Below are 68,684 nucleotides of genomic sequence, written 5' to 3' on the forward strand. Positions count from 1 at the left end.
GGCTGCGGCTCGTCTCTCTCAGGTAACGATCGTGGTCTTGAACTTGGCTGGTCGTTATGCTGCGATTGGTGTGGGCACAGGCCGGTCCCAAAAGAGATCGATCCCTAGTGCGCAGGGCCTCTTATCCTTCTTCTCTTTCGCGCCCTTTTGGCCGGGGTTAACACAGGATCCAATGGATCACTCTGATCGATACCGACCAATTAGGGACGGGTACCTTGATGGCTGGACGGGTCCTAGTCATTATTGTTCCAAGTGCGTAGGCCTTTCCAAATAAGGGGAGGTGGCGCCGGGGAGTCTGCTATTTTTGCTATTCCTTAATTTGAGTCTATTGTCCTGGGGAAATTGGTGATTGACCTTTAATAGGTGTAAGTTTCAGTTCGGTCTGGTTTTCCTTTGCACAATATACAGGGGCTGTGCACTGTCTGTGTCCTGATTTGACCACAATTCCCATTATCCTTTGCGGGCGGCCATTTTAGGTGGCCACAGCCCAATAAAGGAAAACTTTTCATATGTTTTTGTGACCACCTTGTCCACCTGCCCTGCCACCTTCAAAGATCTGTGAACATGACTCCAAAGTCTCTCACTATCTTACCTCTTTCAATATCATCCCATTTATTGAGTATTCCCTTGCTTAATTTGCCATCCCCAAACCCATTATCTCACAATTTTCGGGATTAAATTCCATTGCCACTTCTCTGTCCACTCAATTGATATAATTCTGGAGTTGACAGCTATCTTCGGGGGCGGTACGTTAGCATAGCAGTTAGCACTGTCGTTTCACAGCTCCAGGGTACCAGGTTCAATTCTAGGCTTGGGTCACTGCCTGTGTGGGTTTCCTCTGGGTTCTCCTGGTTCCTCCCACAATCCAAAGATGTGCAGATTAGCTGGATTGGCCATGCTAAATTTCCCTTTGTGTCCAAAAGGGTTGGGTGATGTTACTGGGTTACTGGGATAGGGTGGAGGTGTGGGCTTGGGTGGGGTGCTCTGATGTGTTGGGTAGGCTGCGTCGATGTGGACTGCACTTGATGCAGTGTGGCGAGAGACAGACCTCCAACACTTGATAAGATGCAACACGATTTTATTTAACATCTAAACTATTATACATGTTCAACTGTGGGTTGACACTCTGCTGACTTGACTGGAGACCTGACACTAGCCTAACCAGACTTACTAGCTACCACATAGTGTTTGCACTGGCCAGCTCACAAACTCTGACTGTCTCAGAGGCTGGGTCCCGAGAGAGTGGGAAAACTGGTGCCCTCTGGCTTTAGAGTGGTTGTGTCCTGTCTGGTGATTGGCTGCTCTGTTCTGTGTGCTAATCACTGCCTGTCTGCACTCCATTGTATACATTGATGTATATTATGACATCTCCCCTCTTTCTTTTTGTATTGTGTGTGTTGAGATAATAAATATTAAGGTGCATGCGTGTGTGGATGGGTATATGTGCGTGACTATATACAGAATGTGCTAAAATGACCTTATGTACACAGGAAGGTGTCGCTAGTGCAGATATAGGGCAGATGAAACGGTAACAACGATATTTACAGAGGTCAAAATGATAAGATAACACAGTTGTGCAAAACTTCAGTCTATAAGTTTAGTCTCTGCGGCGGGCGATGAATTCTGGTTGACCACCTCAAGGGTGGATCAGGGGCCGCCTGCACTTGGATAGGCGGCACCGCCGCCAATGCAGTTGTCGCAGAGGTCGGCAGGATTGCTGGTAGATCGGTGGCCTCATGGTAGGGCACGTCCAGAGGAAGCATTGTGTGAGGTGGGACATCATGGTTGGGTGGCGGGCGTGGAACTCTGCGCAGCACCTGTCTGTTGCGTCGTAGGAAGGAGCAATCAGCCATGCGGACGAGGAACGATCTCAGGGCCACTTGCTTGACCACCACAGCTGTGGCGGACCAGCCGCCGTCAGGCAACTGTACACGAACATGATCAGTTGGGACCAGCTCGGGGAGATCCGTGGCATGAGCGTCGGATGCTGATTTCTGTTGGGCCCGAGACTACTGCATCTTTTGTATGACCGTGAGGTGGTCAAGATCTGGCACATGGATGGTTGGAACCGTGGTTCGCAGAGTGCGATTCATGAGCATCTGCGCGGGAGACAACCCAGTGGACAGCGGGGATGCTCTGTATGCCAGCAGCGCCAGGTTGAAGTCGGAGCCTGAGTCTGTAGCCTCTCATAATAATCTCTTGACGATATGGACCCCTTTTTCAGCCTTCCCGTTTGACTGCGGGTACTGGGGGCTGGAGGTTACGTGACGAAAGTTGTATAGGAGGGCAAAATCAGACCATTCCTGGCTGTAAAAACAGGGACTGTTGTCACTCATCACCGTGAGCGGTATCCCATGCCTGGCAAACGTTTCTTTGCATGCTTTAATCACCGCCTTTGACGTGAGGTCAGACAATTTCACCACTTCAGCGTAATTGGATAAGTAGTCGACCAGGAGGACATAGTCACGCCCCTTGGCGTGGAAAAGGTCGACACTGACTTTGGACCATGGGGAGGTCACTATCTCATGTTGCTGCAGAGTTTCTTTGGGTTGAGCTGGCTGACATTTCTGACATGTGGGGCAGTTGAGGACCATGTTGGCAATGTCCTGGCTGATGCCCGGCCAATAGACTGCCTCTCGAGCTCTGTGTAGACATTTCTCGACCCCGAGGTGACCCTCATGGAGTTGGCCGAGCACCTTGCATGCTCTGCGGAATTACAATCCTATCGCGGTTCATGAGGATGCCGTCCACCACCGTCAGGTCGTCTTTGACGTTGTAAAACTGGGGGCCCTGTCCCTTCTGACAGCCATCCGTGAGGTGCTGCAACACACGCTGTAGCAGAGGATCCTTGGCCGTTTCCTCACGAATTTGGATGACCCTCACATCAGTGGCCGGAAGGTTGGAGGCACACAATTGCACCTGCACATCGATTTGGCAGACAAAGTCAGTTTGTTCACATGGTGTGGTGATAGACCTGGAAAGGGCATCTGCAACAATGAGTTCTTTGCCTGGCGTGTAGACAAGTTCAAAGTCGTAGCGGCGTAGCTTGAGAAGGATTTGTTGTAACCGAGGCGTCATGTCATTCAAATCCTTCTGGATTATGTGGACTAGTGGCCTGTGGTCCGTCTTAACCGTGAATTTTGGAGGCCATACACATAGTCGTGAAATTTGTTGATTCCCGTTAGGAGGTCCAGGCATTCCTTCTCGATCTGAGCGTACCATTGCTCAGTCGGCGTCATGGCTCTGGGGGCATACGCAACTGGGGCCCATGAGGACGAGTCATCCCGTTGGAATATTTTGGTCTCTTTGGTAGGGTCGAAGAACGCCAGAACCGGGGCTGTGGTAAGTTTTGCCCTCAGCTCACGCCATTCGTTCTCATGAGCAGGCAGCCACTGGAATTCCATCGACTTTTTGACGAGATGGCGGAGGGCTGTGGTGTGTGCCGCCATGTTGGGAATGAACTTCACGAGGAAATTGACCATCCCTCGAAAGCGGAGGACCGCCTTCTTGTCCTCTGGGGTCTTCATGGTGTTATGGGCGAGGTGTTTCAAACCCCAAAATGTATCATGGAGTTCAACCAACCTCTCCCTTTAATGTATTTGTTGCTTTGTCTAGCACACGGCTTTTGCCCTAGGTGTGGGATTACAATTATGGACACTTGGGTTTTTAAACACAAAACACTGTTTATTCCATGAACTCAACTTAACATCTTAAATAAACATTGGATCTCTTAACACCCCTTACTTCAAAGATAACTCAGAAAATATTGCAACAGTAAATACTTCCTTAAAATGTTCCTTCAAACTTCCAAGCGACTTAACACCTTTTAACAAAATCACATCAGGTTAAAGGTTTTACTATTATAAGTTTAAATCACCCAAATGATCCAGAGTTGGTCTTTTATGGCAGACATCACAGCAAATCCAGCTCACTGCACAACACAGACACTCACAAGCTCTTTTCAAACTGAAACTAAAAACCTGCAGCTCTCTGGAAACACACAGACACACACCAGCTCTTTTTCAAAAACTGCAAAACAAAAACTGCAAAATGGCTGACCTGAGCTCAGCCCCATCCACTCTCTGACATCACTATTTTCTTAAAGGTACATTGCTTAAACATCCATGTCTTAAAGGTACCCTCACAGGACAATGGTGTTGATCGCCGAGACCTTGTCAGCATCTGGCCGCACGCCTTGCTGTGAAATGTGGTCACCATGGAATTTGATTTCTGATTGACCGAACGAGCACTTGGCTCTGTTGAGTCAGAGGCCATGCTCATGGGTTCTATGGAATACCTGCTTGAGGTGATCGATGTGTTCTTGAGGAGTTGTGGACCAGATTATGACATCGTCAACATACATGCGCACCGCCTCGATACCCTCCATCATCTGTTCCATGTTGCGGTGAAATACCTCTGAGGCAGAGATGATGCCAAAAGGCATCTGGTTGTGGCAGTAGTGACCGAACGGGGTGTTGAATGTGCACAGCTTGCGACTGGATGCATCCTGCTGTATTTGCCAGAACTCCTTGGAGCCGTCCAGCTTCGTAAAGAGTTTGGCATGAGCCATCTCGCTGGTCAACTCTCCTCGTTTTGGTGTAATGTTCCCTCATGATGTTGCGGTTTAAATCCTTGGGATCGATGCAGATTCGAAGCTCCCCTGAAGGCTTCTTGATGCAGACCGTGGAGCTGACCCAGTCCGTGGGTTCTGTGACCTTTGATATGATGCCCTGGTCCTGGAGGTCCTGTAACTGCTGCTTGAGGCGGTCCTTGAGGGGTGCCGGCACCCGACGTGGTGCGTGGATCACAGGGGTGGCGTTTGGTTTGAGCAGGATTTTGTATCGGTATGGGAGTGTGCCCATTCCGTCGAACACGCCGTGGTACTGCGTGATGATGTCATCAATTTCAGCCTGGAAGTTCTCATCAGGTGAGGCCGTCGCCTGTGAGGATGACATGGTGTGGACTCGCTGAACCAAGTTCAGGAGTTTGCAGGCCCGAGCACCGAGCAGGGATGCTCTGTCAGGTCCCCCGATCTCAAAACGCAGTGTCGCTTTCAATGACTTATTGGAAACTCCGAGTTGGCATGAGCCACTGCCAGTTATGGCATTGCTATTGTAGTCAAGGAGCTGGCAGGCCGGTGGAAGAATGCTTGGTCTGACGCGGATGGTGTCGAGTTCGGATTTGGAGATGAGGTTCGCCGATGCGCCGGTGTCCAGTTTGAACCAGATGCGAGCCATGTTGACTGCGAGGACAGCACACCACTCGTCGTCGGGATCCACGCTGAGGATCGGGAGGTGCTTCGCTGTCTTGGAGAAAGGCAGCGCATGCTTCGTAATGATGCCCACCTGGTATGGAGATTTGAGGCACGCAGCAGCAGGATCTGTTGGGCTGTCGAGGTCAGATCTGACATGGCCTGCTGTATTGACCGGACGCTTCTGCGCCGTGGCTGAGATCGCTGGATGCTGGGCAGTGGAGCAGATCTGCAAAGGGCTGCGTAGTGGCCAAGCTTGCCACACTGTAGACACCGCCGTGATTTTGCCGGATATTGCCGCTTTAAATGGGCGGAGCCACAATTCGGACACGTCATGACGCTAACACCAGCGCGTTCCGTGCGCCAATGCGCATGCGCAGTGTGGTCGAATGACGTACGCACCTGCGCAGTCTGGTCGTCGGTCTCGCCGTCCCCTCGGTCATGGCGCGCATGCGCAAGGGCCTGGGAAAAGCGCGCGGAATGGCCACACACATCGATACTTAGGCCCTGCATTTGTGCGATGGCCTGCACACGTTCCGCCTCGTGGGAGGTTAGCTTTGCCGTTTCTGCCGCCCTGACGTGGGAGTACCGATTGTTAGCATGTTCATGGAGAACACACGTTTCGATGGCGATGGTGAAGGTGAGCTGCTTGACTTTCAGGAGCTGCTGGCGAAGGGAATCGGAGTGGACCCCGAAAACGATCTGATCCCGGATCATGGAATCAGTGGTCGAGTCATAGTTACATGACTGCGCGAGGATGCGGAGATGGGTCAGAAAGGATTGAAAAGGTTCATCCTTACCCTGAAGCCTCTGCTGGAAAACGTACCGTTCAAAGCTCTCATTCACCTCAATGTCGCAGTGGCTGTCGAACTTCAGTAGGACTGTTTTAAATTTTGTCTAATCTTCGCCTTCAGCGAATGTAAGGGAGTTGTAGATGTGGATGGCATGGTCCCCCGCTGTGGAGAGGAATAGTGCGATCTTCCTGGCGTCCGATGCGGCCTCGAGGTCGGTGGCTTCTAGATAGAGTTGGAACTTTTGTTTGAAGACCTTCCAATTTGCACCGAGGTTGCTGGCGATGCGGAGCTGTGGAGGCGGGCGGACGTTTTCATGTCACCGAATGGCTGTTTGCTGGTCAATGCTGATTCACTCAAGGTAGGCCCGTCTGTTTGCTGGTCAACACTGATTGACTCAAGGTAGGTCCGTCAACTTTCAGCATCACTCACTGGTACCATGATGTGTTGGGTAGGCTGAGTCAATGTGGACTGCACTTGATGCAGTGTAGCGAGAGACAGACCTCCAACACGTGATCAGATGCAACACCATTTTATTTAACATCTAAACTATTATATATGTTCAACTGTGTGTTGACACTCTGCTGACTTGACACTAGCCTAACCAGACTTACTAGCTACCACATGGTGTTTGCACTGGCCAGCACACTAACTCTGACTGTCTCAGAGTCTGGGTCCCGAGAGAGCGGGAAAACTGGTGCTCTCTGGCTTTATAGTGGTCATGTCCTGTCTGGTGATTGGCTGCTCTGTTCTGTGTGCTTACTGGTCATCTTCTGTGTCAATCACTGCCTGTCTGCACTCCATTGTATACATAGATGTATATTATGACATGCTCTTTCCAAGGGCCGGTGCAGACTCGATGGGTCAAGTGGCCTCTTTCTGCACTGTAAATTCTATGATTCTATGATTCTTTATTATAAGTTAAATGGCCATTTTTTGTTACATCTGCATATTTCCTGATTATGCCTCCCACATTTAAGTCTAATCCATTAATATATACAACAAGCAGCAAGGGCCGCTGAATCCTGTGTAACACCACTGGAAGCCATATTCCATTCGCTAAACCATCCATTGACCATTACTCTTTGTTTCTGTCATTGAACCAATTTTAGATCCAACCAGTCAACTTCCCCTGTTCTCATAAACTCTCACTTTTCTGATCGGTCTGCCCAGTGGGATCTTGTCAAATGCCTTACTGAAATCCATGTGGACAATATCCACTCTACTACCCTCATCAATCCTCCTTGTTACTTCCTCAAACTGTTTGATTAAGTTAGTTCACCTACCCTAACAGAACCATGATGACTATCCCCAATCGATCTGTGCCTTTCTAAGTGACAGTTTATCCTTTCTCTCAGAATTGTTTCCAAGAATTTGCCCACACCGAAGTCAGACTGGCCGGCCTATAATTTTCTGGCCTTTCCCTTGGACCCTTTTTAAATAATTGTACAACATTTGTAGTGCCCCCTATCCTCTAGGATCTCACCTGTATCTAGTGAGGATTGCAAAATAATCCTCAGAGCATCCATTATTTCCTCTGAAGCTTCCTTTGAAAGCTTGGTTTAAATGTATCTGGCTGTGGTGATTTATCCACCTTCAAGGATGGCAGTCCCTCCTGTACTTGCTCACTCAATATCATTGTTGTACCAAATATTTTGCACACCTCCTCTTTATCTAGAATGCCTGCATCACGGTAGCACAGTGGTTAGCGGCATGGTAGCACAGTGGTTAGCACTGTTGCTTCACAGCGCCATCGTCCAAGGTTTGATTCCTGTCTTGGGTCACTGTCTGTGGGGAGTCTGCATGTTCTCCCTGTGTCTGCGTAGATTTCCTCCGGGTGCTCCGGTTTCCTCCCACAAGTCCCAAAAGACGTGATGTTAGGTGAATTGGACATTCTGAATTCTTCCTCTGAGTACCCGAACAGGCACCAGAGTGTGGCGACTAGGGTTTCACAATAACTTCATTGCAGTGTTAATGTAAGCCTACTTGTGACAATAATAAAGATCATTTTATATTATTATATTATATTTATGATATTATTATCATATTATTATATATTATATTATTGTTACAATATTATTATATTATTTTTTTATTAATTCTCTCCTCAGTGAAGTCCGTAAGGATGGTGTTCGAGGCCAGAAATTTACGCACTCTCCCCTTCCCCTCTCACCACTGACACTAGACGGATTCTGAGGCCAGGGGGAGTGCAGCATAGCATGGACAGAACTCCCCTTCCCGATCCTACCTGCCTGACCCAGATGTGACTTTACACATTGTGGTCTCCACATTTAATGAAGGATAGATTCGATTTGCAGGTAGTAATATGAAAGTTTTGTTTTGGTTCCTGTGATGAGAGGGTGAGTAAACTGAGTCTATACTGAATTTAAATCACCACTTTTATTAGAAATCTCCCCCTAAACCAAAAAGTGTCAAAAGGATTTTCTAAATGGTGTACAAGGATTTTCACTCCTTGACTCCTTTGCAGACTTAAATAGGTGCTATTTAGGTCAAACTAATATTTCAAGTTATTCCTGGTATAACCTATATCTACAAAGAAGATTTTATCTACTTATCACTCAGTAGCTTGATCCTGAGTCCACCCTTTCTGAGGTAATAGCACAGTAGACATTTCGATATTTTGTAATAACCACTATTCCAGGTTAAAGTGAGTTTTTAACTTGCTTTATTTTACTTCAAAAGATAACATCACTGTCTTTACAATAAGTTTAAAAAATCTTGCTTCTGGAATTTCCGTTCCGGTTGTTCGGACCTTCGTGGCCCCCTTGACAAACTCTCTTCTTATCTGTGGGTGTTCTCAATAACTTTGATCCCCTGTTCGGCTCCTGCATTCAGTCCTTCCCATCTACCGAAGCAGCTCTGTGAGCTGGAAGTGTTTGCCTGCTAGCTATTCAGGATATTTATTACCCTTCTAACAGCCGTGCTGGTTACATGACATTATCTTCAAGTAATATCTTCTGCTCATTTATGGTTGTCCATTGTATTCACCTAGTTTCCATCATGTCTAACAAGAGTATGTTTCAATGATAAGCATTGGTAAAAATGCTTTGATGCTTGTCAAATCTTAGAGGAGTGATACATCCGGTTCTCGTCATGTTTAAACTAATTCCTGCTTGGTGTTAATTTATGCCTTAGTAGACTCAACCGTTATCTCCAGACTTCCACTTTTAACTGATGACATGAATTTTCTATTATTCAGAAATGCACATTATTTCAGGTAATTCACTTAAGATTCTGGCATTTCTAATCAATTGTTTGCTAAACTAATTAACTTCTATAAAAGGGTGGAATACTGTTCCCTTTATGTAACTAAAAACTTAATTTGCAAGAATTTCTCGAACTTGAAAGAAAGGTATCAGATTACAGTATAAGCTGTTTTCGAGCTGTTCTCTTAACGCCTGCGTGATAAAGGCTGTCTTCATTTCAAACCCTCTTTCTGAATGCTGTTTACCCTTTGTGGGATTTCTGCTTGCTTTTTCTCATATTCCTTCTGGTTTTATCAGACCATGTTTCAAATTGCATCTTTCCCATTTTACTTTACAAAACTCGCTGGGGATCTAGAAGATTGAGAGTTGATCTCATAGAAAGATACAAGATTCTGAGTAGGCTTGGGGTAGACACTAAAGAGGTTGTTTACCCCCAGCTGAGGAATCTAGAACACAGGGGGACATGTTTCAGGGTAAATGGCTGATCATTTTGGACTGAGATGAGGAGAAACTGAAAGAGCTCACGGGGTTGTGGCTGATCCATCATTGAGCACAATTAACATTGAGATAGGTAGGTATTTGTTCTCTCAGGAATGCAAAGGATATGTGAAGTGGGTGGGAAAGGGAGTTGAGGCAGAACATCAATCATTATTGTATTGAATGGGAGAAGCAAGTTCGAGGGGCTGGCGTCATGTGTGTTCCACTCCTGTTCCTTCTTATGACCTTATGTTAAAACCCATCAGTGCCGGGGCAGCACGGTGGCACAGTGGGTTAGCATTGCTGCCTCATGGCGCTGAGGTCCCAGGTTCGATCCCAGCTCTGGGTCACTGTCCGTGTGGAGTTTGCACATTCTCCCCGTGTTTGCATGGGTTTCGCCCCCACAACCCAAAGATGTGCAAGGTAGGTGGATTGAACACGCTAAATTGCCCCTTAATTGGAAAAAATAAATTGGGTATTCTACATTTTTTTATTTTAAAAACACCAGTGCCATGTCTTAAACTTTAGAGATTAGAATAAAGTATGTTGCTGATGTTCATTTGATCATAAAATATCTGATCGATTGCAATCATTTAGAAATATTCACATTGCCTGTTATTAGCACTGATTTGCTTTTGTTCTTCATTATTGGGATGTGAGCATCATTGGCAATGCCAGCATATATTGTGCCTCCCTAATTGTCATTGAGAAAATGATAATGAGCCATTATTTAAATTGTTGCACTTCATGTGGTGAAAGTACACCCACTGAGTGGGGGAGATGCATTATTCTAGCCCACTGGCAGTGAGGAACAGTGATACTTTCCAAGTCAGCATTGAATATGCGTTGGAAGGGAACTCTCAGTTGACAATGATCCCATGAATCTCCAGCCTTTTTCCTTCTAAATGGTGGCTGTAGGGTTGGAAGGCACTATTGAATGAAACATGGCACGTTTCTGCATCGGCGGGGGTGGGGGGGGGGGGGGGGGGGGGCAGGTGCCACTGTGCTGTGGTGGTGGTGTGAATGTTTATGATGGTGGATGGGTTGCCAAATAAGGGAACCTTCTTGTCCTGCGTGGTGCTGAGTCTCTTGAGGGCTGTTCAAGCTGCACACATCCATGCTTGTGGGAAGTATTCCATCATACTCCTGATTTGTGCTTTGTCGATGGTGGACAGGTTATGGAGGGTCAGTAGGTGAGTTATTCAAAACTGAATTCCCAGCCTCTGCCCTGCTCTTGTAGCTGAAGTATTTCTTTGACTGACTCAGTTCAGTTTCTGGTCAATGGGAACTCCCTGGATGTTGATAGCAGGGGAGACAGTGACAGTAATGCCAATGAATGTCAAGGGGAAATGGTCAAAATAATCTTTGGCACATAATTTTGTGTGGAAATGATAGCTGTGTATGCTGTGATGTTAGAAAAAGGTATATTGACAAATAGAAGGGTTCGTACTTTCCCAACTGAGAAACAAGGATTTTTTTTTATCACACAATGTGATTCCTTGATGTGTTTTGTCTTTATGCGTCAGATTCTCCTTGTGTTTTCTCTGTATGGTTGCCTCTGCTCTTGGGTCAAAACTCCTCTGGAGATCACCCTTGGCTTAATCCTGACCTTGCATCTCTAGTTTCACTCCTATCATTCCTTATGCCCACACCAAGCTCACTTTCTCCAAGGGTGCTGACAACTGATCCCTTGACCCTATTCCCACTAAATTTATGCGCAATCAACATTCCTACCTGATTCACATATTAGCTGACATTCTTTCTCCTTTTGGACTCTCTCCCTTTCCTTCAAATAGGCCGAAATAACTCCTGTGCTTAGAGAATCTCAGAGGGTAAGTGCTGCGGGTGGGGGTTGCAGGTTCCCACATTTCCAGTCTGCAGGTATTCCGGTGGGACACCGGAAGCTGATGGGCCCAGTGAACGGAAGCACAGCCGCCTCAGGAAAGCTGGAAGCATTCTGTATCTGAGGGTGCTAAGGCAAGGGAAAAGGTGCCTGCAGTACCCAGAGAAATTAGATTATCTGCTGTTGACTGCACAAAATTCAGTAAGATTAGCAAGGGACTGACACAGCTTCTCCAGCAGGATCGGTCCACATTTCTCCTGCTTCTCTATTTTCCCATTTTAATAGTAATCACAAAACTTAATTCATTATAGTGATAGATTCTGCATGTAAGCACGGTTTTGAATAATTTTGAAGTGATTCCAACAAAATAACGGTTTAATGGAAGGCCTTTTTATTTTGTTGACAGTGATAAGATCATGTTTTACAATAACAGATTAGAAATCCCTCATGCGTCTGAAAGATCCGATAGTTGAGTTGAAACCGCCCCAGTCACTGTATCTCTTGTATTCACCGGGTCTCATGAAGTACTGTCGGCCTCTGTAGTTGGGATGTTCATAGAAGGTCCAGTAACCGTCCATCACATGGCAGGAGTGGATGTCACGGTAACGGAAACGATCGTAGACAGATGGACAGTCATCCATGAATTCCATCATCTGTCCTCCAAAGTCAGGCCTCTCGTAAATCCTCATTCTGTAGTTTCCACCTCGGTACTGTAATAGAAATAAGATTATATTAATGATGAAATAATAAATATGTATTTGTTATATGTAGAAAAAGAGATACATTGAAAAGGAAGCAATATAACGGAGCCCAGATGATGACATCAACAATGAGAGCAAAGCTCAGATAATTTACTCGATTCAATAGGCTGACAATGTTTCAGATTTGATACCAACAAGTGGCTCCTATAGAATCATAGAATCCCTGCACTGCAGAAGGAGACTATCCGGCTCATCGAGCCTAAACCGACCCTTCAAAAGACCATCCTTCCTCAGCCCAATTCCCTGCCAAACCTGCAACCCCACCCTAAGGGGCAATTTATCATGGCCAATCCACCTAACCTGTACATCTTTTGACTGTGGGAGGAAACCAGAGCACCCGGAGGAAACCCACGCAGACACGGAGCGAATGTGCAAAGTCCACACAGTCACCAAAAGCCAGAAATGAACCCCTGGTCCCTGGCTCTGTGTGGCACCAGTGCTAACCGCTGTGCCACTGTACCGCCCCATATATATAGTTTTAAACAGCTAATCAGTGATGTGTGTATAAGAGTGCACAGGGGACTGATATTAGACATAATTAGATTATGCAGACAGCGATTTATCAATATCAGTAAAAATCTGTATTTTTGGTACCTATTGTTGATCAGATTGTTTCTCTGTTTCTCTTTCCGAGAATGTGTTAAACAATTGCAGGAAGATGAATTTGGTGAGTGTAAATATGTCTGACAACAGGTTGTAGCTATTTAGTCTACCTGTAGATGACCTTATTAGAATAGAATCATAGAATCCCGATAGTGCAGAAGAAGGCCCATCGAGTCTGCATTGACCCTCTGAAAGAGCACCCTAACCTAGGTGCAATCCCCCACCCTAGCCCTTTAACCCCACCTAGGGGCTGGTTTAGCACAGGGCTAAATCACTAGCTTTGAAAGCAGACCAAGGCAGGCCAGCAACATGGTTCAATTCCCGTACCAGCCTCCCCAAACAGGCGCTGGAATGTGGCGAACAGGGGCTTTTCACAGTAACTTCATTTGAAGCCTAATTGTGACAATAAGCGATTTTCATTTCATTTCATTTAGGGATAATTTAGCAAATCCAATCTACCGAACCTTCACATCTTTGGACTGTGGGAGGAAACTGGAGCACCCGGAGGAAATCACGCAGACACGGGAAGAATGTGGAAACTCCACACAGATAGTCACCTGAGGTTGGGATCGAACCCGGGTCCCTGTGAGGCAGCAATGCTAATCACTGTGCCGCTCGTAATTTCTACACTGTCAATGCTCGAGAAGTACTCCATATCGTGTAAAAGCCGGCCACAATCATTGGTCAAGAAATCCTTACGTTTTCGATATGCCTTGTGTAAAAGGTGCGCCCCGAGTTTCCAATGACCCTCTGCTCTGACTCAGCTCATTCTTCCATTTTGTGTTCAGAGTAACGCAGCAGAGACCAGGATTTGAAGCAAGAGTTGTTGGTCCTCTCGACATCGGTGCTAGATCACAGAGTGCAATTTGCCCACTGAGATATCGGGGAACTGGAGTGAGTGAAAGTTTAATTTCTCATTGAAATGATGGAGGTAAGATTAGAACAAACTGCAGAGTCAGTGTGCACAGTGTGTGTGTGTGAGCCTAGAGCATATTGAACTGAACCAAAAATGGAACTCAGCTCCCTGAGCTTTCATGAAAGTCCTATTTCCCCATAGGAAAAGAAAAGGGATGACAGAAATCTAACTTTCTGAGCTTCGTTCTGGCTCCAGTCCACTTCCATATGAGCTGAGAGCATCTAAAACTGAGAGACTGAAAAGCTGCACGGTTCCTGCTGGCTCTGTGAGCCACGAGCATTGCTGGTTGAAAGTAAGCACAGCAGAAACATCATTGTGTAAAGGTTATGATGCACGATCAATTGCACAGCGACGAGAGTTGAATACAACTGAGGCTTTATCACTCTAAGATGTGTGGTCTCCTACAGCAGCTGGCGAAATGGCTGTTGTATAGGGAGCACACATATTTATACTCCGCCTACTGAGCGGAGCCAGCAGGCAGGGACTACCCCCGTACCTGTAGTACAGGGTCTTACCACACATCTTCTAATATGTACAACAGTGGTGATTGCCACAGGTTAACTCCTTATTTCTTACCAGAAAAGGGTCTCAAAAATTCAATTAATTACAAATAAATACATCCAATTGTATCTCAGGTAATCTTGAACATTGTCACATGACACCTAAAGCTTTTGATTTAAGAACCAACCTGTATAACAGCACCGACAAAATTACAAGAGCTGGTATTTGAAGATGGGGGGGGGGGCCTGGGGGGCTGGGATGATACCCCTAAAAACCAGATAGCTGGGATAACACTGGAATAGCTCTAGATAAGCTCTACGTAAGTTTGTTTTTTGAGGATTGAAACTAGAAAGTAACTAGAAACTAGAAATTATATCCAGTAATCATTATTAACCATTAAACATGTATTCTTAGCAAATAGCAGTAACAAGCTACTTTCCCGGGCAGCATGGCAGCACAGTGGTTAGCACAGTTGCTTCACATCTCCAGGGTCCCTGGTTCGATTCCCGGCTTGGGTCACTGTCTGTGCGGAGTCTGCACGTTCTCCCCGTGTCTGCGTGGGTTTCCTCCGGGTGCTCCGGTTTCCTCCCACAGTCCAAAGGTGTGCAGGTTAGGCCATGCTAAATTACCCTTAGGTTAGGTTAGGTGGGGTTGCTGGGTTACGGGGTAGGTTGGAGGTGCGGGCTTAAGTAGGGTGCTCTTTCCAAGAGCCGGTGCAGACTTGATGGGCTGAATGGCCTCCTTCTGCACTATAAATTCTATGATTTAAACTCTTGCTGATAGTAGTGCTCACAATGTATGTTGGGATCTAAGCTGATTTACTTGACCTAAGACAGTCAGAATCAAACAGAAATAATGTGGCCAGCAAAAACACCGCCAGCTGTAAAGCAGTTCTTACCAACATCTCCAGCATCTTGTGCTCAGACTGACAATGGTATGAGCAGGTTCTACACTAGATAAGGGGAATGGGAGTAGGGGAGAGCAAGAGACAGCGGATGCGAGGGTCTTGAAAAATAACAGATGGTCAGTGGATAGGACATAACTATATCATGAGCTGATCATGCAGTCACCATGCTGCCAAAAGTAAATTTCATTGATCAAGATAAAATCTACAGCTACAAGGATTGATCAAGTCGAACTCGGGTGGACTACTGATTATTGGAAATTGTATAACTGTTCAATCTGAAGCAATGTAAAACAGAATGGTTTTGTCGTTTATCAAAATCACTCTCCCTCGTACTTTAAACCAAGCTTACAAAGTAAAGCTGTCTTAACCAGAGTTGTTGTCTCCACGAGTCTTTGTGTTAGCTGAACTGCAATTAGATGGGAGTGGATTGGTAAATCAGGCTGGATGTTTGACAGGCAGACAATTAACTACCTGTTAACCATCACTGGCCAAAGTTAAAATCAGACCTGTCAAAACAGCTGATGGCTCTTCAGAGCTGATTGCACAAAGTCAAATGTTCAACACACTGATCATTTTCTAAGGCCTGACATAACGAGACAGAAACAGAGTCCCATTTTGGGCACATTTAGCGGGGTATTTATTGGCACCTGCAGCACCGGGTTCGACATTGCTATTTAACGGCACTTTGCCGTTTTTTTTTACCTCTGCGAGGAACAACCCGCCGAGGCTGCACTAACATATTCACGGATCTGGGCACCATTTTTAAATACCGCCTCAATCTTTTGTCCCCTCCTCAGCCACCCCACCGTGGCCTCTAGATCCCCCTCCTCTCACTGCATCAAACGTACCTTTTACAGGATCCTCAAGATCCCCTCACCCCACCTCTTAAGGGCAAGGCACCCCCGGGCACAATCCCTAGCATGGGAAACCTGGCATCTGGTCACCTTGGTACTGCCAGCCTGGAAAACTGGCAGTGCCCCTGCCAGCTTGGCAGTGTCACCCAGACACCCTGCCCAGGTGGCATTGCCAAGGTGGGAGGCTGGCAGTGTCAAGGTGCCCAGGTGCCAGCGGGAGTTTGACGGTACCACCCTGATCACAGCCTGACAGCTCAGGGGTCTCTAAAGGACTGGGAGAACCCCGAGGGATTGTTACACCTCGCCTATGTTTGTGGAAACCAGTGAACAGTGTCAGGGTGAGGTCTCCCAGGTGAGGCCTTGAGTTCCTGGGCCCTGGGAGAATCCGTCGCAGGCATATTTAAATGAAACTAATGGCTGACTTCAATATGTCCATTTGGATATCGCCCAGCAAGGGCGAGTTCCAGATCGCGATGTCTTGCGAGATTTCTTCAAAACTCGTGAGGCGTTTCAAGTGTCACAAATATGGCATTAATGGCCTTGTCACTTTACCAAGTCTCAGTTTTCATAAAAAATATAACTTACATATGGGTAGGAGCGACATGAGCCGATGCTATCATTGAATCCCATCCAGCGCTGGTAGTCAGGATATTCTCCTCTGCTCAGAACATATTGGTATCCCATGTAATTGGATCTTTCGTACACCACCCACCAGTCACTCTCAACACGGATGGAGTTACAGCGGCTGAAGAAAGGGGACAGGTCAGCACAGTCACTGCTGCACTCATAGTGCCGACCCTGGAAGTTCCTGTCCTCGTAAAAGACAATCTGTGGAAAGAGACAAAGCTGGAAATTAATAATTTATCATATCAGGAGATGCTGAACGGAAAGTACAATATATAAACTCTGATTTATTCTTGCCTTTCCCATTTTGAGCTGAGAGTTAGCTGAGTAACTGACTGAATGTGTCACCGCTTCACACAGCTTTGGTATTTATATGCTGGGCAGAAAGGCCTTTCTCGGCTGTACTTTGTTATTTACCATGGTTCAAAGTCAGCACAAAAGCAGAAAAATCCATGACACATACACTCATTGTAAAGAAAACCGTTATGAGGCAAAACTATTTTCAGGCACCTTTTTATGAATAATTGTGTTCTGCCTTCATGTCACTTTTAATTGTTGAGTGAATGACAGCAACAATGAATTGGAGCGCATTGTGCTCCCCATACACTACCTTCCTTCAAATTCTCGAACAGCTGTCATTGCACATTCTACCAGGAATGTTTCCAAACTTTCAGTGCCATGAATGAAGTCTACTCCAAAACTGGTCAAGGTGCAGATGCACATTTCCAGAATAAGTGGCTTTATTTACAATGCTTTGCATAATGGCTGATGTACAACTGCTAGTGTGTTTAGATTCCAGATTGTACTCCAAAGATCATAGGCTTTTATCACTGCCTGTATGGTATCTATTTGGGGACATTACTACTGCAATGTGAGGGGGCGATTTAGTAACACTGGCTATACAGTTTCATATTTTAATCAACATCATTTTGTTGCATACTACTTTTCATTTCGTTCTAAATTAGGTTAGGTTATTTTCGAACATTAAGCAGAACAATAGAAATGTAGATATAATTTTCAAATTTACAAACAGGGGGACGGGAGCTGGAGACTTCAGTGATTACCAAATAAATCAGCGAAGGAGAAAAAGGTGCTGGGATGACCCTGTTCAAGGGATACTGATAACTGAAATTGAGTACATGGCCTAGACCTCAAATTCAGTTGGCAGAGTTGGCATCCTTAAACTCTGAAAGGGCAATGTTGTGTCGAATTATCGGGACAGACCATCTGATCAGCAACGAGGCTGCGCGTGTTGCTGCTGACGATGAGGATCATTGTGTGCTTATCTTTTACCCAACTTTCAGAAGGACATCTGATCCTGATTGCAATAACAAAGCCTCAGTGCGGTGGTCCACGGCGGAGATTGGCAAAAAGGAGAAGCGCAGCGGACATGCCTCCTTTTTACATCATTAGTTGCTATGATCAATTATATTTTTAAAGTCACATATCTTTCAGTTGAGTTAGTGCTTGGGTGAGTGGTGAATGAGTGAATGAATGGATGAGTGAGTGAATGGGTGGGTGAATGAGTGAGTAAATGGATGGGTTAAGTGGACGAGTGAGTGAATTGGTGGGTGAATGAGTGAGTAAATGGATGGGTTAAGTGGACGAGTGAGTGAATTGGTGGGTGAATGAGTGAGTGAATGAATGGGTGAGGGATTGGTGGGTGAATGAGTGGGTGGGTGCATGAGTAAATGGGTGGGTTGAGTGGATGAGTGAGTAAGTGGGTGGATGGGTAGGTGAATGAGTGAGGGATTGGTGGTGTGCGAGTGCTAAGAACCCCGCTAATGTTAAATGTGAGAGTATCCCAAAACCCAGAAGGGTAACTTGGAACATTGGTTGTTGTGGTGTATATTTTCAATTTGGTATACTGTGAGAAAAGATATGCAAAACCAGGGAAAAACACTCCAATCATTTTGTGATCAATTAATAAAGAATATTTATTGAGTTAAAAGTAAAACACACAAGAAGGACTATGATATACTGCAACAGTAAACTTGGCTATAGTGATGGCTATACACACACACAGTATTACATGAAGTCATCCCTTTGTTCTAAATTACCGACATTTCCTGAAATCTGAGATGCCCCTTTTCCCAAACAACATCCAATATTATATAACTCTATGAGCTAAATACAGCAGATAACTACCACCCACAGATCATTCATCCACATTTGGGAAAACCATCTTCAGTTTCAGTGAAGTCATAATATTCTCGGTTCGGGTTTTGGATTTTAACCTGCTGCCTTTTAGCAATAAGTTGTTTTCAGGGAGACTGTTTTCTACAGCTGAGTGTGGCTGTGATGGTAGCTGCTACTGTGTCTCTTTCTCCAGTTATTGTGCTAGGATATCTCATTATTTTCCTTTGATGTTACCCACCTTGCAGACTCAGTTTATAGCATATAAATGGCAATTGCCTTATCTCTCCACTTTGAAGTTACCTCTTCTACATCCCATTGTTTACCCATAGTCACATAGGTAAACACTTGCTATTCTCACTGCTGTGCTGATTCGCATATCAAAGCACTTTCAAATTAGCTGCCCTTATCAATTCCCCTTTTTATTTTATTTTATCTCAATTTCATTTTTCAACCTTAATTTTCTCCAATTCTGAACATGAGTGAGTGAGAAAGTGAATGAATGAGAGGGTGAGTGAGTTAGTGGGTGGGAGGACTTGTGGCCTATGAGTGGGCAGTCAGGTGATGAGGGTGAGTTGTCGGGTTGAGGGGTAGTCATGGCGAGGGAATGAGTAGTGGGATCAAGGGCTAGGTTTGATTAGTTGGTTCTGGGGTTTGTGAGTTGCATTGGGGGTTGTTAGTGGGTTAGCCAGGGTGGGTGGATGGTTGAGGGTTGGGCAGTCGGGTTAGGGGGTTTAGTTGTCGGGTTGATGGTTGGTTGGTAGTGCGTGGTCATGTTGGGGGTTCTGGGGTGTTCGTATCAGGATTGTAGGGTGGGTAGTTTGGTCAGTGGTTTTATGGACAGTCTAGCCAGATAAGTGAGGGTGGGCACTCTGGTTGCTGGATGGGAAGTCAGGTCAAGGGGTTTGTTGGGGGTATGATGGACAGTTTCTTCCACGTCTCAGGCAGTCTCTCAGAATTGAGGATTATTTGTTTATGCACGACAAATGAGTTTTCTGGTGGCTGAGGAGCCCACAGTCTCTGTCACAGGTGGGGCAGTGGTTGGAGGAGCGGGTGAGTGAAGTGCTCAGATTGTCTTGCGGTGCTTTCGCTTTCGACACCTGGCTTCAACTTGCTCTTGCTGATGAAACTAGAGGTGTTCAACCCTTCTATATGGCTCAGAGATGTGGGCTACATACAGCAGGCACCTCAAAACTCTTGAAAAGAACCACCAGCGCTGCCTCTGCAAGATCCTGCAGATCCATTGGCAGGATAGGTGCACTGGCATCAGTGCTCTCCTTCAGGCCAACAGCACTTGCATCGAAGCATTGATCACGCTCAATAAACTCTGCTGGGCACCGAGGTACAGTGAAAAATATTGTTCTGCATACAGTTCAGACAGATCATTCCATACATGAAAAAAACATCGGGCATATATAAATACATAATGTAAAAACATAGACACAGGTATCGGGTGAAGCAAACAGGAGTGCAATACTACTCCGTAGAGACAATGTGTGAAGAGATCAGTTCAGCCCATAAGTGGGTCATTTAGGAGTCTGGTAAGAGCAGAGAAGAAGCTGTTTTTGAATCTGTCAGTGCGTGTTCTCAGACTTTTGTATCTCCTGCCCGATGGAAGAGGTTGGAAGAGAAAATAACCCAGGTGGGAGGGGTCTTAGTCTTTTTTCTCCTCCTTTTTCACATTTTCTCCCAAATTTACACCCACCAACAATAAATAATAAGCAGTAACGAATACAATGTCAATCCCCAAATCAACAACAGCAATCCCATCCTCCCACCAACCCCCAAACAGCAGCCCACAGGTTAACATAAACAAATAACAAAAAGGAATCAGGAATCACCCATAGTCACCATTAACACATTCAGTCCCCCTCCCCCCAATCCTCCCAATGCCCTCCCCCCTAATGTTCGATGTTATCCAATTCCTGAAAGTACATAATGAATTCCAACAAGTCCCCCCGCCATGCCAGGGCATAACGTGGAGAGGTTGCTCTCCATCCCAACAGGATCCGCCTCCGGGCAATCAACGAGGCGAAGGCTACAACATCTGCCTCCGCACCCATTTCCAACCCCGGCTGGTCCGACACCCTGAGGGCCCGGGTCCAGTTTCACGTGCAGCACTGTAGAGGTGGGAGGGGTCTTTGATTATGCTTCCCACTTTCCTCAGGCAGCGGGTGGTGTAGACAGAGTCAAAGGATGGGAGGCAGGCCCGTGTGATGCACTGGGCTGTGTTCACGACTCTGTAGTTTCTTACGGTCTTGGACGGAGCAGTTGCCATACTAGGCTGTGATGCAGCCAGATAGGATGCTTTCTATGGTGCATCTGTAAAAGTTGATAAGATTCAATGTGGACATGCCAAATTTTCTTAGTTTCCAAAGAAAGTACAGGCGCTGTTGTGCTTTCTTGGTCGTAGTGTCAACGTGGGTCGAACAGGACGGATTGTTGGTGATGTGCACACCTAAGAATTTGAAGCTGTCAACAATCTCCACCTCGGCCCTGTTGATGCTGACAGGGGTGTGAACTATACTTTGCTCCCTATAGCAATGACAAGCTCTTTAGTTTTGCTGACACTGAGGGAGAGATTGTTGTCGTTGCACCACTCCACTAGGTTCTCCGTCTCCCTCTGTACTCCGACTCGTCGTTGTTCGAGATCCGACACACTATGGTAGCGTCGTCAGCAAACTTGTAGATGGAGTTGGAGCCACCAGAGATCAAACAGACTAATAATTCTCAGGTAAGTATACAGGTGAGTAGCGTGCCTGAAACTGAGAGCAACGTAGGAGACATTCATGAAGGGTCCCAGGCAGTGGAAATCAGCGCATTGGAAGGTTAAACTTCCCTGGCAATATGTACGTCAGAACGTTTCAGGGTCCCAACACACAGAAGCCACTGAAGTTCAGTGTATTGTCACTCCCAATATCAAAGATCAGGCCGATTGAATTATAGAGTGCAGAAGAAAACTATTTATGCTTTCATATCTGTCCTATTCTTTGAACGGATGGCATGGTAGCACAGTGGTTAGCACTGTTGCTTCATAGCACCAGGATCCCAGGTTCGATTCCAGGCTTGGGTCACTGTGCAGAGTCTGGACATTCTCCCTGTGTCTGTATGGGTTTTCTCCAGGTGCTCTGGTTTCCTCCCACAAGTCCCGAAAAACGTGCTGTTAAGCAATTTGGATGTTCTGAATTCTCCCTCTGTGTACCCGAACAGGTGCCAGAATGGGGCGACTAGGGGCTTTTCACAGTAACTTCATTGCAGTGTTAATGTAAGCCTACTTGTGACAATGAAGATTATTATTATTATAATTAGGGTCCCCTTCTTTTGCCATTGAATTGAAAATTTTCGTTTTCATCTATAGGTCAAGAAAATAGCAGACAACAATAAAATAAAAGAAATTGCATCCAAAATTGGTATTAAAGCAAAAATGTTGGTGACAGGAAAGATACAAAGAAAAGCAAAGGTGACAAAACAATAAAATCTACAAAACCTAAGTGCAGTAACTTGGCTCCAGCAGTTAGAGCAGGCATTTTCAAACTCAGGGTCACGGGCCACAGGTGGGTCACGGGCGGTTGTCGGGAGGGGTGTGGAGCGTCCGTCGCGGCGCACCCAATTGCACAAATTCTCGCGCAACAGCCACAGCAGCCGGCTTTTAACAATGCCGGCTGTGAACGGCCTTCCAAATGAAGGCAGCGACCATAAAAACATGTGCGGGCGCACTGTGCATGCGTGCCCGCTCATCGGTGCGCATGCGCAGAACCACGTTCCTAACATGTATTCTAATAACAAAACACTTGATATGCATTGTGGGTGTTTGTGCCTTGTAACTGCTTGTTGGATAGGTTTTACCTGTCAGCTTATTGATCTGACAAGACAAGAAATTTCAATTGATTGTGGGATACAAACTCATTACGCAGGATTTTATCAGGCAGCTGAAGGGCTGGGAGGCAAGGTGGCCCATATAGTGATATAGGGAGGCGGGAAGGATGCATATTTTCGGGGACGGGGTGGTGGAGGCATACCTGAAATTTTCCTGCCACCAAGCTACCTTGCAAGAGCTCAATTGAGCTGCGTGAGCGGCCAATGAAGGGTCTCTTCCTGCCTCTGTCGTTGATGATGTGCAGCCCCGGCTCCTGCTGACTGCAAAGTGGGGTCATGCCAACTCCCCCCCCTTACCACCACCAGCCACCCCACCACTCCCCGATGCCCTCCTGCACTGAGGAGTTCTGGCGAGTGGAGCTCCTCAGTACAGGAAACCGGATTAAGTGAGGCCTCGGCAGGGCGTCCCTCGCTGAGGTCCCGAATTTCAACAGAGTCCTGATAGATAGAGTGGTCTTTCCCGGTACTTTGAGCTCATCCTGGGACTGTTTCAATTTGCATTTATGTAGCACCTTTCCTGACCTCAGGATGTTCCCAAAGTGTTTTACAACCGACTGAGTACTTTTGAAACGTAGTCATTGCTGTGAGGTAGGAGACGCAGCAATCAATATGTGCACACAGGCTCCCACAAACAATGACCAAATCATCTCTTTCAGTCATGTTGGTTGGCGATTAATGTTGGGTTGCGAATGTCGACCCGTGTGAGTGGCAAAGGTTGGTCTGCGTGGGTTGCGAAGGTTGGTCTGCGTGGGTCTCAAAGGTCGGCCGGTGTGGATCGCAGAGGTAGGTCGGCGTGGGTCCCAAAGGTTGGCCGGTTGGTACAAATGGGTCCCCGGAAAAAAAGTTTGAAAAGCACTGAGTTAGGGTACAAACAATAAAAATGTATTTGCACAACGTGCTATGTACAGACTAATGCAGCCATAATGCTGCCAACCTGCCTCACGGCGCCGAGGACCTGTGTTCGATCCCAGCCCCGGGTCACTGACTGTGTAGAGTTTGCACATTCTCCCTGTATCTGCGTGGGTCTCATCCCCACAACCCAAAGATATCAACACTGCTGCCTCACAACACCAAGGGCCTGGGTTCAATTCTGGCCTCAGGTGACTGTCTGTGACTGTCAGACAGTCTGTCCTCTGAACTGAGGCTTCAACCTCCTCTCTTTCAGTCAGAACATTACTCTTGCTTGTCACATTTCCCGGGCAGCAAACAATACCTTCAGCTGGCAACAATGAATCATTCTGTAACGCTGGCTCCTGGGATAACTCTCGACCACCCTGATGGTCCACATGTTTCTTCCAAGTCCTGTCCTATACACTCACTTTGTAAGATAAAGTCTTGGCCACAACAATTCCTGGAACCCAGCTTAGGCCACTCCCAAAATTCCAAATATAAACGGAGTCATCTATTTCAAACAATTTGCATCTTTAGTTGAATCACGGTTGCCCTTTTGGCTGCAGTGTTTTGTCTCTACGCTCTCTGCTAATTTTGGGAATGCAAATTTACCTTCAACGTATCAATAGCTCTGTTTGTAAGGTTTTCGGGCAATTCGGCCCTTTTTGGACTGCCCAAGAATAAAACCCAGAGACTGTAAACTGACTTTTCAGCCAAGAGAACGTAACCAGATTTCCCAGCAGGCTTGGTCCGCTGAGCTGAGTAGGGGCATAGGTATTTACAAACCCCCCCCTAGGAGCTACAAGGAAGAAGGAGCCAGACAACGAGATAAGATTAACACACAGACAAAGGGGCACGGGAATACACAGGGGGCCTGCCTGCAAGCAGGACAATGGGATGGTCATAGCCCCATGCAGATGTAAATGACTTGGCCTCCACCAGAGTAGAATCCAATTAACACCCCATCAACATAGCAAGGTGAGAATAGCAGCCATCTCCGGAGCAGCTGGAAGACCTTTTGAAAATCTTCACAAGAGAGCCTAACCTTGTTATCCTAAAAAGCAGACTGTCTGGGCTCAGTATATTGCGCTGGAAAAGCCCCTTGAAGATAAGCGGTAGAAAAAACCAAGTTGGAGGCGGACCTGGGGGAGGTACTCCAATCTTGACAGAAGCCACCGGCAGGAACTCACTGGGAGGAGGGGGCGGAGTCGGCGCCAAATTCAAATCGCGGCAGGTCTGCCTGGCTGGAAGGAGCGGACCTGCGAGGAATACCCGGAAGCAAACAGCTCTGACCGGCTCAAAGGGGGCGGGACCAGCGGGAACTTTAAACTTGGACTGATACAACGCAAAGGAGGAGGAAAACCCGGAAGTCGACAGCTCTGACCGGCTCAAAGGGGGCGGGACCAGCGGGAACTTTAAACCTTACCAATTCAATGCAAAAGGGGCTGGCCGAAAACAGGAAAAAGCCAGGTAAAACGGATATAAAAGGGGCTGTGTTTCGATTGAGGGTCTCTTGGCTCGACCTCTCCACCTTTGACTTGACCTCTGCAGCCTGTGACCGTAAGTACCCTGCAGCAGCTTGCGAAGCTCCCTTGACTTTGATAGTGGTTGAGGCTTTGGGGAAGGGGACTTGATTTGTGTTCTGTGTCATTGCTAAAACTGTGTAACAATAAGATTTTCGTTGTGTCCGTTATAGTACTTTCTGAATAGACTTAGTTTGTGTTAGAGTTTAAGATTTTACTATAATTTCTTCTGTTTGATGATTTTGACCTGGGTTTTGCAATAAACCTTGATTTGCTGATAATTGGAGTCGTTTAAATTCTTCAATCTCTCACCAGCGATCTCTGACCAAGTCATTGTTAAAATATTCCTCACCTTAATTCCGGGTTCAAGAATCTAGGGTCATCTTGAGCGATTCACTCAGGACAGGCTGCTGGTTAGGTAATAAACAGCAGTGTCCTATTCTCTCTCTTGGGAAAGCTACTCCAGCGAAGTAGGAACCGGGTGGGTGTTGCACCACCGGCAAGAGAGAGAATCACCTGGGCATTGGTGGGGGTCTGGATATCTGTGTGATATAAGCCTCAGGCTTCCGGTTAGGGATAAACGGCAGGCTTGATCCAGTGCTCTCTCCCGTGGAGGTGTCCCAGTGCGGCATCCCCTGGCCTCTGAAGTTTCAGTGCCAGCTGGAGAGAGACACACACAGATACTCAAACCCCAGATATCGGCCCAGTAGTGGAGTAGCAGAGATGGCACCCTCTACAATGGCGACCGCGGCAGGACCCCGGTGGTTTAGAGTATGTGACTTGGCAGAGGGGGTGAGGGAACGAAGTAAAATGGAGGAGAGAATCTCCTCGTATTTGTGGCAAAAGGTCAACCTCACCAAACCTTGGGTCTCAGAACTAATCAATGCGGAGCAACCGGTAATGGCAGCGGCTGCATGGACAGAAAGTAAGGCGCACAAAAAGCACTTGGAGAAGGCAGTTTGGCTGGTTTGCCTGTCTCAGCAGGTAGTCAAAACAGAGCAAAGGATCGAAGAGTTAGAGCAGGAGGCTAGCGCAGCGGAACGACTGCGGGAGGAATTGGCAGAAATGAAACAGGAAAGCGAGTCTAACCGGTGTGAGAAGGACTATCTCCACTGCCAGATAGTGGAGGGTAAAGAAAAGGAACGGAGGCTCCAGGAACTCTATGCTCGGAGTACAGAGCAGTGTAGGAGGCTGGAGGGGAAGTTCCGGGACATCCAGGCAGCGTACCGAGTGGCTCGCGAGGAAGTAGGGGACTGTGCCCATGGGCCGTGCCAGGCACGAATAACGGAGTTGGAGGAGACCTTGTCCAAGACAGATACACCTGGTAGGTCCAGGGGGGTTCCCTAGGGGCAAGGTGCTCCTCGCAGCGGATGATTCCCCACAGGCCAAGGGGAATAGACCGCCTCCTGAGGCACCGGGATTGTGTCCGGGTCGGCAGGGGGGGATCGGACTGCACGTTCAGGGGCAAGTCCAAGGGGGGTCGGCAGGGTACCCCCAGCTGGCGGCGTGTCCGCCTGGTTTCGTATGTGGGTCCCCATGGGATGGGGACAGACCGCTGCCTGGGATGCCGGTGATGGGGCCGGGTCAGCAGGTAGGGTTTGGACCGCCCGGGCAGGGGCAGGTCCAAGGGGGGTCAGTGGTGTATCCCCAGATAGCGGCGTCTCCTATATGGGTAGTTAGCCCGGGGACAGGGGGGCTACCCAACGGGGCAGGAGAGCTGGACAGTGGGGAGGAGGAGCAGGAACCCCAGGTAGGGCAGATGTGCCCTGTCAGACAAAGAAGGTATGGTCCCCCGGCGGGGCTGGCGAATAGGGGACCGGTTGAGGGCGACATTATCATTCCTCATGGGGCATCCGCGCTCAAGGGGATGGTGGCCCACGTTCCCAGGCTAACTCCAAAAGGGGATCTGTCGCTTCATTTTATGGAGGTGGAACAGGCAGCCAGCATTAATGACTGCGACGAGGGGGAGCAAATAAGGATGCTCCTGATGACCCTAGATGCACAGCTATGCAGGACAGTGACCTCTGGGAATGGGGGAAGACCTGACACATGGGCGGCAGCACAGACTGCTGTTCTGGAGGCGATGGGCTTGAATCTGGGGAGCCCTTTCATGAGAGTGGGGGAAACCAAGCAGCAACCAGGGGAATCTCCCACCATGTTCGCAGACAGGCTGTGGATCGTCTATATGGAGGCATGCGGGGTTCAAGCGGATAGACGGAATTTAGGGGAAAGAACCGCCCACTGGCTGAAGACTCTAGTTGCCAACTGTCTCCCTAACGTTAGGGCAAAAGCCGAACACTGGTTCGACCCGCAGACCCCGGCCCTTAATGAGGAAGAGGTCCTTAGGAAACTTACCCTCGCATATCGTAATGGGGAGAGGGGTGAGGACAAGCCCCTTAAGGGTAAGGTGCACGAAATTGTGCCAGCAGCCCCTAAGAGAGAGTGGAAGCATGAGGGCACCCGGACCTCCGACAAGAAACCGGTATGCTACGGGTGTGGGAAGGCCGGGCATTTCAAGAGGGAATGTAAAAACCCTAGCAAGCAGGAGAGGGCTCCCGCAGTAGAGAGTCAGACCCCGGAGGTAGGAGCAGCTGCCCCGGGAACCATCGAGATAAGTAAAATTTTAGCCCTTTTGCAAGGCTCAGGACAGGTGGCAATGGCAACGGGCCAGGGCCAGCCCGCTCCCGCACCCAGGGAAGCCTCCGAATGACTAGCCCCTCAGCAGCCCACCTTTCTATGCCCACTGGAGTATGGCCCGTGCGGGAGACCCTGGGTCAAGATGGAGGTCCAGGATACGGTCGGGAGTTACCTACTGGACACAGGTGCTTCCAGTACTATAGTCCACACGGACAATCCCCGAGCATCCCCTCTGTCTAGCGGGGTACCCTATAGTCTCATCGGATTTACCGGGAACGAAAAAATGGGTTTTTTCTCTGTTCCCCTGTCTATCAGGTTAGGAGCACTCCAGGCGCACTGGAAATGCGTCCTGATGAGATGGGAACAGGAGGGGAAAGGGATCCTAGGAGCTGATTTCATAGTGGCTCATCAGATCCTGGTGGACCTAAGAAATCACTGCCTGTGGGGTGCAGCAACGGAAGGGAGTGAAAGGGTGAAAGGGAGTTGAGGGTAATTGACAGAGCCCAGGAGAAGGGAGCTTTGTGCGTGGTACAGCCAAAGGAAGGGTACGATTTAGAAGCCCTGGAGAGGAATACCCCGGAAGAGTTCAGGGAATATGTCCGCAGGAATCTGGCTGCTTTTGCCACCCACAAGCATGATTGTGGGAGAGTTACTGGGACAGAGGTCAGGGTAGATGGGGACCCCATGTCCCAGCCCCAGAAACAGTACCGCTTCCCCCGGGAAGCAGAGGCAGACTTGGAGGTGGCCCTAAACTCACTGGTGCGGCAAGGGGTGTTGAGGACAATTGCCACCCATGTGAACTCACCGCTCTGGCCGGTGAGGAAGCCGGACAACTCCTGGAGGGCCACCGTGGACTACAGAGTCCTGAATAAAAACATCCCGGCCTGCGCCCCAACGGTGGCGGCCGTGGCAGACTTGCTAGGAGAAATTCCAGCATCCGCCTCAATTTTTACGGTGCTTGATATTTCGAATGGATTTTGGTCCGTCCCGGTCAGACGGGAGGACCAATATAAGTTTGCCTTTACCTTTAAGGGGCAACAGTACACCTGGACCTGTCTCCCGCAGGGATTCCATAACAGCCCGAGCATTTTCCATCAATGCATGGCCGAATGCTTAAAGGGGTTCAGTGAGCCACACAAGCTGGTGCAGTATGTGGACGACATCCTGTTGTTCACCAGTAATAGTGAGGAGCATGGGCCCCTGGTGGACGAGCTGTTAGGGTTATTGTGCAAAGGAGGGCTGAAAGTTAACCCTAAAAAGGCACAGATCGGGTTAGGAGAGGTGAAGTTCCTGGGGTTAACCCTGAGAGCTGGAGAGAGAGGGATTGACAAACAGTGCAGGAACTCCCAGTCCCCGTAGATGTAAAGGGGATACGGTCCTTTTTAGGAATCACCGGCTACTGCAGGGATTTCATTGAGGACTATGCCACCACAGCAGCGCCTCTGCTTAGGCTGCTGCACAAGGGGGTGGAGTGGGACTGGGACAGTAAGTGTGAGACGGCATTCGTCCGACTCAAGGAGGACTTGCAGAAAGCCCCAGCCCTGGGAGCCATTAACCCCCGGGAGGAGTTTTTCCTGGAGGTGGCCGCAGGCAGTGATGGCCTGAGTGCTGTGCTCCTCCAGACCCGGCATGGCAAGTTGAGGCCGGTGGTATACTCCTCTCGGGTCCTCACAGACGTGGAGCGGGCATACTCCAACTGTGAGAGGCATCTGCTGGCCACCCACTGGGCGGTAAAGCGGATGCAGGTATTTGTCAGGATGGGCCCCATCACCCTCCTGACACATCACACCCCGACCCAAATGCTGCTGGACGGCAGGATTAAGGACGGCACGGTCAGCAGCGCCAGAATCACCAGGTGGACCCTCCTGCTGTCACAAATGGCCCTTCAGGTAAAAGGGCTGAATGAGCCACAGCTCGCAGCCAACCTGATATACCCCGGGGAGCCACACCACTGTTCCGTAGAAGGGGTATGGGAGGTAGGGTTCGGACTCCGGGCAGGGCTGCACCCCACAGGGAGGGAGATCTATGTGGATGGGTCCAGTACTGTAGCAGAGGGCGTCAGGTTCACGGGCTGTGGGATCTGGGACCCCGATGCAGAGATAGCCCTGGCCCTTAAACTCCCCCATACACTCAGCGCCCAGCAGGCAGAGCTGGCTGCAGTGATGTATGTGGTGACCCACCCCGACCGTTTTCCCACGCCGTATACCATCTGCTCAGATAGCATGTTTACATGCAACTCCTGCACGGAGTACCTGGCTATCTGGTCCCGCCGAGGATACACCTCCTCGGATGGAAAGCCACTGGCCACAAAACCCCTCCTCGAGAAGATCGTGGCAGCAGTTGGGCAGTGTAGAGGGTGCCATCTCCGCTACTCCACTACTGGGCCGATATCTGGGGTTTGAATGTCTGTGTGTGTCTCTCTCCAGCTGGCACTGAAACTTCAGAGGCCAGGGGATGTCGCACTGGGACACTTCCACTGAAGAGAGCACTGATTCAAGCCTGCCGTTTTTTCCTAACCGACAGCCTGAGACTTATATCACACAGATCTCCAGACCCCTACCAATACCCAGGTGATTCTCTCTCTTGCCGGTGGGGCAACACCCACGCGGTTCCTACTCCACTAGAGTAGCTTTCCCAAGAGAGAGAATAGGACACTGCTGTTTATTTCCTAACCAGCAGTCTGTCCTGAGTGAATCGCTCAAGATGACCCTCGATTCTTGAACCCGGAATTAAGGTGAGGAGTATTTTAACAATGACTTGGTCAGAGATCGCTGGTGAAGGATTGAAGAATTTAAACGACTCCAATTATCATCAAATCAAGGTTTATTGTAAAACCCAGGTCAAAATCATCAACAGAAGAAACACAATAAAATCTTATGCTCTAATACAACTAAGTCTATTCAAAAGTAATATAGCGGACACAACGAAAATTCTTATGATTACACAGGTTTTAGCAATATCACAAGGCACAAAACAAGTTCCCTTCCCCAAAGCCTCAACCACTATTAAAGTCAAGGGAGTTTCGCAAGCTGCTGCAGAGTACTTACGGTCACAGGCTGCAGAGGTCAAGTCAGGGGTGCAGAGGTCGAGCCAAGAACGAAGAGCCCCCCAATCGAAAACACAGCCCCTTTTATATTGTTTTACCTGGCTTTGTCCTGTGATCGGCCAGCCCCTTTTGCATTGAAAAAGGTAAGATTTAAAGTTCCCGCTGGTCCCGCCCCCTTTGAGCCGGTCAGACCTGTCGAGATGGGAGTACCTCCCCTAGGTCCGCCTCCAGTCTGTTTTTTTGAGATAACGAGGTTGAGCTCCCTTGAAGATTTTCAAAGACTTCCATCTGCTCCGGAGATAGCTGCTATGTTGATGGGGTGTTGATTGGATTCTGCTCTGGTGGAGGCCAGGTCATTTACATTTGCATGGGGCTATGACCATCCCATTGTCCTGCTTGCATGCAAGCCTCCTGTGTATTCCCGTGCCCCTTTGTCTGTGTTTTGATGTTATCTTGTTGTCTGGCTCCTTCTTCCTTGTAGCTCCTAGGGGGGTGTTTGTAAATATTTATGTACTTATGTCCCTACTCAGCTCAGCGGACCAAGCCTGCTGGGAAAACTGGTTCTGTTCTCTTGGCTGAAAAGTCAGTTTACAGTCTCTGAGTTTCTCCAAAAGGGCCGAATTGCCCGAAAACCTTACAGATGCCCCTTCGATACGTCCCTACCTGCTTGGACCGTATCGACACAGGTGAAGGGCAATTATTTCCTTTTGTTTGGCCCGTAGGTCCCCCCCCCCAACAACATGCGAAACTACAAGTCCCAAGACAGTTTCCTTAATCTAGGCTACCCCTGATTTCAATGAAAGGGAAAGACAAGACCATACTTAATTCAAGCAGACAGTAACATATACACATTTCACCGGAACCCCAAACGTAAGGGTCCCTGTACATATATCACACTCAAGTACACATTTCACCGGAACCCCAAACGTAAGGGTCCCTGTACATATATCACAGTCAAGTAACTGGGACCCGCGAATCCATACAACTATTTACAATTGCATCTGTTTATTTCACCAAGGATCCTCCTTTCTTGGCTGCACTTCGCTTCTTCCCGTTGAGGGCTCTTCATTTACTCTCCATCGTCGATACCTGCAGCTGAGAGGTTTAGTCCAACTGAGGCGACAGCACAATGTACCCCCTGTACAACATTTCCTTTGTGGGGCAAACACTAAACCATTCTCAGGCCCCCCCCTGGTGGTGATCGGACAGTTGTGAGGGTCGATCGGTTGGGCTGTGGGCAGGGATCGCTTTACCTGAACCAGCAGTTCGGTAGCTTCTACAGTCATCCCTTCCCTGGGCGTTACACATCCCTCCCCACTGCGGTCACTTTATCCCGTTCCCTGGGTTCTGCCACCACCTTACAAAAGTGATTAATGCCCCTTGTGGACATGCCTTGGTAGATCCCCATAAACACAAATAAATGCCCTGGTCAGAAGCCCACCCCTTATCCCCGCAAACGGTGATCCTACCCGGTGACCCCGTGATGGTCCGGTAGGTGTTGTCCAGTCCGTTCCCAGTCCGAGGACCGATCCCTCATGTCCAGCCTCAGCTTCCTGGGCCACCACCGTCTCCCCAAAGGAAGGTCCCCCTCACAGGTTGAACACACCCGCCTGCCCTCAGTCACCCTAACCCGGTCAGTCGAAGGACTCTTCTGTCTCGCCTCTGCGGAGTTCTCCCGGTCCCACCATCGCCAGGATCAGCAAACTCCACATCGTCGGGTGCCCCATCTGTAAGACAAACAAAACACATCCTTGCCTCCACAGCCCTACCTACCTTAAGGTGCATGGGTGCTATCCGGTGGCGGCAGCAGCTCCTGCTTTGAAGTTGCCGCAGCCTGTCTGTGGTTCTGTGTCCACAGCCCGGCTCCCCAGGGTCCTAGTGCCTGCCGCTATCCGGTGGCAGCAGCAGCTCCTGCTTTGAAGTTGCCGCAGCCTGTCTGGGATTCTGTGTTTACAGCCCGGCTGCACCAGGGTCCTAGTGCCTGTGCTTCATCATTTTACCATTGCACCAGGCGCTTCTGTGTTCCCACGATCCTAAATACTTCACACACAACTACACACTAATTAGAACTAACAGGGGGGGAATGCTATATACAATGCCACCCGTCTCCGGGTGGCCAAATTAAAACTGTGCCCCGCTAAACTGGGGCAGTTCACCTGTTTGGTCCAATGGCTCGGGCCAGACCGTCCCCTCCCGGGGGTTCGGGCTGCCCCTTGCCTCTCCTTTCCCAACAGGGTTCGGTGATCCCTCATCGCTCCCTTCCACTCGGGCCCCCTTACTGCGGGACCGGGTGACAGGGAGGTGTGATGGGGACCATCTTACCGGGGGCTTGGAGACCCGATTGCTCCCTCGTTCCCCGACTGGTTCCCAAGCCCAAGGTGATACCTCCACTTCCTCCGCCTCCTTAGCCTCTATACTAAGGCAGGCTACCTGACCCACAGGTAGAGGCTTGGGAATCGTTACTGTCCCTGGGCTGGGTGCTTGCAGCACTGTCGGTCTCTTTGGGACTGCCCCTTCGGGACAGCACCTTGTCACCGGTTGTGTGATCGTGGAGTCAGGGACCTCCCCCACCGTCGTTAATTCTACGGGGGGTTTCTCCACTACCACCCCCCGTCTTCCCCCCACCTTGCTCTTTCTTGTCCTTATGGGGTGGAACAATTTAAATTGGCTGATGTGGCGTTCGCATGGGTCCCACCTTAAGGGATTTAAACTGCAAATAGCCCCTGAGGCAGCCTCCAGAATGGGACCCTGCACCTGGACCGGACCAGGGTCTGGGGCTAGAACTACCCCTGCGCTCCCTTTTTCCTGAGGCTGCTCCCTGGGTAGTCATACGGGTTCTTGTGGTGTGGGTGCGGGCAGGCCCTGGCCCGTTGCCATTGCCACCTGTCCCGACCCAGCTGCTAGGCTCTGCAAAAAGGCTAAAAGTTTCTTTACCTCGAAGGTTTCCGGGGCAGCTGCTCCTGCCGCCGGGGTCTGACTCTCTACTGCGGGAGCCCTCTCCTCCTTGCTAGGGTTCTCACACTCCCTCTTGAAATGCCCCCACAGGGCCCCTCTATCCTTTCCTGCCTACCCATGGCCGTTATGACTTTCTTTAGCTCGGGGTCCTGTCCCTGGGCATTAATCACTTTTGTAAGGTGATGGCAGAACCCAGGGAACGGGGTGAATTGACCGCAGTGGGGAGGGATGTGTAACGCCCTGGGAAGGGATGACTGTAAAAGCTACCGAACTGCTGGTTCAGATAAAGCGACCCCTGCCCACAGCCCAACCGATCGACCCTCACAACTGTCCGATCACCACCAAGGGGGGGCCTGAGAATGGTTTAGTGTTTGCCCCCACAAAGGAAATGTTGTACCAGGGGGTACATTATGCTGTCGCCTCAGTTGTACTGAACCTCTCAGCTGCAGGTATCGACGACGGAGGAAAAATGAAGAGCCTTCAACGGGAAGAAGCGAAGTGCAGCCAAGAAAGGAGGATCCTTAGTGAAATAAAGAGATTCAATTGTAAATAGTTGTATGGATTCGCGGGTTTCAGTTACTTGATTGTGATATATGTACAGGGACCCTTACGTTTGGGGTTCCGGTGAAATGTGTATATGTTACTGTGTGTTTGAATTAAGTATGGTCTTGTCTTTCCCTTTCATTGAAATCAGGGGTAGCCTAGATTAAGGGAACTGTCTTGGGACTTGTAGTTTCGCATGATGTTGAGGGGGGGCCTACGGTCCACACAAAAGGAAATGATTGCCCTTCACCTGTGTCGATACGGTCCAAGCAGGTAGGGACGTATCGAAGGGGCATCTGTAAGGTTTTCGGGCAATTCGGCCCTTTTTGGACTGCCCAAGAATAAAACCCAGAGACTGTAAACTGACTTTTCAGCCAAGAGAACGTAACCAGATTTCCCAGCAGGCTTGGTCCGCTGAGCTGAGTAGGGGCATAGGTATTTACAAACCCCCCCCTAGGAGCTACAAGGAAGAAGGAGCCAGACAACGAGATAAGATTAACACACAGACAAAGGGGCACGGGAATACACAGGGGGCCTGCCTGCAAGCAGGACAATGGGATGGTCATAGCCCCATGCAGATGTAAATGACTTGGCCTCCACCAGAGTAGAATCCAATTAACACCCCATCAACATAGCAAGGTGAGAATAGCAGCCATCTCCGGAGCAGCTGGAAGACCTTTTGAAAATCTTCACAAGAGAGCCTAACCTTGTTATCCTAAAAAGCAGACTGTCTGGGCTCAGTATATTGCGCTGGAAAAGCCCCTTGAAGATAAGCGGTAGAAAAAACCAAGTTGGAGGCGGACCTGGGGGAGGTACTCCAATCTTGACAGAAGCCACCGGCAGGAACTCACTGGGAGGAGGGGGCGGAGTCGGCGCCAAATTCAAATCGCGGCAGGTCTGCCTGGCTGGAAGGAGCGGACCTGCGAGGAATACCCGGAAGCAAACAGCTCTGACCGGCTCAAAGGGGGCGGGACCAGCGGGAACTTTAAACTTGGACTGATACAACGCAAAGGAGGAGGAAAACCCGGAAGTCGACAGCTCTGACCGGCTCAAAGGGGGCGGGACCAGCGGGAACTTTAAACCTTACCAATTCAATGCAAAAGGGGCTGGCCGAACACAGGAAAAAGCCAGGTAAAACGGATATAAAAGGGGCTGTGTTTCGATTGAGGGTCTCTTGGCTCGACCTCTCCACCTTTGACTTGACCTCTGCAGCCTGTGACCGTAAGTACCCTGCAGCAGCTTGCGAAGCTCCCTTGACTTTGATAGTGGTTGAGGCTTTGGGGAAGGGGACTTGATTTGTGTTCTGTGTCATTGCTAAAACTGTGTAACAATAAGATTTTCGTTGTGTCCGTTATAGTACTTTCTGAATAGACTTAGTTTGTGTTAGAGTTTAAGATTTTACTATAATTTCTTCTGTTTGATGATTTTGACCTGGGTTTTGCAATAAACCTTGATTTGCTGATAATTGGAGTCGTTTAAATTCTTCAATCTCTCACCAGCGATCTCTGACCAAGTCATTGTTAAAATATTCCTCACCTTAATTCCGGGTTCAAGAATCTAGGGTCATCTTGAGCGATTCACTCAGGACAGGCTGCTGGTTAGGTAATAAACAGCAGTGTCCTATTCTCTCTCTTGGGAAAGCTACTCCAGCGAAGTAGGAACCGGGTGGGTGTTGCACCACCGGCAAGAGAGAGAATCACCTGGGCATTGGTGGGGGTCTGGATATCTGTGTGATATAAGCCTCAGGCTTCCGGTTAGGGATAAACGGCAGGCTTGATCCAGTGCTCTCTCCCGTGGAGGTGTCCCAGTGCGGCATCCCCTGGCCTCTGAAGTTTCAGTGCCAGCTGGAGAGAGACACACACAGATACTCAAACCCCAGATATCGGCCCAGTAGTGGAGTAGCAGAGATGGCACCCTCTACAGTTAGAGATATACCCATGGTAAAATGAGGGGTGGTCCTGTATACTAAGAGAAGCCGAGCAAAAATGTTTCTAAAGACACAGCTGGCTGGTTCTTTAAGCTAGCCTTGAAAGTTTGAACTGCCCGCTCAGCATGTCCATTTGATAAGGGATGATGCTGTGGTGATAGTGTTGTAATTCACGAACTGAACACTAGGAGTCTCATTAATATATAATTGAATGTTAAAATCAGGTGACCTCAGACTGACTGGGAAGTTGGGAGAGAGTTGGCTTGTGCATTCATTACTGTTATTTATCTGTTGTTTTGTATATATTTGACCCACAGTTAATGTTAATAAATTGTTTATAGCTTTAACTACAAGTGAACTTGTAATATAAATCAGGCCACCCGACAAGAACATTACAGATATGATGTAGTTCTGACATGTTTTAATTTGCTCTGTTTCTATTACCTTTACTCTAGAGTCGCCAGGTATCTTTATGATACCGCCACGAGGTTCAAGTTCAAGTACTGATCAATAACTCAACACACCAATTAGTAAGATTCAAATCAAAACACATTTATTATACACAGTAAATCACTACTCATGCATAAACTCTACTTTCTAGTCTATATCCTTGTGATCCCTAACGCGAAGCGTGAAGGATCACATAACTGCGTTGTCTTCATTCCCTGACCCAGCGAGCACTCTTCCGTGGCCTCTACACTGACCGTAACTATGCAATGAAAATTTTAACTAACATTCTAAGTGGTGCTATGTCAAAACAGGGACATGCATTACAATATTTTTTTAAAACGGTACCTCTAACTATCTCTCATAAACTACACTCACTCAAACATTCAATCATACTAACTTCCTAACAATACAAAAATAATAGCAGCATTCACATTTTTCCTCTGGCTTGGCAGTCAAGCACAGAGGTGTACAATATTTCCGTTGTAAACGAAACACGTTTCTTTATTTACAAATGATGCAACACAAATGTTCTTTATTGTAGATCAAGGGGTTCGGGGTCCTGGTGATAACCGAAAATAGTGGATCTTATCCTGTACACCGGGGTGCGAGAGCGGTGGGCTCTCCTTCGCCATTTCCTCATGCGGATAGTCTGCATGATGCTGCAGAGTATCGCCAATACTAGAAGGGATTCAATTACATATGATAGCGAATACCAGGTTGTGAACGTATCACACCATGATGGTGTGTCGGTGACTATCTCGGGGTTAACTATTTCAGTGTGTAGTGTATGGTAGGGGTGGGAATCATTCACGGCCTGTGTGGTGTCAGGGGGTTCGCATTCGTGCGGAACCGGATACAAATTACAATAACGACGAAAAACACGTATGACGTCTTAATTGTTGTCTTCTTTCCTTTTCGTCTCTTCCTTTCCGATTCTTTTCTCTTCCTGGAGCTTCTGGAATGCTGTGGATCAAGCATAGTTCCTGTTACTATCTTGGCCAATGTCTGCCTTGTAGTGCCAATTTCCCTTTATAATATGTCACCATGTGTGACTCCCTCATTTTAATTTTTTAATTTTTTTAAAACCGAAAATCTGGACTAGACGCACTTAAAAAAAACTGAAACAGTGCGAGCCGTCTCGCAGGCTGTGCGATTTATCATCCAAATGTTTGAGGATGTAAATAGCATAGGGATGGCAACCTAAGGGTTGCCCGAAAACAAAACAAAACTTTTTGAACTAAGAGTGTTGAAATGAGGTGCGTATGGGCCGCGATGGGTAAGATTTGGATGGAATCCCCGGGTCGGACGGTGATCAATGCCGTATGTGCTCTACCCGAGTGTAGCTGACCAGAGGGGGGTCTTCAGGCAGGGCAGAGACCAATGCCGTTTCTCCACTGCCTGAGCAACCGGCAAGAACGGGCAAAAAATGTAGTCATCGTGGGGGGTTGCTGTAAAGGTTCTACCGTCAAACCAGAAGAGCAGTTATGAACGGGGGCTGGCAAGCTCTCAGCGGTTTCTGCCGAGAAGCGTGCTGGCAAGTTCTCATAGGTTTCTGCCGACAAATATGGCATGTGGCCGTACAAACAACACTTAACAATAACACTAACAAACAACATTGAACAACATGCTGCAGGTTCCATCAGAAAGGACAATGTTTCTCCCAAGCGGTTCCTTGCAAAACATCATCTGGACACCTCAGTTATCAGTTGCGAACAGGGTCGCAAAGGGGTTCTCGTTTTGGGAGTCAGACTCAAAGTCGTCCTCTTCTCCCGGATGCCATACTCTGGAATGGATGAGGGTTGATAAAGCTGCATGGTGTGACTTAGGGTCCATCTCGTTGTTTCGGACGAGCCTGTATGAATTGTCGCGGTGTCAAAAAGTTGTGTCTAATTCTGTGGGGACGGAGTCGTCATCGTAGGGCGGTGGTCTTTGGTGGGGTTTGTTGAGGAATGTGATCAGGAAGGGATCACTCGAATCGTGTTCAGATTCGCTGGGTGTGGGTCCTGTTGCATGGGGATAGTAGGGAGGCGTGCTGTGGCTATTGTCTGTGTCACAGTCGCTGTCGCTGCTGTCTGTGGGCATTCCGGGGCGGAGTTTAGAGTTCGGGGGTGGAGTTGAGGGCGATTCCGTGGGGTGGACATGTTGGGGGAGGGTAGGGATACATTGGGTGTGGGCGGGGTGTGGTCTGCTGCGCGAGCATGACGCGGTGTGCGTGGTTGGACTGTGGGCCATATGCCTTAAGCTGGTTAATATGGAACCACGCAGTCTTTCCGTTGGGGTACTTAATTTTATAGACGGAGCGGCTTACTTTGTCCGCAATGGAGTACGGACCCGAATACTTTGGTGACAGGAACGTGCTGGGGATGTAAATGGAGAGCATGACCTGCTGTCCTACCTCAAACTCAGTCGCATGCACTGTCTTGTCGAAACAGGCCTTGCTCTGTTTCTTTCTAGTGCCTAATCCTACTGCGGCTGCTAGCTGAGCCGTTTTTACATTTACGACTAACTGTTTTACTGCGTTCTCGTGTGTGAGGACCGTCACTTTGGGGCTGGGCAAGTCAAGTCCTAGTAAAAATTCTGTGCCTTTCATAGGGCGTCTGGTCATGAGAGTGTGTGGGGTGTATCCTGTGAATGTCGAAACAGCATTTCTCAAAAACATCAGCGCGAAAGGGAGGACTGAATCCCAAGTGGTGTTGTTTTGTTGGACTATTTTTCTGAGGGTTGCTTTTAGGGTCCGATTCATACGCTCCACGATACCACTTGACTGGAGGTGGTATGCGATGGGGAATTTGTGGGTAATGCCAAATATCGTGAGGACGTCTTCATGACACGTCCCGTAAAATGGGAACCTTGGTCGGATTCAATGCTGCGGGGGAGTCCCCATCTCGTAAAGATGTGACGGGTTAAAATCTTTGTGGTAGTCTTTGCCGTGATCGTCCTGGATGGGAATGCCTCTACCCATTTCGTAAAAGTGTCTATGACGACTAATACGCACTTGTAACCATTCCTGCAAGGGTGCAATGGTCCTATAAAATCAATCTGGAGGTTAGTCCAGGGGCCATTAACGGGGCGGGTGTGGCTAAGTTGAGCTTTCTTTGAGTATCTGTCCGGATTATTCTGGGCACAGATAAGGTAATTATCAACGTAGTGTGTTACGTCTTCTTTTAAACTTGGCCACCAACAGAGCTGCCTGAGGTGGGCTGTAGTGGGATCAATTCCCTGATGCCCATGACTGTCATGGAACAAACAAATAAGCTGATTCCGACCTGTTCAGGAACCACATAAAGGGTGTCTTTTAGGACCACACCGTCATGTGTGGTTAGTGCATTTTTAAATCGAACGTAAGGTGCTGGAAATTTTCCTTTCAAAATCTCCCTGAGCTTGCTATCCTGCTTCTGGGCCTGCAGTAAATCCTCGATATTAGTCTGTGAGACCTGAACTGCATTCACTGGGGCGCTTCCGGGGGGTGTCCAAAAATATCCGTGCCTGGAACCTGTCTTAGCCAGTGCGTCGGCTTTTACATTTCCAGGTGGGGATAAACGGTGGTGACTGCGAACTTTAACAATGCCAAATGTCCTGTCCTGTGCTTTCTCTAAAATGTGGCCGAGCAATGGGGCTGAAGGGAGGGGTTTTCTGTCTGCGGAAACAAATCCTCTTGCTTTCCACAGGGGTAGGAATTCTGTAAGGCTGTTGCAGCCATAGAGGCTGTCCGAGTATATGTCTGCTGGGCTGGGGAAGGAATCTGGGTGATCCACAATGTACGCAATGGCTGCTAGTTCTGCCGCCTGCGCGCCTAAGTGTCCTGGTTGTTTTAACGAGATCTCTTCTAGGGCGCATCCCTGCATGTCCTCAACATAGATGCCACATCCTGTAATGCGCTTCCCGTCTAATACAGTGGAAGAATCATCCACATATATCTTTATGGGTTCGCACGTGTCTGTGTGCTGGGGGCTCTGGGGTGAACTACTTATCTTTCTGGGGGTGTTTTTGCGATAAAGGGGCCTGTGGTGTGGTGCGGTGAGATGATTTCACATTCGTGGAGGTGCCTGGGTACTGAAGGTTGTCGGCTAGGAAAATGTGGGTCCTGGTCCTTTTAACAGTGATGTCCCGTCCCTGCAAAACAAGGGTCCATCTGGCTGCTCTGATTTGGCTCACTGTACCGTCCTTAAGTCGTCCGTCCAGTAAAAGTTGGGTGGGGGTGTGTTCCGTGAGGATTGTGATGGGGTTTAGTCCGGGTATGTAGGAAAAATACTGAACCGCCCAGAAAACTGCGAGCAGGTGCCTCTCACAGGCTGAAAATTCCTGCTCCACAGGATCTAAAAGTCTGGAGGCGTAAGCCATGGGTCGAACTGTTTGTGCCGTTCCTGGAGGAGCACGGCCGAAAGGGTGCGGTCTGTGGTCGCTACCTCCATAGCATAGGGGGAAAGCGGGTATGGAACCTGTAGTGCGGGGGCTGCAATGAGGGCTCTTTTCAAAGCATCCACAGCATCCGTATGCTGCGGAAGCCATTCCTCAGGGGCTCCTTTCTTTAGGAGGTCTGAGAGGGGTGCTGCCTTGGTGGCAAAACCGTCAATGTGGTTTTGGCAGTAGCCAACCAGTCCTAAAAACGACCGGAGGGCTGAAACATTCTGGGGAAGGGGCAATTTGACAATCGAGTCAATTCTTTTATGCTCGATCTCGCGTTTACCGTGTGTGATAATTGTTCCCAAATATATCACTTTGTTTTCCAAAATTTGGGCCTTTTTGGGCTTTACTTTACAACCAATCTGCTGTAGGAGTTCCGGGAGTTTGGCCAGAAACTCGATGTGCTCTGCCTTGGTGTCTGTCTGCAGTAATAGGTCGTCCACATACTGGACCAGACATTCGGGGCGAGAAAATTTCGATAACCCATTTGCCAGCTGTCGGTGGAAAATGGAGGGGGAGTTGTGGAATCCTTGTGGGAGGCATGTCCACGTGTACTGCTGACCTTTAAAAGTGAAGGCAAATTTGTATTGGCACGCTTTTGCCAATGGAATGGACCAGAATCCATTACTGACGTCCAAAACCGTAAAATATCGTGAGTTGAGTCCCTGTTTGAGCATGGTCTCGGGACTTGTGGCTACCGTGGGGGCTGCTGCGGGGGTGACTTTGTTGAGTTCCCGGTAATCGATGGTCAGTCGCCATGATCCATCGAGCTTTCTCACTGGCCAAATCGGGCCATTATTAGCAGAGGCTACTGATCTAAGTACGCCCTGCTCTAATAAGCTATCGATAACCTTTGAGATTTCTCCCTCTGCCTCTTGGGGAAATCCGTATTGCTTTTGGGGTCTAGGGTCAGGTCCTGTGATTTGAACAGAACCAGTCATCCTGCCACAGTCGTGTTTGTGGGTCGCGAATGCTGTCCTGTGCTTCTGCAGAACTGCCCTAACCTGCTTGTCTGTGCTAATTGTGGTCGAGTCAAACTAGAAATCGATGACTGCTCTAATCTTGTTTGCATATTCACCCACTGTGAGCGTTGCGGGGGCTCTTGCGGATTTTGCCATTTTCCAGACACATTGGTTTACCGGATCAAATGAAAGGTGGTGGGAGTTCATAAAATCAATGCCCAAAATGTGTTCTTCTGTGTGGGGTAGATCGACTAAAACTATGGGGTGTCTTGTCGTAATATTGTCACTTTGAATGGGTACAGGGGCTGTGATGTGTATCTGCTGTGAGTGGCCTGTAAAGCCGCTGAGGGTGGTGGTGGCTGTAGTGGGCCACATGTCTTTTTGGAACATGATGGAGGAATTTATTGTGGTGCGGGACCCTCCTGTGTCCTAGAGAAATTCGATGGGCTGTCCTCATACTTTTGCTGCAACTATTGGTCGGCCGGACCTATCCCAAAGGGTGCCGCAGACCTAGGTGGGGAAGCCCGAACACCGTCAGTCTGTTCCGTTGAGGTCCGTCTGGTCCGAACGGACGCTCACACTATGTATGGGCTCTGTCCTATTCTTATTCAGAGTGCCTGCCTGCTGGGCTCTCTGTGGCTTTCATGGGGCATTGCACTCTCGTGCAAAGTGACCTAATTGTCCACAGTTGTAACACTCCTGTGGTTTCTGTGGGAGGCTGTTCCTGTCTTCGTTTACCCATGCGGGGTTCTGGGGCGTCTTAACTGTGTGGATATCTGCCTCTGCCTGCTGTTCTTCGGGTTTCTTCATTACGGGTTTGTTTTGGACAGATTGCTCCCAGGCTTGGGACAATCTTTTTAAAACCCACTTTTCATTGTGCGCTTCCTCTGAGGGGTCATAGTTGGCGCAGGCCTTTTGTCCTGCCTCTGTGCCATGGGAGATAGGTGTGCGGGTCCATTTGGCCATACCGTCTTGGGACAAATGGGCACGTTCTAAATTGCCGAAAACGGCTGCAAAATGAATCCACAAACGTCCAGCAAATGCTGTGGGGTGTTCTATCTTTTTCTGCCTGCACTTATTCAGGCCTTCTACTGGGTAACCTCTGTTGTAACCAATCGCGTCTAGGATCGCCGCGTGCATCTCTGCAAGGGTGCCTCCTCCTACATTCTGTGGGTCGGGAAGGGCTGCTACGACCGAAGAGTCTACACTCAAAACTGTGAGCTTCAGGTGCTCTCGCTCATCCAGGCCGAACATGGTCGCCTGCTGTTTTACTCTAGCAAAGAAGTGGTGGGGGTCTGAGGTGGGGAGGAATGGTGTGATTTTCACGCACGCGTCCCATAATTGGGTCACAGTTAAGTGGGTGGTGTAAAGAAATTCTGCGTCTCCTTCTGATGTGACTGTGCGGTGGGTAGTGACTGGATTCATGGGAACCTGATCTCTCTGTTCTGTGGGGGGTTGGGTGCATTTTTCTTTTGGGGCTTTCCTTGCACACATGTTCCCTGAACATATCTATGCGCAGTTTCATTTAACTCTTGCCAATCAGGGCCGTCTTCATCATCTAATTTGGATCCAAAGGTGCTTTGGAACCCATTTTGCACCGAAAGCAAAGACTGCAGTTCCGCAATCTGCTTCCTGCATTTCGCATGATCAAATGAGCTTTGTCTGTGCTCCGTTGTAGCAGTATGGAGTGCTCTTAATGCTACTTTTAAATCGCTGCACTGCCTTTGCCATGGCTCTACCTGTTTCTCTGTCTCTTCTCTTACCAGGATTGCACGTTGTGTGTCCTGATAGGCCTTTTCATATTGGGTTTGGAAGCTGCTCAGATGCGCTAGACAAGACTGGTGTGCCCACTTGGCATCATCCACCTCTCCGTCCTTTGCTGCCAACTTCCTTCTCAAATCTATATTCTCTCTCAATCTCACTAACATCGACCTTGCTCATTCGATGTCTCTCCTCTATCTCTTTGCGGAGCATCCGAACGACCTCCTCTGTGCCTCGCAATTGTGCCAAACAGGACACGATTGCCATCGGCTTGCGAGCTTTTCCAAAGCTTTTCTTATGGATCTCTGACAGGTTCTCCCACCAAGTATGACCTATACTCCCGGGCCCTGTTTCCTCATTATCACAGAATTCACTCCAAAGGGGCCATCCCTTCCCTTTGAGATATTTCCTGATCTCTTCTTCCCAAATGGCACACTGTCCTACTCTGCAGCTGGTCGCCGCGACCACGATTTCTTCAGGGTTCATGAGGCGTTGCATTGCCTGCATTGCCATCTTTCCTCTCTAAATACTCTCTTAAAATTTGGAACGAGGGGTACTAAGGCAGTGCTGTAATTACGGGTACGGCTTTCGCTATTTTCCGGATTACAAACTCCCGACAATTTTTTCACAACAAAAATCTATCAGTTTTACCTTATAGCCCTGATAGTTACGCATGCATTAACACACTTCCGAATTATGAAGATTTTTGTGGTTTTTCTGTTCCCAATTGGATTCTAATTCAAATTTTGGGTTCTCCCGGAGTGGTTAGGCCACATCTAAGTCGGGTCCCGTCAGGATGTGGCCAGTAATATGTTGCTAACTTTTGGTTGGCTCTTAAATGTTGCCCGTTGTATCTTTACTTACTTTGCTCTGTTTCTATAACCTTTGCTCTAGAGTCGCCAGGTATCTTTATGATACCGCCACGAGGTTCAAGTTCAAGTACTGATCAATAACTCAACACATCAATTTGTAAGATTCAAATCAAAACACATTTAATATACACAGTAAATCACTACTCATGCATAAACTCTACTTTCTAGACTATTCTCTATCACTAAAAGGCCTATACTTAGCTTCGGAATTGGCCCACCAGGTCAGGTGAACAAATGGCCTTTTGTTCGATCTGAGTCTGCAGGATTCGAAAGCTGGTATGGACTGGCAGCTAGGAGAGCCTATCTCATAGCGAGCGTTGACTGGAGACTTGCTTGGTTGATGTGGCAGCTTGGGCAGTTCACTCTCAAGGGTTGATTCGCTGTTGAGTGACCCTGCCAAGAAGACCGATCTGAACTTGAGGACTCTATTTTATACTGTAGTTGTTCCCTGATCGCTGGGCGGTCCCTGAGTGTCCGTTGGCCTTCCTTTGTCTTGGCTTCTGCTGGTGCCGAGGAGTCTGGCTTGGCCTTATTCATCTTAAATGTTTTGATTGTTCCCGGGGATCGCTCATTAGTATGCAGATGGCTGTGAGTTTCAGTGCTGTCTGGGCTTTTGCAAGTTCTAATACACAGGATTTCTGCACTTGCTAGTTTTTGCCTGTGTTGGTTGAATTTCCCTGCAGCCTTTGCGGACCTCCATTTTAAGTCGGGAAGTGGCCAATCCAGGTGGCTACAAAACTGTGTGGAACATCTCAGAATAGTGTCCCCACTATGAACAACTGATGGACTAATGAGTTTAAGCACAGCGAACGAGGAGGCTGTTGCTTAGTTTTGGGGTTTTCAATTACTAAATGATAATATAAGCTGGCGATGAATCAAAGAGCATCAGCTATGCCCAATTGATCTGAAAATAAAAATAATAACTACTTTTTTTTCTTTAAATTTAGAGTACTCAATTACTTTTTTCCAATTAAGGGGCAATTTAGCGTGGCCATTCCACCTACCCTGCACATCTTTTTGGGCTGTGGAGGTGAGGCCCATGCAGACACAGAGAGAATGTGCAAACTCCACAGAGAGTGACCCGGGGCTGTAATCGAGCCCGGGCTCTCAGCGCTATAGGCAGCAGTGCTAACCACTGCACCACCATGCTGCCCTATAATTATTATTTATTAGCATTCACTTTTATTATTACTGTTTGGAGCTGGGACTAATGAAATGAAATGAAATGAAAATTGCTTATTGTCACAAGTAGGTTGAAATGAAGTTCCTGTGAAAAGCCCCTAGTCGCCACATTCCGGCGCCTGTTCGGGGAGGCTGGTACGGGAATTGAACCGTGCTGCTGGCCTGCCTTGGTCTGCTTTAAAAGCCAGCTAATTAGCCCAGTGTACTAATAGTAGAATGATTTGTATTTCTATATCGCACCTTTCACAATCTCAGGACACTTCGTATATAATTAGTAAACAGTTGTATGGGCTAATAATAGGAATATATATTTCTGTATGGTTACATTACTGAAATGATATTTTTGTCATTTGTAATGTTTTAAAGTTGTTTTTAGAATCAACTTCATTCTTTTGGAGAATTCTCGACTGCTTCCACCCCTTCCCTCACCCGCCATGATAACATTTCTCTCACAACTCCTCTGCCTGTTCCAGAACTTTCATCTTTTTCTAGTTTCTCTCCAATCTCCTCTCACGCCCTCTCAAAGTCCAGCTGATCTGTGAGACCCATTTTCAGTTCCCTTGACCCTTTAACAAATGCACCATTGCCCACCAAACTTTACTGTTTGCCTCCCATGTTATCTGGTATTGCTCACTGCCTTCTGTCCTTGGATATGGTTCCCCTTTCCTTCTACCATCATCAACCCTCTGCTCAAGAAAAACTTTGTTCTTACAAACTACTGCTCCTTTCTTTCCTCTCTAAAGTTCTTAAATGGCTCGCAAATCCTTGTCCATCTTTCCTGGAACCCCAATAGTTTAATCCCTCAAATCAGATTCTTACCTTGTCGCAATGGATTACTGAGATGGTTCATATCTTTGATCTGATTTGATTTGATTTATTATTGTCACATGTATTAATATACAGTGAAAAGTATTGTTTCTTGCATGCTTTACAAACAATGCATACCGTACATAGGAAAGGAAGGAGAGACTGCAGAATATAATGTTACAGTTAAAGCAAGGTGTTGAGAAAAGATCAACTTAATACGAGGTAGGTCCATTCAAAAGTTGGATGGCAATACGGAAGAAGCTGTTCTTGAGTCAGTTGGTACGTGACCTCAAACTTTAGTATCTTTTTCCTGACGGAAGAAGGTGGAAGAGAGTATGTCCGGGGTGAGTGGGGTCCTTAATTATGCTGGCTGCCTTTCTGAGGCAGTGGGAATTATATACAGAGTCAATGGATGGGAGGCTGGTTCGCGTGATGGATTGGGCTACATTCATGACCTTTTGTAGTTTCCTGCGGTCTTGGGCAGAGCAGGCTCCATATCAAGCTGTGATACAACCAGAAAGAATGCTTTCTATGGTGCATCTGTAGAGGTTGGTGAGGGTCGTAGCTGACATGCCAAATTTCCTGCATCTTCTGAGAAAGTAGAGTCATTGGTGGGCTTTCTTAACTATAGTGTCGGCATGGGGGGACCAAACAGGCTGTTGGTGATCTGTACACCTAAAAACCTGAAGCTCTCGACCCTTTCTATTTCGTTCCCATTGATGTAGACAGGGGCATGTTTTCCACTACGCTTCCTGAAGTCGATGACAATCTCCTTTGTTTTGTTGACATTGAGGAAGAGATTATTATCGCTGCACCAGTTCACCAGATTCTCTATCTCATTCCTATACTCTGTCTCGTCATTGTTTGAAATCCAACCCACTACGGTGATGTCATCAGCAAATTTGAAAATCGAGTTGGAGGGGAATGTGGCCACACAGTCATAGGTGTATAAGGAGTATAATAGGGGGCTGAGGACACAGCCTTGCGGGGCACCAGTGTTGAGGATGATCGTGGCGGAGGTGTAGTTGCCTATCTTTATTGATTGTGGGCTGTGGGTTAGAAAGTTCAGGATCCAGTCGCAGAGGGAGGAGCCGAGGCCAAGGCCACGGAGTTCAGAGATGAGTTTTGTAGGAATGATGGTGTTGAAGGCTGAGCTGTAGTCGATAAATAGGAGTCTGACATAAGTGTCTTTGTTATCTAGGTGTTCCAGGGTAGAGTGCAGGGCCATGGAGATGGTGTCTGCTGTAGCCCTGTTGCAGCGGTAGGCGAACTGTAGTGGATCAAGGCAATCCGGGAGGCTGGAGTTGATTCGTGCCATGACTAACCTTTCAAAGCACTTCATGATGATGGATGTCAGAGCCACTGGACGATAGCTGCTATCAAAGTGATGGGCGATATTATTTGTGACTGCAAGCTATTCCTCCTCATATGTCATCACATGTCTACATCCTTTGGCGTGGTTAACCACACTATTCTCCTCCAACACCTCTGCACTGTTGTATAAATGGGTGGGACTACCGTTGCCTGGATCCATTCCTATCTATGCAGTCATGGCCAAAGAATGACCTGCAATACCTCCTCTACCCATACCTACCCGATTATCTCTGATGCCCTTCCACCCCCCTCACAGACCTATCAATGAAACCGGAGCACCCAGAGGAAACCACGCAGACACAGAGAGAACTTGCAGACTCCACACAGACAGGAGGCCTGGTGAGTTGCTGCAGTGCTTCTTGTATATAGTACACTTTTGTTGCCATGGACGACGGTGCAAGGAGTTAATGTTAAGGGGGTGGATGGGGCGTCGATCAAGTGTAAAGGTGAGAATCAAATTAAAGTTATACATTTACCATCACTGAATCAGGCGATGACCAGAAGGTTGATGAAGGGGTTGTTTTGGCAAAGGGTGAAAGCTGGCATTAAATTGATAGTCAAGTCGCCAAAGTCCCAGATGACCAGACGTTGATTTCCCTTTGTGGGCGAGAGCTGACTGGTGGTGATTTAAACTGAAGATCACCACACTCAGGCAAGGGGCAAGGTTGAATAGGCAGGGCCTTCATAATGGTAGCACAGTGGTTAGCACTGTTGCTTCACAGAGCCAGAGGTCCAGGTTCAATTCCTGGCTTGGGTCACTGTCTGTGCGGAGTCTGCACATTCTTCCCATGTCTGCGTGGGTTTCCTCCGGGTGCTCCGGTTTCCTCCCACAGGTCCCGAAAAACATGCTTGTTAGGTGAATTGGACATTTTGAATTTGCCCTCAGTGTACCAGGCGCCAAAGTATGTCACACATAATGTCACATTGCGGGATGGCAAAAGAATGAAGGGAGAGGTCTTGATCAAGGAGATCCAGAGGACGAAGGATACCCTCTATCCACCGGGAGGTGAGATATCATCTCACCCTCCTTGTACTCTCTTCTTTAGCCATTTAAGCTGCTGTGCCTCAAGTGCTCCTCTCAATCTGAGACCAATCAGAGGGAAACAAAGCAAGATGCCAGTGAACAGACACATCCTCTCTCCTGATAACTTATGTGATGTATCCAATAAGCTGGAATAGCAGAACACTTTAGGCGCGATCCAATGCCATGCTGCGCCTGAAAAGCAGCTCTCGTGGTGCAATGTCATCTATAAAAGCCAGGAGACCCCTCTTGTGGTATCTGCCTAGCTCACAATGCCTTTGAGATCCAATGAGATCTCGCGAGGCGTTGCAATGTAAATCCCGCCCACAATGAGTCGGCCATTTTTTGACAAATATCCATTTAGAGCGAGAAAGTTAGTCTCACTCAAATGTGCAGATTCCCCAGGTACCTGAGGCTTTGGGATTCATCCCCTTCACCTCGGAGATCTTGGGCGAGCCTCGTTCAGCACTGCTCCCCACAAATGGGAACCAGACGGAATGGCACTTGTGGGAGTCTCCCAGGGGATCGGAGGCTCCAGATGCAAGCCCTTTGTTTAGGGTGGTGCCCTAGCACTGCTGGGATCCCCTGGGCACCCTAGCAGTGCCAGCCTGGCACTGCCAAAGTTCCCAGGTGACATTGGCAACTGGCATGGGCACTGCCAGGGTGCCAGATTGGCATTGCCAAGCTGGCCTTTTTTGTGATCGAGCTGGGTTTGCCCTGCGTAGGTGTTGGGGACTGCAAGGGGATGGTCGGGAGACACTTCCATTGTGCGCTCGGGCTGAGACAGTGGTTGTGAATTGCTTCAGGGGCTATTTAAAAATGGCATCCCGATCTCTTGCTTCACCAGGGAGTTCCAGTGAGTGGAGCTCCCCAGTGTACAAAACAGGGCTATGTGCAGCTTCACCCACGCATTCCCCACTGTGGCCCCTTATACAAAGCGAGTTGCGTTGAATAAACATGTGTTCCTCGGTCCTGCGTGCGCTGGGAAACACGCGGCTAAACGCGCTCGCTATGGGACTTTGTTCCCATTTGGTTGAATCGAGCCCTTAATCTTTTAGGTGAAGACCTCAGAGAATTTCTGGAATAAATGTTGCCAGAGTGTTGGTGAAATCTGGACACAGTACCCCAGAAATTCGGAAATAAAAGCATGATCATCTGAAGATCATGAAATGTCTGTAGTAGCAGAGGACCATAAGATCATAAGACAATGGAGCAAAATTAGGCCACTCAGCCCATCGAGTCTGCTCCACTATTCAATCATGACTGATAATTTGCTCAACCCCATTCTCCTGCCTTCTCCCCATAACCCCTGATTAATCAAGAACCTAACTATCTCTGTCTTAAAGACACTCAGTTTTTTGGCTTCCACAGCCTTCTGCGGCAAAGAGTTCCACAGATTCACCACCCTCTGGTTGAAGAAATTCCTCCTCATCTCTATTTTAAAGGATTGTCCCTTCAGTCTGAGACTGTACCCATTGGTTCCCTCACAGGTTTTCCTACTAGGGAAACATCCTCTCCACGTCCACTTGATCCAGGCTCGCAGCACCCTGTAAGATTCAATAAGATCCCCCTGCATCCTTCTAAACTCCAACGAGTACAGACCAGAGTCCTCAACCGCTCCTCATATGACAAGCTCTTCATTCCAGGGATCATTCTTGTGAACCTCCTCTGGACCCTTTCCGAGGCCAGCACATTCTTCCTTAAAATGCTCCAAATGGGGTCTGACCAGAGCTTTATATAGCCTTAGAAGTACATTCCTGCTCTTGTATTATAGCCCTTTTGACATGAATACTATCATTGCATTTGCCTTCCTAATTGCCTCCTGTACCTGCACATTAACCTTAAGAGAATCTTGAACTAGGACTACTAAATCCCTTTGTGCATTTGATTTCCTAAGCATTTTCCCATTTAGAAAATAGTCTATGCCTCCATTCTTCTTTCCAAGTGCATAACCTCACACTTTTCCACATTGTATTCCATCTGCCACTTCTTTACCCACTCTCCTAGTCTGTCCAAGTCCTTCTGCAGCATCCCTGCTTCCTTAATACTACCTGTCGCTCTGCATATCTTTGTATCACCTGCAAACTTAATGTATATTGTGAAAAGGTGTGGTTCCCACACCGACTCCTGAGGCACACCACTCGTCATCAGCTGCCATCCTGAAAAAGACCCCTTTATCCCCACTCTCTGTCTTTAGCCAGTCAGCCAATCCTCTATCCATGCCAGTATCTTACTCTTAAGACCATGGACTCTTAACTTATTTAACAGTCTCCTATGCGGCACCTTGTCAAGGGGCTTTGGAAATCTAAATAAATCATGTCCACTGGTTCTCTTTTGTCTAATTTCCTTGTTACCTCCTCAAAGGACTGGAACAGATTTGTCAGACATGACCTCCCCTTGACAAAGCCGTGCTGACTCAGTCCTATTTTACCATGCACTTCCAAATACTCCACAATATCATCTTTAATAATGGACTCTAAAATCTTACCAATGCCATAAGTTAGGCTAACCGGCCTATAATTTCTCATCTTCTACCTCCCTCCCTTCTTAAACAGGGGTGTTACAGTAGCCATTTTACAGTCCTCTGGGATTGTCCCTGCCTCCAGTGATCACCACCTGTATCTCCACAATCTCCTCAGCTGTCTCCTTTAGAACCTTGGGGTGTAGTCCACCCGGTCCAGGATATTTATCCACCTTCAGACCTTTCCGTTTCCCCAGAATGTTCTCCTGAGTGATGGCCACAGCACTGACCTCTGTCCCCTGATTTTCCTGGAGTTCTGGTCTCCCACCGGTGTCTTCCATCGTGAAGACTGATGCAAAGTAACTATTCTGCCATTTCTTTGTTCCCTATTACTACTTCTCCAGCCTAATTTTCTATTGGTCCAATGTGTATTCTTGCCTCTTTTTACCTTTTATATATTGAAAAAAACTCTTCCTATTTTCTTTTATATTACTGACTAGCTTACACTCATATTTCATCTTCTTACCCCTTATTGATTTTTTAGTTGTCCTCTGCTCGCTTTTAAAGGCTTCCCAATCCTCTGGCTTCCCACTAATCTTCGCCACTTTGTATGCTTTTTCTTTTGCGTTTATGCTGTCCTGGACTATGCTGTCCTGGACTTCCCTCGTCAGACATGGATGCCTTGTCCTCCCCTCAGCATGTTTCCTCCTCCTTCGGATGAATTTCTGTTGTGCCTCCCGAATAACCCCCCAAACTCTTGCCTTTGCTGTTCAACTGTTATCCCTGCTAGGCTCCCTTTTCAATCAACTCTGGCCAGCTCCTCCCTCATGCCTTGTAGTTACCTTTATTTAATTGTAATACCGTTACATCTGATTCCAGCTTCTTCCTCTCAAATTGCAGGGTAAATTCTATTATATTGTGGTCACTGCTCCCTAAGGGTTCCTTCATCTTAAGTTCCCTAATCAAGTCTGCCTCATCACACATCCCCAAATCCAGATGTCCCTGTTCTCTGTCGCAAGTTGCTCCAAAAATCCATCTCAGACATTCTACAAATTCCTTTTCTTGGGATCCACTACCAATCTGATTTTTCCAGTCCACCTGCATATTGAAGTTCCTCATGGTTATTGTAATTTTTTTTTTTAGTCATTTATATGATGTGGGTGTCGCACGCTGTGCCAACATTTATTATCCATCTTTAATTACCCTTGAGGGGCAGTTAAGAGTCAACCACATTGCTGTGGGTCTGGAGTCACATGTCCGCCAGACCAGGTAAGATGTCCTTTCCTAAAGGACATTAATGAACCAGATGGGTTTTTATGACAATCGACAATGGATCATCATTCGACTTTTGATTTCAGATTTTCTTATATGCCTTTTCTATCTCCTGATTATTTCCTGCCGCACATCCTGACGACTGCTAGGGGGCTTATACATAACTCCCATCAGGGTCTTTTTACCTTTGCGACTCCTCAACCATACCCACATAGATTCTATGCATTGCAATCCTATATCGTTCCTTGCGATCGATTCAATTTCATGCCTCACTAACAATGCACCTCGCTCCCTCTGCCCATCTGCCTGACCTTTTGATGGGGCACATATCTTTGTATATTTAGATCCCACCCCTGATACCCATGCAGCCACGTCTCTGTGATGCCCACAACATCGTACAGGCCAATTTCAATGTGCGCAACAAGCTCATTTACCTTGTTCCGTATACTGCATGCATTTAGGTACAACACCCTCAGTCCTGCATTGACCACCTTCTTTCTCATATTTGTCACCTTTTTTGCTTTGCCTGAAGTTAGAATTTTGTCACCTTCTATACTCTCTATTCTATTACATGGTCTGGAAACTTTACTAACCTCTCCTGAACTCTCTGCTCCTTTAACTAGTTTAAAGTCCTCGCCATTAACCTGCACTCCTACCTTCTCCTTTAGCTTTGATTTTCTAATTCTCCATACAACTGAACCCTCCTGCCCACTATTTAGTTTAAAGCTCTATCTACAGCCATAGTTATGCAATTGCCAGGACTCTTGTCCCAGCATGATTCAGATGAACACCGTCCCATCAGAACAGGTCACCTCTTCCCCAGTACTGGTGCCAATTTCCCATTAATTCAAAACCATTTCTCCCACGCCAATCTTTGAACCATGGATTTGCCTCCTTAATCTTATTGACCCTGTGCCAATTAGCTTGTGGCACAGGTAGCAATTTAGAGATTATTATCTTTTTGGTTCTGCTTTTTTATAGAATAGAAACACACAATGCAAAGAAACAAAATCAGTTCTGATGAAGGAACATTTATTCTGTTTCAATATATTTTAACATGGGAAAATTATAGTTTTCAACACAAAATCTAGAAATCTCTCATGCGTCTGAAAGATCCGATAGTTGAGTTGTAGCCGCCCCAGTCACTGTATCTCCTGTATTCTCCAGGCCTCATGAAGTACTGTCGGCCTCTGTAGTTGGGATGTTCATAGAAGGTCCAGTAACCGTCCATCACATGGCAGGAGTGGATGTCACGGTAACGGAAACGATCGTAGACAGATGGACAGTCATCCATGAATTCCATCATCTGTCCTCCAAAGTCAGGCCTCTCGTAAATCTTCATTCTGTAGTTTCCACCTCGGTACTGTGATAGAAATAAATTAAACATTCATCAGAGAGATAGAAATAAAGTAAAGCCGCCATAATCCCACACGACTAGAACTGCTTTTCACTTTGAGGGGGAGAGCTGACTGGTGGTGATTTAGCCTGATCATCACCACACCTCAGGCGAGGGGCAAGGTTGAGAAGGCGGGACCTTCATGAATAACCTCAGCTGGTATGGAACTTGGACCTGCACTGTTCGCTTCACTCTGTATCATTAACCAGCCATCCAGCCAACTCGGTAGAAGTATGTCTACACAACTCTGAAGAAAATTATTTTTTGGTTACTTCAACAGTTTGTAATATCATCTTGTGATGGTTGGTAATATTAATTGGCAGCTTTGATGAAAATTCTCCAGCCAAAATATTAACCTGCCTTTTCTGGTTCAAGATGTTCTCTGACCTGTTGCACATTTCCAATATTTTTGGTTTGGTTATCTGATATTCAGCAATCTCAATTGTACGGTTTTATCAATATGGTCTGATGTTCAATCAAAATTATTACTATTCAAAACTATGAGCTGGAAGGTTTGAGAATGAAGTCCCACTCCAGAAAGCCCTGGGGAATAGCAACAAGAATTTAGCCTTTGAATACCAATTTGCGATTCAACTGAGTATTTGCATTTGATGGGAATAGAGGCATGTGTGGAGTTTGCACGTTCTCCCTGTGTCTGCGTGGGTTTCCTCCGGGTGCTCAGGTTTCCTCCCACAGCCCAAAGATGTGAAGGTTAGGTGGATTGATCATGCTAAATTGCCCCTTAGTGTCCAAATGTTATGTGGTGTTATGGGGATATGGCAGGGGAGTGGGCCTAGGTAGGGTGCTCTTTTGGAGGGTCAGTGCAGACTCAGTGGGGTGAATGGCTTCCTTCTGCACTGTAGGGATTATATAATTCTATGATAAGAAGAGGAATCGGTTTCTTAGTCCCTTGAGTCTGTTCCACCATTATTTTGAGCTCATGGTTGATCTGTGACCTATCTCCATGTATTTGCACCCCATATCATTTAATACCTTTGGTTGACAACTTAATTGTTTTGGCTTTGATTGTCATTTTCACAATAGAATTCCAAACATCTATTACTCTTTGCACGTCAAAGTTTTTCCTGCATTCGCTTCTGAAAGATCCAGCTCTAATTTTTACAATAAGCTTGCTAAACTTCCCAACCAGCAGAATTAGTGTCTTTCTATCTATCGTACCTGTTCCTCTACCATAAAGTGTCAAATCCCCGTTGCATGTAAACGGTCCCCCTGTCCGAGTCAAACAAATGATACAACCATGTAAAGGACATCTTCCATAAAAAAGAAAATTCAATGTTTCTTCTGCTGGTAAAACCACAGTTGAAGACACGGGTTACCTCTTGTCCCCAAGGACTTGGAAGAGGGGAAGATGGTTACTTATCACAGTTTGGTTTTGTAACCATAATTCAAACATTTAAACTCAACTCTCAATTTTGAAACAATTTGTATTTTCATCCGTTATGTATATTGCAGTTCCTCCAAGAGGGCCCATTTGACTACTCTTGGATACATCAACTGAGAGAGAAATAGAAGAATGCCTGTGGATTTTTCTCCTGTGTTTCCTGGTGGAGTACTTAACAAGCGGTATCAGCCGTATCTATACCTATGTTGGCAGCTGAACGAATTTCAGCCAGTTTTCTCGAACCTTTTTAGTGCTGGCTTTATAGAGTGTCCTGGCAATTGTTATTCATTCTCCACCAAAGTGATATTTCACTCGGAGCTTGTTCATAAATTGTCCTGATTGATCACCATAACATCCGAGGAAGACTGTCAAAATTCCGATTGCCAACCAATCCTTGCCTTCCAGCCCCATCGGTGTACCCAGCCTTTTCACCGATTTCCATCAAAGTTACAGTGATCAATTAGGACAATGCTGAGAAGATCCCTGAATGACGGTAAACCGACAATTGTAGCTTATGATTTTAATTTCAGGGGCAGCACGGTGGCGCAGTGGGTTAGCCCTGGATCCTCACGGCGCAGTGGTCCCAGGTTCGACCCCGGCTCTGGGTCACTTTCCGTGTGGAGTTTGCACATTCTCCCCATGTTTGCGTGGGTTTCGTCCCCACAACCCAAAGATGTACAGGTTAGGTGAATTGGCCACACTAAATTGCCCCTTAATTGGAAAAAATTAATTGGGGACACTAAATTTCTTTTAAAAAATGATTTTGATTTCAACTTAAAATTCAGATTATTGATGAAAGAATCCGTTAAATAAAGAAGGAATGAAAAATAACGTGAACTTTTAATTGATTGAATAAATAGATAAACAGACCATTTCAAATGAAAAATAATTCACGAGTTCATGCCTATCACGACAATCAATGTATTACTCACGTGTGGGTAGGAGCGACATGACCTGATGTTGTCATTGAATCCCATCCAGCGCTGGTAGTCAGGATATTCTCCCTTGCTCAGAACATACTGGTATCCCATGTAATTGGGTTTCTCATACATCACCCACCAGTCACTCTCAACACGGATGGAGTTACAGCGGCTGAAGTAAGGGGACAGGTCAGCACAGTCACTGCTGCACTCATAGTGCCGACCCTGGAAGTTCCTGTCCTCGTAAAAGATGACCTGTGAGGAAAGAAGATGAAATGAAATATTTGTATTTTCCAACCAATTATTGACAAGGTGAAAAATATGAGAGTTAACCTTACCTTTCCCATTTTGAGCTCACAGTTGGAAAGCAAGAGACTGACACATTATTGCTCTGAGTGCTCAGTATTTATATGTTTGAGAGGCCATTGTGAGAGACCTTTGTTATTTCAAACAATCTCAGGCACACATCAGCAAAAAAAGAATTAAAATCTCTGACACATTTTGCAGCAAAACACCTTTATTCAGAATAGTGGATTGCTATTGGCTCTTTTTGTTTTGCTTACGTGCCATTTTGATTGTCCTGTGGGAATAAAGAAACAATGATTGGCCGTAGCTATTTTCAAAGTAAAATACTCAAAAACATTGAACTGTGAACTCTGCTGAGCTGATATAAGGTACGCATGATTCTTTTGTTTATTAGTTCTTTTGCATACAAGGATAAAGAAGGTGAAAACTTGTCACATTGACTGAACATAAATTTATACAACTATTTAATGCTTTTTAGCTGCAGAATCAGCAGACACCAGGGGCGAAATTCTCCCCCAACGGCGGGATGTCCGCCGACTGGCGCCAAAGCCGGCGCCAATCAGACGGGCATCGCGCCGGCCCAAAGGTGCGGAAGGCTCCGCATCTTTGGCGGCCTAGCCCCAACATTGAGGGGCTAGGCCGACGCCGGAGGGATTTCCGCCCCGCCAGCTGGCGGAAATGCCGTTTGTTGCCCCGCCAGCTGGCGCGGAAATGCGGCGCATGCGCGGGAGCGTCAGCGGCCGCTGGCAGTTTCCCAGCGCATGCGCGGGAGCGTCAGCGGCCGCTGTCAGTTTCCCGCGCATGCGCAGTGGGGAGAGTCACTTCCGCCTCCGCCATGGTGGAGGCCGTGGCGGAGGCGGAAGGGAAAGAGTGTCCCCACGGCACAGGCCCGCCCGCGGATCGGTGGGCCCCGATCGCGGGCCAGGCCACCGTGGGGGCACCCCCCGGGGTCAGATCGCCCCGCGCCCCCCCCCCCCAGGACCCCGGAGCCCGCCCAGGCCGCCTGGTCCCGCCGGTAAATACCAGGTTTGATTTACGTCGGCGGGACAGGCAATTCCTGGGCGGGACTTCGGCCCGTACGGGCCGGAGAATCCAGCGGGGGGTCCCGCCAACCGGCGCGGCCGGATTCCCGCCCCCGCCCAATCTCCGGGAGCGGAGACTTCGGCGGGGGCGGGATTCACGGCAGCCAACGGCCATTCTCCGACCCGGCGGGGGGTCGGAGAATGACGCCCCAGATATTAGAAGACACCATTGCCTCTTTCAATACCTCCACTGCCTTGGATATTTCAACACAGTTGGCTATTCCAATGCACTCCCAGCCGGAATCTCAACTTCCACCCTCAGTAAACAGTAACTCATCTAAAACCCTGTATCCCATTTTGTAACTCGGGCCAAGTCCTGTTCACCCATAATCCCTGTGCTCGATAGTCTGTATTGGCCCCTGGGCTCGCAACATTCCAATTTCAAAATGTCTTTAAATGATTTCATCGGCGGGATTCTCCATTCCTGAGACTAAGTGTTGACGCTGGTGCAGGATTCATGGAGTTCCACGACAGCAAAACTGGCGCCGCACCTGGACCAATTCAGCTACTGTTGAGGGGCTAGCAACGGCGCCATGTGGAACACAATTGATTCCAGTGAGAAACAAAGAACAAAGAACAATACAGCACAGGAACAGGCCCTTCGGCCCTCCAAGCCTGTACCGGTCATGATACCAGCCTTGGCCAAAACCCTCAGCACTTCCTAGTGCCGTATCCCTCTATTCTCATCCTATCCATGTATTTGTCGAGAAGCCATTTCCTCTCGCTCAACACATAGATTCCCCCCACTGTACTTAAGTGGTCCAAACCTTTCCCTAGCCACTCTCATGTTATTTACATATAACTTTCTCAGCAGCAGACTGGAGGGCCGCTCCAGAGTGATCCAGGCATCTGAACCACATCTCCAGGATGCCGAAGCACCACTCAATCACGCTCATGGTTGTGACATAGGCGTCATTGCAGCAGGTCTCCATGTCGGTCTGTGGCCTCTGGATAGGTGTCATCAGCCACGCCTGCAGTAGATAACCCCTGTTGCCCAGGAGCCAACCCCACAAGGGGGGGCATCCAAAACACATCTGTATCATCGAGTCTGCCAGGATGAAGATATCATGCACATCGCCCGGATATCGGGCGCAGGCGTGCATGATGCATTGCTGATGGCCACATAGGAGCTGCACATTCATCGAGTGGAACCCCTTTCAGCTTGAGTAGAGTGACCTGTCATCAGCCATTGCTCATAGGGTGACATGCATCCCATTGATCACCCCTGGACCCGGGGCATGGTGGCAATGGTGGTGAACCCTGCAGCCCGGGCATCTGGTGGGTTCAGTCCACATTGAAATGGATGTGCTGAACCGACTCAGCATATAAGGCATCCGTGATGGCACGGACACACCTGTGCATCGAGGTCTGTGAGATCCCGGACTGGTCCCCACTCAGTACCTGGAAGAATTCCGTTGCGTAAAAGTTCAGGGCGATCATCAACTTGATGGCCATCAGGAACGGATGTCCTCCCCCATATCCCTGTGGTTCCTGGTGTGCCATGATCTTGCAGATAAGTCGCACTGTCCCCCTGCTGGGCCGGTGTCCTCTACAGCATTAATTTTATATTGAGCAGCAAAATTTACTCTGGATATTGCATCATTATGAAGTTGTTTCTCTTACATTCCCATCTTACTTGTCGCAGCCAGCTCCTGCCGACCTTATTGTTCATCGAGGGGCACGATGCCAAAATTGGTTCCTCTTTACACCATGTATTGTCCAAGACAGGATATTGGGGGCACTGGTAAGAACTGTTTCCTGAGCTGACTGTGTTATTGCTGACCACACTACTTCTGTATATCCCTGTTTGTCTCAAAAACATGGGCAAGTTAGCTAGCTTAAATCCCAGCATGCATTGTGGCCTCTGCCTGTAGCAAGAGTTTGAATGCTTATTACTGCTATGTCCTAGAAATACATGTTTGATGGTTAATAATGATTACTAGCTGGTTTCTATGATTAATCTCAATCCTTAATAAACTAACTTGTGTAGAATTATTCTCGTGTTATCCTAGCTATCCAGTTTTAAGGGGTCTCATCTCAGGAGTAGGGCACCCATGCGGCCAGTGTTACTCTGCAGAACCAGGGGTCAGGTGGGTGATCGGTGAGGTGCCCAGCAAGATGGCTAGGCACCTCACTGGCCACTGCAATGGCGGTCCATGTGTGGACACCACCCCAGTCCCATGGGGGGTCACCCTGGCCACACGGCACATTCCCCTATCAGCCCCCCCCCCCGCCCCCCTCCCGCCCCAGCCAGCCTGATCAGTGTCCGGTTTGGCAGCCCACTGTTACACCTCCCCATGTTCTACCTCCTCTCTCTCCCTATCACCCACAACAGGCAGCACGGTAACACAAGTGGATCGCATTGTGGCTTCACAGCGCCAGGATCCCAGGTTCGATTCCCTGCTGGGTCACTGTCTGTGCTGAGTCTACACGTTCTCCCTGTGTCTGCGTGGGTTTTCTCCGGTGCTCCAGTTTCCTCCCACAGTCCAAAGACATGCAGGTTAGGTGAATTGGCCATGATAAATTACCCTTAGTGACCAAAAAAAGGTTAGAAGGGGTTATTGGGTTACGGGGATAGTGTGGGAGTGAGGGCTTAATGGGTTGGTGCAGAATCGATTGGCCGAATGGCCTCCTTCTGCACTGTATGTTCTATGTTCTAATGCTTGTTTCCAAATTTTTAAAAGCACGAGTGAACTGCGCCGTCTGGAATTTGGAGGCGGAGAATCACGAAGGCCCCGGAGAATACTGGGTCAGGCCTGCTAATGATGTGCCAATGGTATGTCCTGTATGTCTTTTCCGGACCGCAATGACGTTGCTGTCGGGGCGATTGCGAATCGCGATTCAGCATTGGTACTGATTCTCCACCCAATCGCGTTTCCCGATTTTGGTGTCAGCCAATGGAGAATCCCACCCCATCTCTCTACCCTTCCATACGTTGCAGTTCAGATAGCCAGTGGCTGGTGGATAGGATTGGAGTTATGTTTTTATATGTTAACTGTGTTAATTTACAGACAAATTACATATTGTGCAGCTGAAAACCAATGATCACAGTTTTAGTCTCTTCCAGCACAGGTTGGTCTCCAATCACTATCCACCACCTGAATGGAATTAATATACACTTAATACACATCCCTGTAAACTTGTCAAGCTCTACAATTATCTCAGATCCCTCTGTGCTCTTCCAATTTTGGCCTCATGCACATACTCAATTTTAATCGTTCCACTACTGCGAGCTGTGCTTTAAGCTGCTTAGACCCATACCCTCTGGAATTCTCTCCCTTAACCACTCCAGCTCTCTACCTTTCTCTCCCTTTCCAAGAGGCTCCGTGAAAGCAATTTCCTGGACTGTGGGCAGGATTCTCCGGTCTCATCCGTGACGGGACCCGTTACAAATGAGAACGGAAAATGTGGCATTTCAGCCAAATCTCCATTCACTTTCAGCGGCACCAAAAAACCCCAGCTGTGAATGAGGACAGAAAATTCCGGCCCAAAACCTTCGTCATCTGTTGCAAAATCTCAGGCTGGATTCTCCGGTTCTCCAGCCTCATGTTTCCCGGCAGCGCGCCATTCGCTGGCGGTGGGATTCTCTACTCTCGCCGCTTGTCAATGGAATTTCCCATTGAAGCTACCTCACACTGCCGGGAATCCCACGGGTGGGGGCGCGCTGGTGCACCGGTGGCGGGAGGAATGAATTGCAACGGCTCAGAATTGAGGCCCTCTTATGCATTTTGATGTCAAATTTTATTTGCTAACAATCCCGTGAAGGACTTTGGAATGTTACCATGCTGAAAGCGCTGGATAAATGCAGGAAAGATCTGTGCGGAACAGCTGCTTATTGTTATTGGTTTCAGACATCTTCATCACAATTTACTTCCAGTCAAGTGATCTTATCCTGTTGTCTGACTATCATGTGTATATAATCCCACAATCATATGCTGAGAACGAAAGCGAAAGACAGCAGATGCTGGAAATCTGAAAATTAAAATAGAAAATTCTGGGAAAACTCAGTCTATCTGGCAGCATCCGTGGGACGAGGAACAGAGGTCAACATTTCAGGTGGATGGCAGGTTTTGTTAAAAAGTTATCAAACTGAAATGCTTAGAAGCCTGCGGGAAATGCTCCCATCTCATATTAAGACTGAGAATTAAATGCGACAGATTTCCCAAATATTTCAAAAGAGTTTTGAAAGGGATTTCACCACTTTTTACTGGTGGGGTCTTACATGTATGCCTCGGCGACCAGAGCTGTAGTGAATGATTTTTGATTGTACCTTCATTAGGTGAAGTCCAAGGGGCTGCAAATAACAACGATTTTGATCATGTTGAATTTGAAATAGTCTAAATGTGCTGAATTGGAAAGGAGACCCGGGGCGGCATTCCCTGCCAGCAGTGGGATTCTCCGTCCCCGCAGCCGACCAATGTGGTTTCCCATTGTGGCCACCCCACATCTTCGGGAAACCAGCAGGTGTGGGTGTGCTGCCGGCAAAGCGGAACATCCCGTCTGCGGAGAATCCCGCAGATAAAGCGTGCTGTCATTAAAACTGTTTTACTGGATCTCTATCACAAAGGGGCTTTTTAGTCATTCCAAGAAAATTCATCAGAACAGATAATCATAAGAAAAACATATTTTTGCAGCAAATATGTACCTGAACTAATTGACTATATATCTATGTATTATGACTTGAATAAAGAGGCTAAAAACTGGAATGTAATGTTATGAAGCTATGTCCCTTTATTTTTTTGAAAACATGATTTTTCAACTTCCAAATGGCTGTAAATTTAGCAATTTGAATTGAGACAGAGCAAACTGCTTAAAAATGAAAGGCCACATTCCAAGGTGAAGATGAGAAATATACCAATCACCCACAGGGAGGCGCAAAGAGAGAGAGGTTTCCTCTCATCAAGAGACCCATTGAAACTGAGTACTACCTGTCGAAGCAAGAGACATTCAAAATTCAATATTGAAACAATGTGTGCCCCAGGCAGGCACGCCCAAGTACACAATATGTGAAGTATCTCAAGCCAAAGCTTCCCATCCACGAGAGAGAAATTGCAAGTTGGACAGGCGATGTCAAGAAAGTCTTCGGCAGAGGAAACAGGCTGAACACAGCTCTTTCTCCCTCTTTCTTTTGGAATAAGCATGTCAACCTGTTGAGAAGCCATCTCGAGAACTAGGAAGTTACCAGTGAACCAAAATCTCACAATAATTGCAATATTTTCTGCATATGACCACATCCAAGAAACCAGTTAACTTGAATTGTCATAATGTTTAAAATCTACCCCTCAAGAATAATCAAAGGACAAGGGGCAGCACGGTGGTGCAGTGGGTTGACCCTCAAGCCTCACAACGCTGAGCTCTCAGGTTCGATCTGGGTCACTGTCTGTGTGGAGTTTGCACATTCTCCCCGTGTTTGCATGGGTTTCGCCCCCACAACCCAAAGATGTGTAGGGTAGGTGGATTGGCCACGCTAAATTGCCCCTTAATTGGAAAAAATGAATTGGGTACTCAAAATTTATTTAAAAAAAAGAATAATTAAAGGACGCTTGACAATATATTCTGTGTGTTTGTGTGTGTGTGTGTTTATGTGTGTGTGTGTTTGTGTGTGTTTGTGTGCGCGTGCATGGGGGGTGGGCAGAATGACTACATCAGCAACGTCATATTTTTATTATTTTTCACCAAGTTATTGGTAAATAAATGTGATCTTTCTTTGACTGAAGAAAACCTTGTACAATCAATTCCTTATTGCTCACAGCGAAAATATTTATATACACTCAGCAGAATTCTCCGCTGGCAGGAATCTCCATTGCGCCAGCAGCACACCCACGCCCGTGGGTTTCTTGGCAGCGTGGGGTGGCCACCCTGGGAAATCCCATTGCTAGGTAGCAGGAATGGAGAATCCTTCTTCCGGTGGAGGCGTGCCGCCGCTGCCGAGAAACACACGGCTGGCATACCGGAGAATCCCACCCATTATGTTTTGGGTAAGGCATTGCCTTGTGAAAAAGAAACCTTCATTGTGTACAACGAGGAGGTTGAATAGAGGGGAGCCAGTTCACGCTTTCTCACCTGCTCCTAACAATAACATGTGGGGCGGGATTCTCCCATAACTGGCGGGGCGGGCTGTACCGGTGCTGAGGAGTGGCGTGAACCACTCCGGCATCGGGACATCCGGAAGGTGCAGACTCCTCCGCACCTTCAGGGGCTAGGCTGGCACCGGCGGGGTTGGCAGCGCGCCAACTGGTGCAGAAGGGCTTGGCACCGCGCCAACCGGCGCCAAAGGGCCTCCACTGGCCGGTACGAGTTGGCGCATGTGCGGGAGCGGCAGCATGTACTGACGTCATCCCAGCGCATGCGCAGGGGGTTCTTCTCCGTGCTGGCCATGGCGGACCGTTACAGCAGCTGGTGCGGAGGGAAAGAGTGCACCCACGGCACAGGCCCACCCGCGGCTCGGTGGGCCCTCCCGGGCCAGATCCCCCCGCACACCCCGGAGGACTCCGCAGGCCGCCCGCAGAGCCAGGTCCCACCGGTACAGACCTGATTTGATTTATGCCGGCAGGACTGGCCGTAAATGGGCGGCCACTCGGCCCATCGCGGAGCGGAGAATCGCCGGGGGGGGGGCTGCGATTCCGCGATTCCCGCCCCCGCCAAAAAACCAGTGCAGGATTCGCACCACCGCCCGGCGATTCTCCGGCCCGGCGGGGGGGTTCGGAGAATCCCGCCCGTGAAGTCAGTGGATTAGTGTAGAGGATGTTCACATTTATGTTGAAAGAATACTGTGCAGTGGAGGGACTGGATTGCTGAAATTATAATCGTTGTACAATGGTGAGATTTGCATAAAGGATTGTGGGCGGGATTCTCCGTCGGCAATGTTGAAATCAGGAAAGACGATTGGGCAGAGAATTGTTTTGACACCAAAATCGTGACGACGCGTGTTCAGGACAAATCGCAATTCTCCGGTGCCTCGATAGCGGTGCCAATGAGTTCCGCTCCGCACGTACAGTAAACACTATTTGCATATCATTAGCCTACCTGACCCGGTATTCTCCGGAGCCTATGCGATGCTCTGCCTCCAGCAGGGCGAATTCCCGATGGTGAGGTTCACTTGTGCTTTTAAAAATCGGGAAACAGACAATGTGGTTGATGAGGGAGGGTGAGGAGGCTGGGCAGCGGGGCTCTGGACTGTTGTGTTTGGTCCTTTCTACTTTACGAAGGAACTCACCAAACACTTTGACTTGTCCAAACCAAAATCTTTTATTGAGTCTTGTGTGGTAAGATAACAATCTGATACAGAGCACGTTATCATGGAGTCTGCTAACTACTCCCCTGGAACTTGCACCTAGCACTGATCATTCACATGTATGTCTTATTACCCTCTCAACGTTCTTCTGAAGATGGCCGGATGTGTCTCACTTTATATCCGAGTCACAGGTCACATTACCTTCGTCTGGAGACCACATGGTGTGTCTGTACCGCTACCTGCTGTTTGGAGGTCACACACCATCCAACTATGATATAGCACATAGGCATATCACCAAATCTCCCTTTCTCACGAAACATTGAGATAATGTTTTCTTACAGGTAACATTAAACATTACACTTTATACATTCATTATAAGTAGCTGGTACAGTGAGCAAGTTTTACTAAAGTGTCCATTTACATGCTGTGCCGGACAAGTGTCCATTTCCTTTGTGCAGATCTCATTCTTTCGAGTTGTTGCCCACCTCGTCGGAGACTGGTTGACTTGCGGGTTTCTTGCTTCTCTTACATTTCGCCCTGTGTCTTTGAAAGGGCTGTGTCAAAGATTACCATATTTGTGTTATCAGTCGCCCTTTCTTCTGTTTTCTTTCATGATGTAGCTTGCTACTTGTGACTGTTTTTGTTGCTGGTTGGCTGGTGGGATGAGGTAGTTCTCCCAGTCTTCTCTCTTTTCTTTTGTTTTTTAGGACACAGTGATGTATTTTGGTGTGTCTCTTGGTTTTGGTTCTTTTCTTTGCAGCAGCCTCTGGCGTGGCACTGTCTGTCATGTGTTGAGTTGTTTGCAGAGGTTTAGGCATCGCATCATCTCTGGGTGGTGTAACTACGCCCACTTCTCCGGCCTCATCGACATACTGGATTACCTCGGTTTCTAGTGCCGGCATGAAGGATGGAACTGGGGTTGGCGGTTTCACCTCTTCTTGGCATGCTAGAGCATTGGTGACTTGCTTTTCATCACTGGAGATGACTATGCTTGCTGGCTGGGCTGATCCAGGCATTGGGTCTTCATGATTGAACTCGTAAATGTGCAAGTGGTCCATGGATCTGCATAATGAGATCGTGATTAGGTCAGCCTCAGAGTCAGTCTCGGAGTGCCTACAATTGCAATCTACACATCGCTGTAGTCAGCATCTTCATCTAGGTCCCCCCATTCATCATCGGTATTGTCGATGGCTTGGGAGTAAATGACCGGAGCCGTTTCAAGGACTTGTAACAGGTCACCATATACCTCGGAGGCCGTTTCTTTTCAATATCGGGGTGACTTCTTGCATCTTTGGTTCAATAAACAGCTGATCTTTAGTTAGTCAGCAGCTTCAAATTCTACATGCGCCATCTCCAAGCTCCCGTTCTCCACAGAGTCCATCGTGGTCTGGGCGTCCCCCGTGACCACCTCATCATTACTTGCAGACCACCGGAGCCGTGCTGCTGAAGCCTCATCTGTGCTGCTGGAGAAGAGATGTGCAAGCAGCTCAAAGTGTTCGTCATCGATCTCACCTTCCATGTCATCACTTTCCGCATCACCGTCGACAACTTCCAGTAGATATTCATCGTAATCGTCCTCGGATTCAGCATTATCGTCAGTCTTTTCACCTGAAAAGTATAACTTTGCATACGGAATTATTTGATCATGAAATAGAACGCCAAGTTCAAATTTAGCCTTTAGTTTGGCCGCCAAAGCTTGACTTAAATTTCCCCCCTGTGGAACTTCAGTGGGACTGAAGAAGTTGAAAAACGATTCATTTGATATCGTTCTTGTCGCTGTTCTTTGAGTGCTCCGATCCCTGTACTTTGGTTTCGTTCGAATTGTTCTCCCTGCCCTCCCTCCAGTTGATTGTGCAGCCTGTGCAGCCAATGATTTGTGGTTCAGCAAAGAACGATTTTAGCGGCCGTGAGTCCAACGATACACTTTAGTGATCACCTCATTTGTGAAATATTCATTCGGCCCGTATAGAAACTCCAGAGTGAAGCTCCATGGCTTTCCATTCTCTGTCCATTTAACACTCACATCTCGCAGATACTTTAATACGGGTTCTTCATGTTCTCTTTTCATGCCATTGAGCCTGTCCATGTTCTTCAAGACTGTTAACCAGAATTGCAGAATGCTCATCGGCAGTTGCGTCCCTATGCCTGGTTTATCGTCCTCCACTAGGGTTTCTTTTAAATCCTCATACACCATGCACACTGTAATGCCTTGTTGGGAGTCACTGTGCTCAGGTGACTAGCTATCTTCCAGGATATTTAGTCGCTCGACTAGATTCAAGGATTCACACGGTTTTATCCCAAATACTGAGTCCACCTCCAAGTGTACAATGTGAAAGAGTATTGTGTGCTTCACGCCTGTTCGAAGGTCTCCAGAGTTCTTGTTCCGAAGTCTCCCATCAGCCCTTGACGATCAGCAAAGTCCCGCTGCACGTTTAGCTTTTGCAAAGCATGTCGACTCACAAGGTTGGCCGTTGCTTTCGGGTCAAAATCACAATGAATGAAAGCATTACTGAGCATGACCTTCGATTTTAGTATGGGTGTGAGAGGTTTTCTAAGCAATCTTATTATCTTCATTCTTTGTTTCGATTTTGCTTTCATCTTTGTTTTTGAGAGTTGTCTGGTTTCTCGCCGCAATGAGATCAATGAACTGTTTTTTCCGTGTTTATCTCATCTACTGCATGCATCGCTCATACATGGTCCATGATGGAACATGCAAAACATTGTTTTGCAAAGTGTCCAACATGGCCGCACATGGAACAAACTTTTCAAAGGACATTGCCTTTGTTCGAATTGTTCTCCCTGCCCTCCCTCCAGTCGATTGTGCAGCCTGTGCAGCCGATGATTTGTGGTTCAGCAAATCATGTCAAGTGCCACCGATTTGGCACAAGATGGCGGCGGCGGCTCCTATCAGCCGCTTAAAATGGCCACCCGCACTATGACCACGGGTGGGTTTTTCTGTTTTTGAGACAAAGTCCCTACGTCGTCGTGGAAACTGTGGGCAGGATTCTCCGACCCCCCCGCCAGGTCGGAGAACTGCCTGGGGCTAGCGTGAATCCCGCCCCTGCTGGTTGCCGAATTCTCCGGCACCGGATATTCGTCGGGGGTGGGAATCGCGCCACGCTGGTTGGCGGCCCCCCCCCCCAGCGATTCTACGGCCCGCGATGGGCCGATGTCCCGCTGCTGGAATGCCTGTCCCGCCGGCGTGGATTAACCCACTTCTCTTACCGGCGGGACAAGGTGGCGCGGGCGGGCTCCGGGGTCCTGGGGGGGGCGCCACGATCTGGCCCCGGGGGGTGCCCCCACGGTGGCCTGGCCCCCGATCAGGGCCCACCGATCCGCGGGCGGGCCTGTGCCGTGGAGGCACTCTTTTCCTTCCGCCTTCGCCACGGTCTCCACCATGGCAGAGGCGGAAGAGACCCCCTGCACTGCGCATGCGCGGGGATGCGTGAGCGGCCGCTGACGCTCCCGCGCATGCGCCGCCCGGCAAAG

General features: G+C 48.0%; 2 protein-coding genes across 2 annotated transcripts; both read right to left on the minus strand.

Moving 5' to 3' along the window:
- Positions 1 to 11,957: 11,957 nt before the first annotated feature.
- On the minus strand, positions 11,958 to 17,208 carry LOC140393337 (gamma-crystallin S-1-like). The gene is made up of 3 exons (XM_072479690.1): positions 17,053 to 17,208; positions 16,717 to 16,959; positions 11,958 to 12,299 (listed from the first exon to the last, which is right to left on the minus strand). The coding sequence occupies exons 1-3, from the start codon at positions 17,059 to 17,061 to the stop codon at positions 12,024 to 12,026; spliced, it is 528 nt and encodes a 175-aa protein (XP_072335791.1). The 5' UTR covers positions 17,062 to 17,208; the 3' UTR covers positions 11,958 to 12,023.
- Positions 17,209 to 53,870: 36,662 nt separating this feature from the next.
- LOC140393355 (gamma-crystallin S-1-like) lies at positions 53,871 to 56,955 on the minus strand. Its single transcript, XM_072479731.1, has 3 exons — positions 56,912 to 56,955; positions 56,586 to 56,828; positions 53,871 to 54,218 (listed from the first exon to the last, which is right to left on the minus strand). Exons 1-3 carry the CDS (start codon positions 56,918 to 56,920, stop codon positions 53,943 to 53,945), a joined length of 528 nt encoding a protein of 175 aa, XP_072335832.1. The 5' UTR covers positions 56,921 to 56,955; the 3' UTR covers positions 53,871 to 53,942.
- Positions 56,956 to 68,684: the final 11,729 nt, after the last annotated feature.

Source organism: Scyliorhinus torazame, chromosome 2, assembly GCF_047496885.1.
Source record: "Scyliorhinus torazame isolate Kashiwa2021f chromosome 2, sScyTor2.1, whole genome shotgun sequence".
Taxonomy (NCBI): Eukaryota; Metazoa; Chordata; class Chondrichthyes; order Carcharhiniformes; family Scyliorhinidae; genus Scyliorhinus; species Scyliorhinus torazame.

What these genes read in the sequence shown, in the direction of transcription:
- LOC140393337 (XM_072479690.1), bottom strand. An exon ending in CATGTCGCTCCTACCCATAT is followed by an intron (nt 12,300 to 16,716) that starts GTAAGTTATATT and finishes TTTCTATTACAG; the next exon opens with TACCGAGGTGGAAACTACAG.
- LOC140393355 (XM_072479731.1), bottom strand. An exon ending in CATGTCGCTCCTACCCACAC is followed by an intron (nt 54,219 to 56,585) that starts GTGAGTAATACA and finishes TTTCTATCACAG; the next exon opens with TACCGAGGTGGAAACTACAG.